General features: G+C 38.9%; 1 protein-coding gene and 1 pseudogene across 1 annotated transcript; one reads left to right on the top strand and one right to left on the bottom strand.

The window, feature by feature from the left end:
* Positions 1-5,109: 5,109 nt before the first annotated feature.
* Positions 5,110-11,290, top strand: LOC117021202 (39S ribosomal protein L42, mitochondrial-like; annotated as a pseudogene).
* Positions 11,291-27,144: 15,854 nt separating this feature from the next.
* Positions 27,145-36,151, bottom strand: SPCS3 (signal peptidase complex subunit 3). Its single transcript, XM_033104443.1, has 5 exons — positions 35,859-36,151; positions 34,259-34,332; positions 32,320-32,396; positions 29,048-29,163; positions 27,145-28,121 (listed from the first exon to the last, which is right to left on the bottom strand). Exons 1-5 carry the CDS (start codon positions 35,999-36,001, stop codon positions 27,989-27,991), a joined length of 543 nt encoding a protein of 180 aa, XP_032960334.1. The 5' UTR covers positions 36,002-36,151; the 3' UTR covers positions 27,145-27,988.
* Between the last annotated feature and the right edge of the window lie 30,571 nt (positions 36,152-66,722).

Here is a 66,722-nt window from a genome sequence, read left to right on the forward strand (position 1 = left end):
ATGAAACCTCAGACTTTGGATGGTAAATGCAAAGCCCATGCCTCTGTGCCCCACTGTCTTTAATGTTAACATTTCCATTAAGCATCCATTTTTTTAATGATAAAACTTTAAAATGAATAACATTATTAATGATGCTGAATAGAAACACTTTTTGTTAAGGCAGAGAATGTATAAACATAAACTAGCATTACAACTCATTCATTTTTCACTACTGGGTTCCCAGTACAGAGGCAGCATCCTGGAGAAGAAAAAATGCATGGACTTTGGAGCAAGAAAGATCTCACTACTGTCAATTCACCAGTCATTTACACATGACAAAATTATGTAAACTTTCTGAGATTCCATCTTATCCTACCTATAATCACGTCAAAAATCACGTGACTTGCAGATCTTTTTAAAACTTAAATTCATGGATATACCAAGCACTCTGCCTGCCACCTAAGAGACAGTCATATATAAGACCTAAGGAGGGGGATATAATACCTGACATTTAAATAGGGATATAATATAACATTTAAAAATAAATGAACAATTAGAGAAAAATTCAAAACTGTGTGTTACACAAGGGTTTATATTTTAGTAGGGTGGTAGAAAAAAACGCTGCAAATAAGCATTGAAGAATTTATGGAGCAACAGCAACAACAGGAAGAATCCATGAGGTGAGAACGAAGCAAGAGCCTCGTGGAGAAGATGTCTTTGCCTGGGTTTGAAAAGACATAGAGTAAGTCGGTTGGTGGAGTTGACAGGCAAAGATGTTCTAAGCCTGAACGAAAGACTAGAGCTGAGAAGGAACAGTCATGTACAAAAGATATACAAGCATCTTAGGTCTCGGAAAAACAGAGGAGACATTCTGGAGAGCAGTAACATCTGGAATTGCATAAAGACATGGAAGCCAAGTCAAGGCCCAGAGTGCTAACCTCAATGGTTCCTCCTCGAGACGTACAACGATGTGTACTATATTCCCAAGCTGTGGACTAGTGAGGTAAAACTAGCGATTTAGGAACAAACCATCTGGCAATCATGGTGTAAGGGATTATATTATGAAAAATATCTTGAAGGGAGTAGAGACCACGGATAAAGACAATTGCAATATCCCCAGATGAGGTGAGGTGGGCCTGAAATAGGATGGTGGTGAGGTATCCAGCTTCCAGCTCAAATCCTAAGTGTGCTCTCAGGCCCGAACAAGGCAATGACAAAGGCTTTACCTGGTGGCATCACAAGGAAAAATCAACCTCCCCACCCCAGAATCAGGGCACAGCAGGGCCCTGAAGCCTTGGAAGGGACTCAGCCCATGGCCGGCCTTGCTCTCTGCACATCTGCATTGCTAGCCCAGGCGCCTGCACTGAGACACCTCTTTGTCCAGGGCCTTCCACTGAAGCCCTCCTCTGGCACCTCGGTACGAGAAAACCTGGAGACATTTTTTTCCCACCCTGACTCAGTATTCAGTACTTTCCCACCCCTAGACCTTCCTTCTCCAGGTGCCCCTCCCACTCCGAGTCCATAAACAGGCAGGAGCCTTTTGTTCCCGTCTGAGGACACATCTGATCTGACCAGTGCTCTCCTGTGCGGAAAGGGGGACACTGAGGAACCTGGAGCTTTCTCCCCTACTACGTCAGACAGTGGTTCTAGGCTTGCCTGTCACTTTCATTTGGCTTCTTGTCTTAAACAACTACTCCAACACCTGGAAGCTCAGCTCTTGAGAGTGACAGAGGGAATGAAACAAATGTGGAACCTGAAAGAGGCCCTACTTTTGATAGCCATTCTTGTTTTGAGCAAATTTCCTACATTTGCAGTCACCAAAAATATAAACTATATTTGCAAAATATTGGGAGGAAGCGTATTAATATAAAAATTAATTTTTTTTAATTTTATGTTTTTAAATAATAATCACTGCTGTATTTCAAATGACATACAAATTTCAAATTTATATACAATATACTAAAAACCCATATTTCATGGTGTGGACTAATTTGAACAAGTTTCATGTCACTAGCATTTGTAATGTACATGAATAAGTCAAGACATCTCTAAATTATTGCATTTCAAAAATGTGGCTGAAAAATACTAAACTATGGGGCCCAAAGTCTCAGACGACTAGGACAATGAGTGATACCTGATTGATACCTGACAGCTCTTTCAAAGGAGGAGTGTGGGAAAATGGAAATGAGAAGTTTACGTACCTCCATTTTACCCATCTCTGGCATTGAATATTCAAGTTCACACAAAAAGCAGTGCATTGATTCTATGATAACTGTTGTGACTTTTTAATGGGAATATTGCTGTATAGCAATTGTCAAAGGAGCTCATCAATCAGTATTTCTCAAATGCTGGCAGCTCATTAGTACAATCTCTTCCCAGGAACAGATATCTCCCTTTGTTGTCATCTGCTCACCTTCACACGTGGCCTAAGGGTTAGAAAGTACCTGGTCATTTAGAGAACTGAGTGCTCAGTCACTTCTAAAGTGGACAAAATAAGGGTAAGAGTATTGTCTTGTCTTTGGTTTGTTCTTTCACCTTGTAAGTTCCTATGTGTGCATTAATAATACAACACTTAGGGCAGGGGTATCCAAACTGTGGCCCGCGATCCATTGTTAATTGGCCCACAGCAAATTCCAAAAATATATTTTGTTTACTTAAATAAACCAGGTGAGGCAATACGTACTTCACCTCGAGTGAGTGGCCCGGCTCTTTGTGTATTTTACTGCATATGGCCCTTGGTGAAAACCGTTGAAAAAAGTTTGAACACCCCTGACTTCAGGTATTCACAGAGTCCTTGAGGAAAAGGTGTAGCATAAGAAAGTTGTTTAAAATCTACTCTAGATACTACTGTTAGGTCACAAAACTCTTTGTATACACGATTTCCAAATTTTAATAATAGTATATGTTCCTACCCAAACTATTAAACTCTACTATTTTTCATAAAGCTATTACATAGTTGTTTGGTGTCAAACTTTGTTTTTCTTTCCCTAATTTTATTAGCTGGGTATCTTTTTCATCACTGATCATTTCCTGATGAATAACTACTGTTTAATATAGCCACTTTAAAACTGGGTTTTTGTATTTAAAACCTTCATAAATTATAACAGAAGCCAAAAGATCTTCAATATGCAACATGAAGAGAAATTAGCCTATTTTCGTTTTACTGGTTGCCAATGGCCTATAGATGACAAGGACCTAAGAAGGGGCAGAAGCAGGCTGAGCTACCCTGGGAGGTCCCCAGCTTGTGCTCTCCATCAGGAATAGCCATCAGGTAGAAGCAGAAACACCTGTATTGAAATACAGCACTCAGTCCAATTGTTTCAACAAATTAATTTGAAGCACAAGAGTCAGAAATAGGCTTGCAGAGAGATTATCGTTGTGGGGACAGAGCAGGAGTGCAGTTTCCAGGCCCTCAGCCTCACGTGGAAAGGTGCTGGCACAGGTAGTAAATGGGCATCAACTGAGATCAAATGGCCATCAGCTGTGGCTAGTTGGCCATCAGCTGTAACCAGTGAGCCATTGGCTACTAATATAACTGCCGTGGCTATGCTAGCAGAAAACGGGGGCTAGTAAGAAGATGGTGGCTGGCAAGTGCGGATTGCAGTTAGGACGGCGGGTTGAGGACAGTGTGGCTCCTGTTTCCTGTGTCTCCAACCCAGCTGCCAGCGAGAATATAGTGGTGTGACTCCCCTACCTATGGCTTCATGGGTGTTCCTTTTTGGCCTCACCATGTCCTGCGTTCTTAGGTGGGAAGCAGGACCAGAGACCCCACATGAAACCCTGCACGACAATCAGTTTTCCCGTAATAAATTCAGGATTTGCTGAGAAAGAAACACGGGCAATATTGCTCCCTTTAATGAACACGCTCTTTAGGATAAACTACTAATCCCCATTAAAAGGAGAAAGATTTAACACACAAAGAGAGTTTTAGAAACATCTAAGGATACATGGACTTTTGCATGCAGTATATTTTCTTTTAAAGAGGCACTTCCTCACTTTTAGAAACAAAAGAAAATTTGCCTTGTATAAATTAAGCTGGTCTTATGAAATCTGCCCTTTGCTAACAAGCCCTATGCCGGCACCAATGGTTGGATAGAAAGACTGTTTGCTATTGTAGTAGGAATCATTAAAAAGCATATTGCTTCACATACATCTGCACAAATATACACCACAAGCTGCATGACATATTTCTACTCTAAACTTATAGAGTGAGTCCTAACCTTACATTGAGATCAAGGAGGGATGTGTTCTCTGTCATGAAAGTACAAATTATTTTACCACAAATGCAAATTGAAATTCCCTGCATGTCTTCCCTGTTTCCTCATTTATTTCCCAGTTATACATTTTGGAAACTGAGATGGAGATTTTTTTAAAAAATTAAATGAAAATTTAAAATTTCATCATTGCTTGAATACAAAATGCCTCAAGACCCTGGTAGGCTAATGGGGAGGATTATTATTGTTACAGTTCAACAAACATGTCACTTTGACATAATAACTAAAGGTGATTTCTCCTCAGCTGGTCCTTGGCAGGTGAGAATAAACACAGACTAAAGAGAATGACTGACATCTGCTGGATTATAAGAGAAATGAAAAGTAAAAACCAAGTGCGTAAATGCTGACAGCCATTCTAGAACCCGTCAATGTCTATAATCGGTAACATAACAATGTTGGTATAAATCCTCAGGAATAAAAGGTAATCGGGTGTAATGGGAGGGGGTACATGTCTAAATGTGAGCTGTTGGTTAAAGTCCATCCAATCAAGGTGGGTTCAGCCACAGAGCAGTTACATAATCTCTATAAATACTGTGCTGCTGTGGTCTGTGATTTTCTGCATCTTATTGTTGATTTCAGTAATCTGTGCGTCTCCATCAGCTTAACTCTGGCTAGGTCTGTGCCATCAGTCAAACGAGCTTTGCAAATGTCAGACCAAGAAATTCATCAGAATCGATCAATCGATCAAAACACACCTTAGCCCCCAAATGGACAGATCCATGACATCAGACATGGCTTATTCATTCCTTAAATTGGGCTTTTTTAACTTTATTTTTTAAACCATTTCTTAATGAGGTAAGGGGATAACTATTTATTGAGAGCCTACCATGTTATTTCATTTAGGTTTCATGACGTCATGTCCACGAGGTAGGTATTTTCAACTCTGTTTTACAGATAAGCTGAATGTCAGAGAGATGCAGTGGCTTGTCCAGGTACCCAGGTTGTAAGTGAAGGAGCTGAACTTCACAGTTCACTCTACCTAGTCTGTGCTTTTTCACTATACAAGCTGATACTAGGGACATGTGTCTTCCGGTGCGGATACCATTTCTTGCCGCTTTTTAACTGTACTATTTTGATTAAAGATAATAGGAATTGCCCTGTGGTCCAGTCCTCAGTTTCTTTGTTTGTAAAATGATGGAGACAGATTAGGTCATTTTAGGATCTCTTCCAGCTGTGAATTCACAGCAAAGAGAAATGGACTGAGTCGTTGGGTGTGTTGTTACTTGGCAATAACACAGTCACAGAATCAGTACATATTGTACTGTGGGGACAGAGCAAGGAGTGCAGTTTCTAGGCTCTTGGCCTCACCTGGAAAGATGCTGGCTCGGGTAGCAAATGTCCATCAACTGTGATTGGATCGCTGTCAGCTGTAACCAGTTAGCCATTGGCCACTGATATAACTGCTGTGGCTAAGCTAGCAAGCGCAGATTGCAGAGAGGCGTGGATTGCAGTTAGCATGGCAGATTGCAGTTGGCAAGTGAGGTTGGTTGGCAGAAAAGCGGACAGCGGGTTGAGGATCATGTGGCTCCTGCTTCCTGTGTCTCCAACCCAGCCACCAGCGAGAATATAGTGGTATGACGCCCCTACCTATGGCTCCGTGGGAGTGGGAGCTGAGACCTCGCATGACACCGTATGACAGTACTCTTCATTCAGTAATTGAAATTGTTCTGTTTTTAGAAATTTTGTTTTTATTAATAATGTCTCATAGAAATTGAAGTGAAACTATGTACTGAAAGGTGGTCTATTTTTACACACAAACATAGCCACTTAAAATGTTTTCTCGCCTGATAAAAAATTTGAAAATTTGTAGCCCCTATTCTTTCAATGGTCTGAAAATGAAATCTTTATTTTACCTGAAAAGGAAAATAGCTATGATCAAAACTTACAACCATGTTAAAATGACAAAAACAAACAAACAAAAAACCTGTTTTATGAAGAAAAAAATAATTTCTATGAATTACGAAAAAAAAAATCAGGTAATACCAGCTCCTGAAGAAGTTAACAGTGTTTTCAAATTTGCAGAGGTTACAAATTTTGATCATTTTACTTCCAAAATGAATGAAAGTGGTCTGAATATTGTTTTGAATATTAAATTAGAAGGGGGAAAGTAACACAATATATATGTTTTCTACAGTTAGTCAATTCCTGCATTAAAATATACAGTACGTTGACTCTTGAACTCAATAGCGCCATCTAGTGGAAAACCGGAAATGCTAGTTTTCTTTCGCGGTTTCTCCCAGTGCCTCCAATAACCAACCCCGTGGTCAAAAGACTGGTGAGAACCTCCTTCAATAAGTGCTTCTTTGCAACAAAAATGCTATTTGTTTGAGAATAACTTAAACTCACTTGTGGAACTTACTGAACAACTCGATTGAATATTATTTAAAAAATTATAAATGGGCTTATTCTTAATAACCAATCTCTCATCGTAGAAGATGTTGATAAGTGTTATTGTAAGGGGTTAAATTTTATGTGTGTATATATATCAAAATATATATATATATACATAAATATAAATCACTCACTTATTACCAACCATTTTTAATTTATAATTTATTTTCTGTTTCTGCTGCTGTGTTTATCCACAGCAGTCTTGCATAAACTCCTATACTCGGCTTAATCTTCTGGGACTGGAACTAAACTGAACCCCAATGACACACACCCCCTTTCTCCTTCTTGCTATTGATATTACTGTCGCTTCCTGAAATACCCAGGCTACCTGGCTCATGCTGCACTCACTTCCACATGCTTCCATTCTTGCTGCTGTATTAAAAAGATGTCCCTTCTTATGCAAAGCAGTTCTGAAATTCTCTTCTAAACTAATCCTGAGTAGTGGTTAAAACCAACTTAGTGAAGGTAAATAACTGGCTTGTTGATAAACGCCACCAGAAAGAACAAACAGGAACAGACAGGAAAGGAATAAACAGTCTCCTCCAGGAGCAAACAGACTTGTTCTTTATCCCCAACAGCAACCACAGTCCAGAGAAAAGAGAATCCATGTCCATGGGGGTTTCGGAACCAAAAGATAGCTGATGAATTTGTATCGTTCTCTGCATATACATGACAAATAATTTTCCCACTCCAAGATGGTCTGAAAGACCAGCATAACACGACTCAACCATGTTCTTTCTTTCTTTTCTTTTTTTTTTTTTTATTTATTTTCCAGCTCAGGGATCATAGAAGCATGTGCTGGCATTGCCTAGGCAGCATGTGCTGGCAGCAGCCTTGGTCAGGGACTCTGATTTCAAAACCCATCCTCTTAGACCCTCTTGGATCATGAGTACAAAAATAAATGTATTATTAAGCCACTGATATTTTGGGATTCTTTGTATTTGCAGCATAACCCAGGCAATTGTTATGGATACAAAGGGTTAGTTAAATGTAGAATAAATAAATACACAGTACTGAGTAAATACAAATACATCTTAATATGCTGAAAGCAAGTATGGAAGGTATTACCCAGTCTCTCTCATTGTGGAATTACCACTTTTTTTGAAGATACTGTACATATTGTGTGTGACATGTGACTTGTGAATTGAACAAAGGTTCCAGAGTCAATGGACACTTAACCTCTTTGACCTTGGATTCCTCGCTTGTTTCATCGAGTTATCTGTAACCATACGAACCTCCTCTAGTTTGTGCGTCCAATGACCGGATCTCAAAGGGCCCAGGCTGCTGTTTCAACTTTCAGTTCAACACAACCATTTTTTGTTTCTCTTGGGGGATAGCACTCCTCCCCTGGAAAGTAAAACCTTTAGAGTAGCTTAGCCTGAATCATAAGAACACAAATGAGAGGGACAAAAATTGGCAGTGGATCATTAGGTGTAAATGCAGAAGATGGCAATGAGAAAACAGCATTGCTTGCTGGGTCTAAGTATACACTGCAACCTACTGGAAAGTGCCACCAACTTGCAAGGTGTTACATTTCAGGTGGCGCTATAAATTAGCCATTCCACCATTCTAAAAGGCCAGCTTATTCTGGATAATGGGGTAAGAGCAATGATTCCATAAAAATAGGCCATACTTCTTTTGCCCCAAAACAATTTCCTTGTTCAGAAACAGTGTTGTAAAGGATACTAATACCATGAATTAAACATTCAGAAAGCTCACAGATAGCACCAAAACACAAATTTATATTGACAATAAAGATCCATTCCAGTGATGGAAATCCCTGCTTTCTTATATTAGAAGTGATCCAACATAACCACTGGACCCCTAGGTGACAGGATGGCCTTCTGTCCCATTCTAAATAAGATGCCATATTGCAAACCATCAGTGCTGCTGGCAGACTGAGTCCCCAGCAGTGGTAGTAGCCACCTCTAATTTCACAAGCAAGGGTGTCTTTGTGGTTGAACCTGTGAAAAACTGTCATCCCTGCTAACATGGCCACTTTGTCCTGAGCCCATTGAACAAGAACTGGAGAAGGTAAAAACATAATTGAACACCTGCTGGGCAAGTCATCTTTCCACTTGGTTATTAAGAGCTTCGTCTTCAGTGACAGCTTCCTCTTCAGTGACAGCCCTCTAGTGAGTATTTACTTGACTCACTAATGTCCTCACATTCTGGTCCCATCCTTGGATATCCTTTCATATACTGTTTCCCAAGCTTACTAGTCACCAATTCTCCAATTTTACTTCCTCCAAGTGCTGACCAACTACCCAAACTAGAAGCAAGTCCTTAAGAATTAGTGGCTGCTTAGCTCAGTTGGTTAGAGCATGGTGCTAATAACACCAAGGTTGCCGGTTCAATCCCCAATGGGCCACTGTGAGCTGTGACCTCCTTAAAAAAGAAAGAATTAGTGTAGATCCACACCTCTTACAATCTCTCTTTCCAGGTAAAGTAGATCATGCTACATACAACTTAAATATCAGGTCACTGACTCTTCCTTCTCGACTATCTAAAAGGCCATCTCTGAGTACTATAATACTAGAGCACGTGACTCCTTCTAATGGAGAATGGCATGCAGAGCCATCTGTAAATCAGACTTGAATTGTTTTCTTCCTCAGGTAACTCCATAGAAGGCCACAGATGTGGGCTGAAAAGGGAATGGATGGCAATGAGCTTACTAGCTCATTCAGGACTTGTCTGATCCCATATAATCCCTTCAATTTAATCATGGAGAACTGTAATGATTTGAGCAGACAAAACTTATTTTATGATATGCCTCTCAAGTTTCATGGTTACCTGGCATTTCAAGAGCCGATGGTGAGCCAAGAATCATTCTCAACATACGAGTATATTTTCTGAAGAGAGCGTGGCTTGGCTCTAAACCCTGAGGGTATTCCCTCGGATTCACCTGTCAGAACCCAACACAGGCTCCACCCAGCAGCCCAACAAGCACAGCCTCTTGAAGCACCGTGGATCTCCCAGGACACGAGTAGAATGGCTTGCGTAGCAAACTGGACAAACCGAAGGATCGTCTTTTATTCTGGGCCACATTCAAAGCTATCCACCTTTGAATTATTGTGTTATTCAGTATTCAGATTGGAGCAGGGCACCAAAATATGTTATATATTGCCGTCTAAACCCAAGAGGACTGACGGGAAAGGTCGCTTTCACAGTGCTAGCGGGCACAAGGGGATGCCACATGCCTTTCACTTTAAAAGCGATACCATCATGACCCAGAGTTCTGAACCCCTAGACATATCACAGGAGTGGCAGGTCCCTGAAATTTTATGAGAAAGAGCTCCCACCTTCTGGTACATGTGTACATTAATAGGCTACCCAGCTCACAGAATTCTATCAACATGATGTCACCAAAGTCCTAAATCAGAACTAGATCTTATGGGGTGGTGATAGAATTAGGCTCCCTGCTGCCTAAATTATAGCAGAAAACACAACATTGATGCCCTGAGGCACCAGAGTCAAAATACTTCAGTGTAAAAGCAAACTTCTGGCATTCTCTGCTTATTGGGGAAAAAAAGAGAGAGAAATGCATTTACCAGATTGATAGCTCCATATAAGTCATTCAAGGCTGTGTTTTTGCTCCAGCAAAGAAACACATACTCGTCTATGTTTGGCATTATGTTGGACTAGATACTTTAAGAAGCCCTCCTGATGCAATACAACTAGATCCTAGAAAAAAGATAAACAAATATTAAGTTTAATGCATTTCTAGCTCTTAAGAAAATATAAGAAAGTTTTAAGGGAAGGGAGGATGCAAGACCAGTGAATTAAAACCTAAACGTGAGCAATAAGCAAAACCAAAATACAGGATTTTCCAGAAGGCTGAGGTCCATAGAAGGCTATAATCAAGATACTGAGTCTTGGGCTCACAGAAAGGGGTAGGGGAATAGGAGAGAACCTGAAACTCCCATGTTATGCCACAGCCCTTGAAAATACCTAATAAGGTCACTGGTCAGAACAATAAACTTGGCCCATGCAGAAGCAAATGCAAGTCCCCGTTAGAGGAAAGTTTCACTGATTTAGGGACTCAGTATTTCTAAAGAGTAAGTCCTACCAGATGTGGGCTCATAATGCAAGAGAAAAAAAAAGAAGAAAAAAAAAAACCTACCAAGACACAAGAAATAAACTACCATGAGTGAGAGTCAGCAGCAAAAAAAAAAAAAAAATAGTCTTAAGATATTAGAATTTTCAGAGTCAAAATTTTATTTTAAATGGTCTTGTAGACCCGGACTGAAGCAAGATGGCAGGCTCTCGGTGAGCAACTATCAAGGGATGAAAATAGATGACTATAACTGCAAAGTAGAGCTTGCTTTGACATCTGATGTCAGGACGATAGTATGCTACCGTCCTTCTGTGCACATACCATATGAACACATAAAACTCCAGGTAAAAACATCTTTCTTTCTGCTTCTGCCAGCCTATCCCTCGGCTGGATCCTGCGCATACTCGTAATCATGAAGAAACACAGAATCAAGTGCTAAAAACCAGATTGGAAGAAAAAGATGAACAGTTTCGGCAAGGACCAATGATAGAACAACTTAGCAAAATGTTCTTGACTACCAAGCGCCAATGGGTATCTTTGTGGACAGTATCATAGACGGCGTAAGAAACTGAATCCTCCAAAAGATTGATGATATTGAGGTTTTCAGTAATCAAAGGGAAATGTTATTCTGTGTCTCATTTACCATTTGAGAAAAATGTAGTCATGTATATTCATTAATATGTTATATAGTAAAATAATAATAAAATGTCTTTTCGCCTAACAATTTGTTTTAAATGACAACATATGAAATATTTAAAACTAAAAGAATTAAATAAATGAACAAGGACCATGAGGTTTAAAAAGCAGTCATAGAACTCATACAAGAACAAAATAGAACTTTAAGAAATAAAAAACTAATAACTCCATAGGTAGACAGAGCTTAAAAGAAAATTGGTGGCCTGGAATACAGATCTGAAGAAAATATTCAGAATAAATCAAAAGAGAACAGAGAACAAATATGACAGAAAAATTAAAAGAGCCATGAAAGACAGATTGAGGTGTAACATATCTAATCAGAACTCTACAAAGAGAAAGAAGAAAGGCAACATTTCAAGCGATAATTAGAGTTTTCCAGAATCCATAAAAAAAATAAATTCACAGACACAGAAAATATAACTTACTTCAAATAGGAAAGAATATAATTTATAAGCAGCCACAGAGAAAATGCAGAATAAGATAAAATGATTCAACTGTTAGATATAGTCTCAGAAGCTAAAAGATCAGGCAGAAGATAGAGGAATAATATGTCTTAGTTCACTCAGGCTGTGACAATAGAATACCACAGACTGGGTAACTTAGAACAAAAATTTATTTCTCATAGTTCTAGAGTCCAGAAGTCTGAGATGAGTGTGCCAGCTAGTCGGGTGAGGCTCTCTTCCAGGTAGCAGACTTCTCCTGTGTCCTCACATAGCAGAAGGGGCAAGGGAGCTCTCACTTAGGCCTCTTATAAGGACACTAATATCAGGACTTAGCCCTGATGAGCTATTTGCCTCCCAACGGCCCCACCTCCTAATGCCATCCCACTGGGCTTTAGGATTTCAATATATGAATTTGCGGTCAGGAGCAGAAACATTCAGCCTATAGCAAATATCTTCAAAGTGTTGAGAGGAAATAACAGTCAATCTAGAATCAATCACCCAGCAAAACTTTTCAACATGAGCTAAACTATATGTTTTTAGATGAACAAAAACTAAGAGCTCACTAACGTCATCAACGGAACATCTAACAGATGGACGTCAGAAAGATGGGACAAGCAAGAAGTAATGGTGAGCTAAGAAAATGGTAAATATATAAGTAAATCTAAACAAAGATATTTGTAGTGATGATGGTGACCCACCTGTCAAATTTGTGTTATTAATTTTTTTAAAAACTCAAATAATGGACAACAGTAACCTGTAGGTCACCAATCAGGTGAATATGGTGAACGTATTCTAAGGTCCATGTATTGCCTGGAAGTCTTCTAGATACTGGGAACGCGGCAGGAGACAAAGACAAAAATCCCAGCTCTCGTAGAGCTTACATTCTTAACACTTTACAGTCTTAAGAATTAATTTGAGAATGATTAACTTTAAAAGTTTGTTATATATGCATGTTAATATTTCAAGGTTTCCATAATTTTTAAATCAATGAATTAAAAATAACAAAAATAAAAAGAATCAATCGATTCAAAATAAAGCAAGAAAAATAAGCACAGAAATAGAAGATTGTACGTAAAAAGAGAGAATAGTTTAAATAAATTCATATTCACGATCACCACCAATTAAAATAGAGATCAGATTGGAGTTTTAAAATCTAGCTTTATGCTATTTAAAAGAGATTCAAAAAACATAAGGACATAGATAGGATAAAATCATGGAAAACTATGTACTATAGAGCCACACCATCTACTGTTGTCAGTTTGTTGTTCAGACTGCCCAGAAAATATCATTTTTCCATAGTGTTGATGGGTTTGTTTTTAATGTGATTTTTCAGTGACTTTTTAAATTTTAGTTATCTTGTTTCAGTGAGAGGGGGGGTTTATTGGCGATGTGCACACAGATATGATAAGACTGACTTTTTTGTTAGTCTCATTCTTAAAAGATTTATGATCATTTTTCCATGATACTGATTTCGAGTCTACTCTCAGTTTAAAATTAGGTATCATTTTCTCTTAACACTCTCAAAGTTTGTATAAATTTTTACATGAGGCAAAAGTGAACCAACAAGAGCACATTCTTGTGGGTAATTTTTCTTCATGCTTTTCAGCGTTGTAAATTAGACATTAGACAGCAATACCCTATAGCGTGAAATACAATTACTTGTTTTTCCCCAAATGTATCACCAGAGGGCACCAAAGTACTAGTAATCAGCAAAAGATAAAGAATTTGAGAAAAAGACCACCATAATGATCTTGTTTCTTCCACGGATTTTTACCAGAACACATCTGGCCAGAGTGAAGGCTCTGGTGAATTTGTTTGGCACTATAACTTTTTATTGTAATGAAATAAATGTTATAATCAAGAAACTAGAAATTCTGTACTGGTGAAATTTCTTCCCTCTCTAGTGATTTTACAGGTTACAGTGAATTAAAAATACTCCACTTATATAGAAAGTTATTTTCCTGTGACATCTCACTAAATAATTAATTGATACAGCAATGCTCTGGATATATTTGCCTCTTTATCCTATCAATTTTTGTAAAGTTTGTTAGACCTGAGTCTTTCTTCTCCTGACAAGTTCCTTTATTATATGATTTCTAGGCAGGGATACTTGACTCCTCTAGTTCACCAGAAAATATGTTAGGCAGCTATCACATATTTAAAATTGAGTAAGAGGATAGATGATACATAGCAGGTGAGCTATTACTATTCCAAGGACTAGTAGCATATGTCCTTGTAATGGAGAGTACACTGACTTTGGAGTCACTAGTTTGACCTTGAACTCAACTTCCTGATCCTGTTTGCCCACATCTGTATCACACTTCAGTCCTGTTCTTGGGATGCTCCAAGAATTCCCTTGTCTAAGGGTCTGGCTCTTACTACTTCCTGTGCCAGGATTTCTCTTCCCCTTGATATCCATTCAACTCACTCTCTTACCTCCTTGGAGTATCACCGTGCACCCAAAAACTCCTTATGCCCCCTTTCCTTAGTACTTATAACATTATGACATAAAATATATCTTTCCTTCTCATTTGCTTGTTAGAGATTCTCCCCAGTGGTCGGTAAGCTCCATGAAAGCAGAAATTTTTTTTTTTTTTTTTTTTTTTTTTTTGCTTTGGTCACTCTTCTGTCTCTAGCAACTAGAACAGTGCTGGCAAACAGGAGCACAGTAAATGTTTGTGGAACAATAAATGAATCCCAAGAATGTTATGACTGATCGTAGTGTTTATAAATCAATCACCTAGCACATAGTAGTAAATGGTAGCTGTTACAATGAATTTTTATTAAGACTCTTAATTCTTATTATGGTTTGAACTGACATTTTTCCATGCCAGAGCTTTAATTGGGGGGAGGGGAAATACAGGAGGGACCGTGGAGGGGGTACTGGGCACCCATGAAGCATCCAGCCTTGCAAGTGGAGAACCTCCAGCTTTGAAGCAGTACCAGGACTGAGGGCGTGTGGAGAAGGGTGCTGGTACTGGGGTGCAAGGGGCCTGGGAGCCAGTGGTCAGGGGTCTTGTGCAAAAGATGCCATTAGGTGTCATGAGAGACTCAGGAAGGGAATGCAGTGGGGTGAGGGTCATGCTGACAGCCTACCAGTGACAGCCTACCAAGTTTGGCTTGGCAGCTGTAGAATTGGGGGAACCACACATGGAGCCAAGGGAGAACCAGGTTCTTGGGCCCATAGTGGGCGCTAGGCTGGAAGCAGGTGGTTGGGGGAAAGGCTTGGGCAAAGGAAAAGGCTGCTGGCATATCAGGGAGGCTCTCTGAGTGGTGGGCTAGAGGCTCTGGGGAGCTGAGTTTCAGGGGCTTTGACCAGGGAGAGGGCCTAGCGAGGGAGTGAGAGTACCTGGCCAATCCAGGACTGGGGAACAGGACTTGAGGAGCTGTCAAGGGGCTTAGGGCAGGGTCAGGGCACAGGTCAAGCAGGAAGGCAGAGAGGATGAAGGGGAGGCAGTATCCAGCAAGTGCTCCAAGGACAGGTGTGGGGACAGAATCCCAGAGAGCAGTTTCCAGGCTCTCGGCCTCATGAGGAAAAGTGCTGGCTCGGGTAGTAGATGGCCATCAGCTGTAACCAGTTAGCCATTAGCCACTGATATAACCGCCGTGACTGAGCTAGCAAGCGTGGATTGCAGTTAGCTCGGCAGATTGCAATTAGCAAGTGGGGTTGGTTGGCCGAGAAGCGGATGGCAGGCTGTGGATCGTGTGGCTTCTGCTTCCGTATCTCCAACCCAGCTGCCGGTGAGAATATAGTGGTAAGACTCCCCTACCTATGGCTCCATGGGTGTTCCTTTTTGGCCTCACCATGTCCTGCGTTCTTATGCGGGGAACGGGACCAGAGACCCCTCATGACACCCTGTGTGACAACAGAGCAGGATGCAGCCCTAGGAGACCCCAGGTCAGGCTGTGGCTGGTCAGTCTCAAAAGGTCAGCCCTGTGAGGCTGGGGGGTCAGGCAGGACAAGCTGATGGCCAGGAAGGAGGGACTTGGGTGGCAATGGCAGGAAGGGTGCTGCATGCACAGGGGTGCCAGTGATGCCCAGACCCCTGTAGTGCCCATGGGATGGGAAGGGCCGGCTGGCCTCTCAGGCTTGCAACATGAACTGACTCTAAACAAGAGGCCTTGAAATTGATTTACTAGGTAATGGCCACCATCTTTTTTTTTTTTAACGACATGGTAAATGGGCATATCCTTCTAGTTTTGTGAAACTTTGTGAATTATTTTGTGAAACTTTAATTGCAGTTTTATGTGTACAGTATGAGCACGTTATAAAAGTACAATAGATAGTGGTACAGATCCAGTAGCTTTCACAGGTTAGCCTGGAGACCTTTCACCTCTCACCAAACGGATCTTCCTTGTGGGAAGGGCACTGACCCACTCAGGGGGACTGAGATTTGGAAGGATCATTTCCTGTGGCCTCCTTTAGTAATCACAATGTAGAGAGCTCACCTGTTTTATAAGCCCTTCACTGAAATCACCCAGCTTACCACTTAATGCAGCTCAAAGCGTACGTTGCAGAACGACAGGTAAGATCCTTTGTTGGGTGAGATCACCCGCTTTCCCAGCAATGCTGTGGACAGCTCTGTCTTCCCTTGGACTCCGAGCAACTTGCCCATTCCCAGGTCACACAAAGGTCAATAGCATTCCACTACAACCAGCTGGGCTAAGCCCAACACAGCATACAAGTGATTCAGGCAAACAAGTTCCTGAGCGTTTCCACTCAGGGCAGGATTCTCAACCACCTATGAGCTTCACTTCATAGCCCGCTGCATCGCTGGCAGGAGTAGTGTGATATGTGATGTTATCCCCTGCCTCCAACCCACTTTAATATGCTTATTCTTTAATAAAAATAATCATGCAATTACAATATTTTATTTCTTGACTCTAACAGGATAAATCTTAAAGGTTGGCTGAGCACCCTCCAAACACACACACTTTACTACAAAAACAAAGCAAAAAAATAAACTTCCCAAAACCACTTAAAGTGTTTTGACTGATGTCTGTATGACCACCCCACCCCATCATACCCCACCCGTCGTGCGGGGAACCCTGTTCGCTGCGCCATTTGTCGTGCAAAGTGGCATGCAGGGTCTCTGCTCCCTCTCCCTGCATAAGAACACAGGATATGGTGAGGCCGAAAAGGAACACCACAGAACCATAGATAGGGGAGTCATACCACTATAGTCTCACTGGAGGCTGAATCCACATGACCTGCAACCTGCTGTCCACTTCTCTGCCTGCCAACCAACCGACTGACCAACCAACGCAGACGTGGCAGTTATATCAGTGGCTAATTGGCTAACTGGTTACAGCTGACGGTCAGTTAGCCACAGCAGATGGCCATCTACTACCGGAGTCAGCACCTTTCCACGTGAGGCCGAGAGCCTGGAAACTGCTCTCTGGGACTCTGTCCCCACACCACCTCATCAGGGTATAAGAACCGTGTCTGGTCCATTCAAGATGGCTGAATAACACACACAAATGAGAAAACTAAAGCTGGTGAAATCTGAATAAAGTTTATGGATTGTACCAATGTCAATTTCCAGATTTTGATAATAAACTATGGATCTATGAGATGATACCATGGGGGGAAACTGGGGAAGTTTACAGAGGACATCTGTGCGATTTTTGCAACTTCCAGTGAACTGTAATGATTTTTTTAAAGAATCCATAAAGGCCTTTAAACAATATATTTAGTCTCCTTCCCACTGACCATGCTTTTCAAAACTGAAATTACTGTTAACTCACTTACTAGAAATGTATTTCTAATTAGTAGGAATGGGCAAAGGAAAACTTGTAGAACCTGTTAAGTTTTACAGAAATATTTCACTATCAGAAAGGTTTTCAAGGAGTCTTAAGTAGACAAATGACCAATGGAGATAAATAATGATTTTAAATATATATATATATATATATATATATATATATATATATATATATATATATAAAACGTGGCAGAAAAGATATTGAGTAAATACTTGTTTAACTGAATTTCTTGATTGCGGTGGTATAATCAAGTGTAAAGAGACGGTGATCCATGAACTATCAATCTCTAAAAAGTGTAAGTCCTGTGAGATAGAACTGCTTCCAGTTCCTCTTCTCTGTGGAGGGCTTCGCCTCCCCACTCGGTCTCTGACATGTTACCTTGAGCACTGCAACTTCCTGGATACTGACCCACCGGTGGCGTTGCACTAGAGGATTCTGCATTTCTCTTAGCTCTCCTAATACCGACAATATTTTTCTGAGCCCTGTGGTCCCAGAGAGAAGCGATGGGTAAGAAATCTCTTACCTCTGATGCTCTGAGGGAGCTAACTTTAAGGGACCACCTCCCCACACATTCCCAGAACTCAGGGCTTGCCCCCTTCCTCATGAGTCCCTGCTCATCTGCCTCTAAATAACCCCATTCTTTTGCAGAAATGAACGTTCTCCCTATTGCAATAGACAGAATAAAGCCATCTCCTTAATTGTCTGGTGCATTTTGTCTTCACACCAACTTCCAGCCAAAATTTTGTTTTCCTGGCCCTTCTTATTCCAGCTAGTTAAAACGAGGGTAAATTATTCCATACTTTTCAGGTTCGTTAATAATTTAATCTACATGATTGAGGTCAGACTGATTTCTTCTCATTTGTACTAGAAAAAACACTGGAGCGACACTAACGGTTTTTGCATGAACTAACTACATAACTTATTCTACAATTATTTGCAAAAGAAAAAAAAAAAACTATGTCTCTGCTAAGAGACTTTCAAGTCTGTGAACTGTTCAGCTATTCCCTCACCTCCCCTAGATGCCTTACATTTCACAGAAATAAATAAAAACTTGCTATGTGCTAGAAATGCTAGAAGGCCCTTTTCTCACACACATTTACTTCTCACAGCAATCCTCAAAGAAAGTTACGGTCATTCCCATGTTTCCGAGGAACCGCACAGCCTGTGTGGAGCAGAGCTCTGGTGCAGAATACTGGGCTGGCGTCACCACTAAGTACCCTCGTGACCTTGGGCAAGTTGCTCACCTATTTTTATGTTTTCTCCTCCTTCAAATGGGAATGATAACACAGTATGTCCCTCATAGGGTGGTTGTGAGTTCATTTACCCAGTCACCTATATGCAAAGCACACAATGCCAGGCACACACAACTCAATCAGTATCAGACATTATATTTGTGCAAGTTACTGTTAGGAAACTCAAGTTCATACAGCTAAGAAGTAACAGAACCAGAATTCCAACCCAGATATTTCTGACTTCAAAGCTGATCCTTTCTCTTACATAGCACCTCATAAAAAGAGTCCTAACAAAAGAAAAATGAATAAATTTGATTATATTTAGAACTTTGATTCATGAAAGGGCTCCTAAGCCAGGGTGTAATGTATGCAGTTAACAAAAGACATGAATTGAGAATACCTAAAGAACTCTACAAGTCAATTAAGACAGGCCATAGAAAAGAAGCAAGATTTAAACACACAATTTACAAAAGAAATCCAAGAGTGATAAACATCTGAAAAGTCGAACATTTTAGTAATCCAGGAAAATGTTAAAGTGAAGCAAGATAAGACACCATTGGACATCCACCAACCTGGCAGAAACTAAAATCTGCAAAACTAAATGTTGGCAAAATATAAACACTTTGGGGAAGTTTGGCAGTATGTAGTGAAGATGATGGCATGAATTCCCCAAGACATGTGATAGTCTCGGGTGTGTATGTTAGAGCAGGGGTCTTCATTTAGAAGGAACGTGAAGCTCTGTAAATGGAGACCGACTGCTCCATGGAAATCAGCTCTGCGCTCTTCTAACTCCATCAGGCAACAACATGTCCCAGCTTAAGGGCCTCCTTCTCATCTTCCCAACAGGAGGAAAGGCCCACCTTGTCTGTCTTACTGGTGTGTGCAAGGTGTAAGACCTTGGACACAGGTAATTTGACAATCCCTTTAATAAAAGCACCAGCAAGTATCCTTCCATGTCTGATCCCATCTCATGAAGTTACAATTATTTAGCATTTACCAAAATTTCTAAAACATATTTCCATCAATTTTGAACAATTGATAATTATACAATTAACTTACTCCAGAATGACTTTTAAACACTTAGAGTATTGGGGTCACAGAAAATTTTTAAAGATCAATTCTAAGTTATGTACATATTTTTATTGCAAAGAAGTGTGGGTAGAGTTATCAAAAAAAAGACTTTTGAAAATAGAACTATCTGTACTCTTACCCATTAGAAAAACTGAAGGGGGGAGAAGAAATGTAAATATGATTTTAACGAGAAAAAGAAATGATAAAATTTTTAACATTAAGGAATTTATTCATTAGAAAAAGAATGGTTGCGACTATCAAATCATTATATTTAGATTCATCTGATACATTTAGATACATTTTTAAATTAATTCAACTGTTTGTACTTTCAAATGTCAATATTTATGTCAAAAATTACATCCTTTGTATGAAAAATTTTAGATGTTTAATGTTAGAGATTCCTTTTTTCCATAAATCTTACATGTGCTATGCAAGCAAAAATGTTTGAAGATCTCTTAATCCTAGAGAAAGACAAACTGTATCCACCAGGCGACCTATGCCAGAATATTCACAGTAATGTCCATCAACAGAATAGGCAAACAAATTATGCAGACTACGGATTGCTATGGATTACTATAAAACAATGGATTGCTACACAAAAATGAAAATGAATAAACTGTATCTTCACACGAAAACCTAAATGAATCTGTGAAACTTAATGCTGAGGTGAAGCAGCAAGATACAAAAACTTCCTATGCTAAGATTCACTTATCCCCATAACCAAGCAAAACTAAATGATATTGCTTTAGGATATGTGACAAATCGTATTACTCCCAAGAATTCCCTCCCTCTCCCCTGTAAGAGGATTACGCAGTGCCCCGAGCCTCCCACTATTTCCCTATTGAATCTGTATCCCCACATTTTGACTTGTCTCTGCCATGTGACATGCTTGAGCCAATTAAGCAGCAGACATGATTCCTGTCATGTTCAATCAGAAGTTCCAAGAGGCTCAAGAGTTTGTGCCTGCTGTACAGCTCTCCCAGGTCCCAAAAGGAACTGTTCTTTCAACTTGGATTCCTGAATGCAGAGATGTGGGAAGCATATCCTGAGCCAACCATAAACCCTCCTGGATGCAAGAAATACGTTTGTTTTTGTAAGCCACTGAGATGTTGCTATTGTTTACAATGGCAGAAAAATGAATAGAATGCAGCATAGGTGGTAAAATTTCCAAGTAAAGCAAGAAAATAGCTAACACGAAAATGAAGACAGTGCAGAGGGAAGAGGCTGTGACCCATGAGAGAAAGAGGAGGGAGGCTTGGGCTGCTGGGCCTGTCCTGTTGATCGTAGTGGTTACAGAGGGGGCTGCTATATACTTACTCAATAAGCTACAAACAAATATTTTGTGCACTTTTCGGCTTCCTTTTCCCCATTAAAAATGTATAAAAGGCAGGACATAAACTTATAAGGATTTATGATTGTCCTTTGCCTAATTCATTTCAAATATGATTCCATATTCCCATCCTTTTTCCATTATTTAAAATTAAGCATTATCAAGATGAGACCAATTTTTACAATAAAAGTTTATCCTTGAAAAAATTTTGTCAATGGAATGTATTGAAATGCTTAGACAAAATACCTGTGTAAACTAATATAACTAAAATTTTAGTCACTTTTCATTAATTCCTTCAACACACACACACACACACACACACACACACACACACACACACACACAGTGTCCTGTATGTAAAGGTATGGATAAAACAAAATACAGCTCACCCATCATGAACTGACAATTTACATATGAGATATAAATGTCTCATCTGGTAACAGGAGCTATAATGCTGCAAAATCAAAGGATAAAGAATGACAGGAGTATGATTTTCAAGTCATTGGGGAAGCCCTCTGATGAGCTTATGTATGAGAAAGAATGAGGGAGTATCTGAGGAAATAATGTTCCAGGAAGACGAAAACAGAGGCGCATTGACCTGCAATGTGAAGTTGCTTGGCAAGTTTAAGGACGAGGGACCTAGTCAGTGTCTTACATGAGCGCTTTTAGTGAAACGAATATTGCTTATGCTCCTTATGTGGAAGCTATGGGGTCCCAGCAATGTTGATGGGCCCTCAAGTGTTTAAAATTACCTGCCCTTAATAATGACCGACACCCAGGTATCCCTTCCCAGCCCAAACGGCACAGACAACTCTAGATCAAAGCTGGGCAACAGCTTTGAACAGCATTCACCAAGAACTTTTGCATATTTGAGCTGCATTAAGAGCAGCAACCAGGGGGAAAAAAGAAAATCAAGAGGTAAACTGGGTGTCCCTTCAGTGAAACTTAGAAAAAATTACTCTAAGTACTGGAGGGACTACTAGGCTAGAAAGAAATTTGTCAGGTAACTCTGCCTGAGTAACGTCTGAGAAGCGCTTAAAAACCGAACTCTTAAAACCTAATATGCTCACCTTCATAAAATCCTCAATGCCTACACACAACACAGTAAATATATATATATATATATATATATATATATATATATATATATATATATACACACACAAAATGTTCACAAGAATTGAGTGTCGTCCACTACTGGGATACAGCATGGGGCTCGTCAGGCAAAGCTAATCAGCATTAAGCAGTGACAAAGGTGACGAGCTACACAAGAAATGCTTCTCACCTGTCACAGTTGTTTAAGGAGTGACTACCCAACTGAAGAGTCTATTTCCCAGATGTCCCTACATATATGCAGGGCAGTGCAATTTGTTCTCACCCTGGAATCTGACTTGGTGATATGTGACACCTCTGGGCCAAGCTAATTCAGCAGGTTAAGACTTCACGCTCCACCCCTCGCCTGGTCAGCCAGCGTGAAGGACTGTGAGCCCTGGGATGGTAGTCCTAAAATGGGAGGCACCTGGGTCCTTCGGTCACATGTAAAAAGCTGCCTGAACACCACACTGGTTCCTTGCAAGTGAACTCTTACTTTTGTTGAGCTCCTGAAATTTTGATGTTATCTATTACAGCAGTTATTGTTACTTTAATACACAGAGTATTTAATTGGGCTAACAAGTGCTGAGCTGCCAGCCAATGGTCAGGTAGCAAACAAACTGCCTGGGGAAGTTCAGCAGCACGTGTAGTGAACATGATGGTATGAATTCCCCGACATGTGCAGTCTCAGGGGTGCATGTTAAAGCAGGGCTCTAATGGCATTTGCAAACTTTTAGTAAAAGTGAATGAGACTCTCAATTAGAGTGGTAATAGTCCCTGCTTGTCTCTGCATGCACAGAGCATTACTCATAGTGGTCTTAGAAGCAGCAGCAGAGGCTACAGCAACAGGACATGCCCGACTTCCCAAAATAAATCTGGGAGATGCTCACACATTGAAGTCTTTAACAGGATCCAATTTCAAGTTCGGGATGTCTCTGTGTCAGATCCCTCAGAGCATCTCATAACCCCCCTGCTCCCCACTCACAGCCATTTGATTCCTTCCCTCCCTCTGTACTCACTCATGTATCAGGCAGGTTCCAGCCCTTCCAAGCCCCTGACCAGCAGAGGAGTGGGGCCAGGGGCACCTAAGAGGCAACATCAGAAGAGAGGCTTTTTTGCCCCATTATCTATTACTAATCAGCACCTTTACTTTTCAATTCCTGGATGCCTATTGCCAACTATACTCAACAGATATACCAGTGAGATATGTATAAATTACATGTATTCCAAAAAGGAAATGCCCCTTTGTTATTCTCAAGTGCAAAGGCCCAGTTGAGAAGCTACTTCAAGCTTTGAAGTCTAAACCCATAAAGCACTGATTGAAGTGATAGATTTTCATTCTGCAGGGTAACTCATTAACCAGTAGACCTAGTGAACCTAGAATTCTTGTTGTAACATATCATCTGGAGAGAATAATGGGACACGGGGTACAAACGTCCAAGAACTAAAGTTCTGACAGGGTTACCCAGATTTGGAGTAAACAAAAACAAAGCGGAATCTAGCTGACCTTTTGTATTGTCCCAGACACAATACAGTTGGGATTAAAAAAATAACTTACCCTCTAAAGTCAACTGATTATCTGTTCTTTTGAAGGACTATTTCTGTTGTTTTGTCTGAGTTCACTGAAACTCCCGTCTCTTCTAAGTAAAAATCAAAAGTAGAATTTCCATAACTCTAAGTTCAGTGCAGGCCAGCAAGCCAGGTATGTGACAGCAGTGAAGCCAAACCAGCTGATGTGCCCAGCAAACCAACCAGACGTTCACATGGAGTCAAGCTGTATAATCTGACCCATTTCTTCATAAACTGAACAGGCATCTTGAGATTGTTTAAGTCAGGTCTATGTAATGGTTTTCTAGTGTTATGTTCAAGTAAAGCAATTTATACATCAATCTTCCTTCCCAACTAGTCACTATATCCCTTGGCTCTCTTGCCAAAAGCCTGGGACTGGGAGACCACCGGACACAGTGAGCAGTGCGGGCACAGCACTTGCCTGGATGGGCAGAACAATCAGGCTTGAAAGTCAGATCTAATGTCACCAGGAGCTCAAGAATGAAAATGGCAGCACTTACAAAGGAAGAGAATGGTAACTGACCCCATGGTTTGGTCACATTAGAAAGACAATGACTTCATTCATCATCAATATTTATTGGGCGCCGACCAGGTGTGCAAGGCACTATGCTAGGCGCTGGGGAAGATACAAAGAGAAATCCCACAAGACTGCCCTCAGAGAGCTTACAGTCTACTATAGGAGCATACCGTCTCTGGAGAGAGAATTTAGACGTAATTAAGCTCCCTCCACCAACCCCACAAAAAAAAAAAAAAGAGAGAAAGAAAAGTAAAAGGAACAAAAAAAAAAACCCAAAAACTGAAGTTTACTAGACTTGGTTTCATCCCTTTTAGTTCAGCAGCTTTACACAAAAAGCATAAATCTGGAAATCTTCAAAAATGCATACTTTTACTCAGGAACAAAATTCATTTTCTTTAGAAAAATGCTATTTATTGCAATTAAGAAAATCCTCAAACATATCTTCAGTGTTTTCATGAATTTTTCTCATGAATCTGTATTTGCAAGTAAACAATTTTCCAAATTGCATCAAAACATGCAACCACTTTTTGAAACAGATCTCCTTAAACCACTGGCAGTCACATAAATGTACACAGGCTCTGCTAAAAGCAAGGAAAGGTTCTGAAATGAACAGATGTTTGGTTGCTACCAAAGTTCATAGCTTATGGTTCCCCCCCATAATTAACCCCTTTCATGTCAAATTCAAAGTATTATAAAATAATACCTCGATTAACCTATACCCCAAAGATCCAAAGCTTTAGAGCGCTAAGCTTTAGATAGAACACTGAAAAAAAAAGAGTTCATTATAATCTTAGAGCCCATCTCTTAGTGCTATTACTAGGCTGGCCAGACCCACCAAAGAACTATAAAATAATTCCAAGAAAGGAAATTCAAAGTAACCCATTTTTGTCTTACAGCCCAAAGAATTTCTGAAGTTTTCTATTAGTTTCCTTTAAGCACAATGAAACCAAATGTAATCAACTGGGGGAATAAAAAACACTGGTATAGCTACTTGTTTAGATGAAACTGCTAGAGTAAAGGGGGTTATGTAAGCATTACATGATTACATGTCAAAATTAACTCCTCTCTAACCATAATGACTTCAGATAAGTGTCCTGCAATTGTTCTCTTTTCCCAGTATCACCTCTGGGCTCACACGTTTCTAATCATACTCAGGGTTTTACAAGTCTGAAGCCCTGGGTCTTGGCAGAGACTTTATAAAACTTCTTTAAAATAGTGACACTAAGGTAGATGATATGGTTAGCAAACTGAACACAAGTCCTTTTTTTTTTTTTTTTACTGAAGGATCATGGAAAACTAACAAAGCTGTGCACACCCAAAAATGAGTTCCCGTGATGCAGGTTTCTTATTCCCATACTGGAGCATTCTTGTCCTGAGCAGTCTGCCTTGGTTAATGAGAAACAAAAAACTATTCATTGTGCTAGTTGGGCCTAGTAGAATCCTTGTCCTCACCAAACCCCCAAAAGTGGGTAGGCTTGTCAAATAAACTGTAACTCAAGTAAATGTCAATATTCATCTCCACCAAACCACCAGCTTCCCTCATCACAGAGGTATAGTGAACTATTAAACCAGTACCAGGTCCAGTTCAGACTGCAGGACTACTGTGCATGCCTTCCTTCCTTAATGAGAGCACACCCAGTTTTTAAACTTTCACACCTACAAATTTTAAGTTTGCAGGTCTATTTGTACAAACCACATAAAGTAATTTTTGGGTATAAAACCTAATAGAAGTAAAGTCAGATCAATATGAATTACATGTTAGCCTTTCAATCATCTTCCTGTCTTCACATTACTGAGGGGCTTTTCTCTTCAATCTCTCTGCTGAACAAATACAACAAATTGTATAGACTTGTGTGGTGTTAAAGAACCACTACTTAACTAGTCCCACTCTGTCCTTTTACAGATAAAGAAACTGAGACCCTGGAAAGTTTAATGAAAAAGCTGGGAGCCAAACCTGTCCAGTATTCATGATACCTCTAACCTTTCCTATGAACATGTTCCTACATACAATAGCTGTTAAAACTAATGAAATTAAATGATGATGTATTTCCTGAGATAAATGTAACAAATAACTATTAGCTATTAATTTAAACTGTTCTTAGAAAACATTAGCCCTTTTGGTTACTGCTCATAGTGTAACTACAGTGTTTGGCATTGCTTCTGAGGGTAATTGATTCATAGGTGCTTCCTTTGAGGATATTTGCCCACTCTAGGAAAAGATCATGTTAAATATTACCATATGGTCAACTATATATCATCTACTTAATCTCTAAATTATTTTTCCATCAGATTCTTGTACTTTTAACATAAGTAAAATTTATGCAGAGAACAAAGTGAGGTATTACCTCTATAAAGGTATCAGTAGCTTGGGAATTAGTCACTTCCGTGCAGGATGGAATCCTCTTCTAGGAGTGGTAGAAAGGGTGTCCAGGGTAACAAAAAATATGATGAAAATTATATGTGAATTTTGATTAGTCTGTAATGTGGGGTATAGAAGAAAAGATAAGCTTAGGGAATCAGATCTGAGTTCAGACTCCCTTCCTTGCCAGCTATGTAACCTTCAAGCAATTCAGTAAACTTCTGGGTTTCAGTTTCTTCATCAGCAAAGAGCTAACATCCTTCATCTGCAAAGAGCTAACATTTGCACTAATTACCTCATTAGATTATTGAAGATAACGTACAGTAAAACACGAGTGCTTGTAAATGGAAAAGCACACCAACAAATAGATTATTACCCCAATTACTAAAATGTGGACCTACTGAAAATTTTAAATAATTACCACTCAGTGGCACTACGCATGCTCACTAGAACAAACAACTCAGAGGGGAACCATGCAACGTTTCAGCTACCAATGGCAATGCTAAAAAAGTCACACAAACATGTAACACAAAGGAACGCTTTTAGAGAAAGCACTGAAAGACACACATTTGGTTGACTTAAGAACTTTAAAATGAGTTTGAATGATTTACAGCATATAAAGAGGTATTTAGTCTTTACGTGGAGAAAGCTGCTAGTCACCTGTAAGAAAAACAAGCATTACGGGCATTCCTAAGACAAATGGAATAAAATTCCATCACTTTTGGCTGTTGTGTAATCCAGTTTTCTCACAAATAACTATATTAATGTTTCCAATAATCAGACACACCCTAAAAGAGATAAAAGAGAATGTCTACCGGTAAGTCACATCCACTGGGAACCTGCATGAATGCAAGGCATACAACAAAGTTCTTCTAATTCCACTGGCACCTAAACATGTTAGATGCCCTTCATGCTCACTTCATATTCCATTAAGAATAATGGAAATACAGGGAATACTTTAAATATTTTACAAATCGTTATCATCTAGTTTTCTTATTGTTATAATACTCCACTCTGGTGGCCTTTTTTGTTTGATTGCAAAATTAAGCATAAGTAGCACATTAACCTTTCCCTTCAAATATGCCTTTGGATGTTAGTTCTTATACAAAAAAAAAAAAAAAAATTAAGTTAACCAAAAAACAAATGAAGACGCAAGGGAAGAGATGAGATATGATTACGTATAAAAATATGCTGTTTCAAATTCAGAATAATTTAATAACTCTTCGTTATTTCATATGTATCTGGAAATGGAACAGATACATGTCCTGATCCTGTCACAAGAGGTAGAATTCCAGCATTTGGTACAACATTCCAAGATAGGGTTAAAGTGACATTCCTGTTTCCCCTATAAAAAGATATAAAAACAGATGTCAGCAGAAACATTTGTGGTTCAATAAAAACATTTTAATTAAAGCACTGGAGTGTCAAACACTTTATTTATAATCAGCTAATCTAATTTAGAAACAAAAAGTTTTCTCACGTCTTTTAAAACCCAAAAATAATGCTGGAAAACACCAGCATTGTATCTGCAGGCATCCCATAAGGACATACCTAAGCTCACTCACAATTATTAGAGCTATCATCCAAAAGCTTAAATGAGTAAAACACAGAGAATATAAAAAGAGATTTGAGCTGGAAATCAGAAGACAATTATTTGAACCCTAATTCTATCATTATCTAGATAAACAAACCTGGACAAATCAAAACTTCTCATGGTTTGAAATTTTTCATCTGTAAAACCAGAGATTTGGTTAAAATAACTCTCCCCCAAAATCCTTCCCAATGTTTACTCACAGAGCAGAAGAGCTAAAAATGACCCAAAATATCAAGTACTCTAATTCCTTCATGTTATATAAAACGGAAACTGAGGTTCACAGAGGTTAAGAGAACTGAATCTAGAAACCTCAGTGTCAACTAGGTCAATGCACTATTTCCTCATGAAGGTTTCCCTGGCAAGTTGCTCTTCCGTCTCAAAGGGAGCCCTTAGGAATCACAGTCCTGCTTCCATCTGGGCAAGCCCAGGCTCCCTGTGTACTTAAGAGCGGAGGCTTTAAGAGTTTGGCTATTACATTTCACATAGTACAAGAACTTAGCACTTATCTTGGATCCCAGTTTGTATGGCAGTATTTCTACCCCATTTCCCAGTTCAGATCGCTATATATACACTTTGCTTCTCTCTCAACTTGCCTTTTTACCCTCTAATATTTTTCTTTAAAAATATTTTTTTCCTCTTCACATTTCATTAAATGTAAAAAATAAAGAATTGCTCACTTGAGACCATTTCCATCGTCAAAGAAAAAATATTTTGTTTTCATATCTTTCAACAGCAGCTTCGGATTATCACCTCTCAGAACAATCTTGTCCCAAAGGACAACTTGGTTCAGAGCCTACATAAAATAAAAATTAATCAGATTAACTAATCAGAAATAGCAACTTTGTCACTTCAAATTAGAAGTACTGGTAAGCAAATAGTTTAATTTATATCAATGAAGCCAACTTTGAAGGGACTGCTAAAATCTTCAAGCATACAAAACGTAACAAGTGGATAAATATAAGAAGGGGTCAAACTTTTCTTGGACAAAAGGCATTTCCCTAAAGGAAATCATTCATTTTGCTAGGGCAACTGTTTTATTCAGAGTTCTCAAAGCTTAATAGGAGGTTTTAGATCTATGCCCTCTCCAGAATGAGGTCCTTGGAGAAACAGAAGGGAGTAGAATCCCTGGAAAGGAAGCATTCTTTTAAATCACTTTTCCCTGTAAAGTTGAGACCCTCTAACTCAGTAAGGACCCTGTATGGAGCCAGGGACACAGTTCCAGCACACTGTTAACAAAGGTCACTGCTGCCAAATTATGTCACAATTTACGTATCACCAACGTTTTTAAATTACCAAGGAATCACTAAAGAAATGAAGCCTTTTAATATTTTTTTCTTTACATTAAAATATAACATAGGCACATCATTGTTTTATTATGGCAAAATTCTACAAGCCAGACAAAATTCTTTTAAGCCATTATTTTGACATATCATAATTCTATTTGGAAATTTTGGGACATGAAATGGAGACAAAACACATTTGTGATTACTAATAAATCCCAAGAACTGTGTTCTTATTAAGCTATCATCCATTAGATTGTGAAGTCAATTGCTCAGCATGTGGTGACTGCAGTGACTAAAAAGAAATATGGAAGTTATTTCTGAGTGTTCAAATCATCACCTTAAAGAATCTTTCTAACATTAAACAGAAACATAAGAGCAACACAGAATCAAAGATATGCCAAAGTGAAATGACTTTTTATGTATATTTATTCATTCACCAAAGCAATAAATAGACTGTCATTCCAAACCATATTAACTTACTAGTGATGCTGGGGTAAACCAGAATTATGACTATAATTTAGATATATGTCAACAAGATGACAAATATTTATTTGGATGATTTGTTGAGACTCGTAGAATAATGTATGTGTTTACAGTTGCTACACTTATCTTCAGAACAGCTTTTTCTGTTACTTTAATACTTGATTCTTGAGGCCAGGGAGCAAAACTTATTCAAACCAATATTACCAGGGCCTAACAAAGTATCTGGCATAAAAGACATGCTCAAAATAAAGGTACTATATAATGAACTGAAGTTCTAAAAATTCCAGTGAAATAAAGCCAATCAACAGATAAAGTTGATTAATCTGTCATCGCTTGAAAATAAATACTGTTCAAATAAAATACAGTTGATTAATCTCTAACTATAAATTACCTCCAGTGTATGCTGATAGCAAACATAAGGGTAACTCAGGTAAAACAACACAGAAGCACATTTTAACTCCAGTTTTCACCTTTGTATTTTAATTCACATCTCAGAATCATTCACTTTACACTTTTAGGACTTAAGGTTTCTGTTTCAGCAATAATCTAATATAAATATCTCAACTCTTACTCTATCTGCAACAAAAGCTCTAAATCAGACTGGACTAATAAATTTCTATCACAAACTAATGGTGTTTTAACATTTTAATCTAATATAAAACTTCTATTATAAAACTTCTGATAAACTCTAATTTATAATTAAAAAGGCTACTCAAATTGGTGAATCCCATACAACACCAAAACAAAGCAAAATATTTCTCAATAAGATATTAATTAATTTATATGGCTTAATAAGACTATCAAAACAGCTCATAACACATTAAAATATAAATATTTAGATGGATTTTAAAATGATCTCAGAGATGATTCAAAAATGAGTTACTTTAACAGCTTTTGATTATATATCTGAGTAACAAGAATTATAAGCACAGGTCACAAGTTTTGTTGATTCAAATGTCTTGCTGTCTATCTTTGTAATTACAGCTGCAGAGAGAGAATATTTTAGCTTAAAGCATACCAGTTGGGCAGCAATACTACCTCCCATCTCCTGGTACACTTGAAGTTCAGCAACATCCTTTCTGATTTTATCACTGGAAGTAGTCTCCAAAGGTTTTCAATAACAAATTATTTTGAATACAAACCTCAAAATATGTACCTTTATTCACAAATTATGTACATAATACACAATACTATTATCATTCGGTAATATAATCGATAGTGAACGTAAACGGGCATTTCAAGCAGTCTTCTTGACTAATGTCGAATTTTCTCAGCCAACTTATTAGACCTGTCTAGGTTCTCTGTTTTTTTAATTCTTTAATGTGGCTCAGCAGCTCAAAGGAGGACCAGACATATCAGCTCTGCCCCTTTCCTGTTGTTTACATGTACTTGGACCATTAGCATTATCTTCAATCTGTTTCTTTGCAGGAATCTCTTAAGAAGTCATTTTTCCACCTTGTGAGGATTAATTTATTAAAACTAGACAATATAACCCACTTAATTGGCATACACTGAAAAGCTTTGTAAAATGCTGAATGTGAATAAACAAATAAATGTGTGTGTGTAGTAGTAGTAGCAGCAGCAGCACGGCCAACCTTTTGTCCTACAGAATTCCTCTTCTTCCTCCAGAGTATCTGCATGTTTTAGAAGCACGTGACCATTGACTTACAGACTAAATATTCATGTCAGGCCATATAGCAAGTATTAGTAAAGTTAACTTCTTTCCCTTTTTATTTTAAATTGAGAAATATACAAATAGACTCGTGGTTTCCAGTATGGCACATAGGAGCTTGGAAGTTGCCACTCCATCCTAACATCAAGTAAAAAGTTGAACAAACTCAAAAAGTGCAACTCTTCTTGGATCCATAACAGAATAAATAGTAGCTCTTAATTGTTTTCCTTATACACTTATGGATTACCTTGCATGGGGTAATCCTGGAATACTCCTTGCGTGTTACCTCGAATATCCCATTCAAGAGACCACAATGTTACAGAAACAGAGGGAAAAAAAAAAAAAAGACAGACGCTAGGAAAGGAGATGTTTTCTTAGTAGAGTCACCACTCTATAGGCTTGTGATTTTTACTATTCAGGTCAGATATTTTGAATATATAAAGTTTATTTTTCCATAAAGAATGTTGTTTTACATATCTACTCAAATATTCCTATATATGTATATACTTACATTATTTTTTGTTGAATATTCTGCTGATAAATAAAGAAACAACTGCTTAACATTCCAATCAAATATATTCTCTAGATGTAAACAAATTAAGGAATATATAAATGACAAAGCAGTACACAACTTTAAAACAGATCTTAGTCATTCTTAATTATACACAGCAATACTAAAACAAAACAAAAAGGTGGCCCAGAAACATTTTGAGACACTAATTTAATAAAAACATGTTAAGATAAATTTATTTTTAAATCTAGCTCATTCCAAAGTCAAAAAACACCAGTCAGAATAGCAACATCCTCGCCTGATCATCTAAGTACTTGCAGCTGAGATACTTTAATAACAAAGAAATACAAAAATTTCGTTTTCTGTAACATCAACTCACTAAATCTACAAGACAGGATTTAAAATTTCAAGCACATGATTCCACTGGAGTTTTAAAATATAACCAATCATCACAATTTAATGTAATGATATGCAAACGTGAACTAGGCTCAAGTATCAAACCAAGTATAATAAATTGTACATGTTGCTTTTGACCACATGCCAGTAGATAAAAATATCTCAATCCATGACATACTTTGGTCGAATATGCAGCTGAACACCAATTTGATTTCATCAGTTTACCAGAGTGAAAAAAAAATCAGGATTGATTACAAGACTGGTGTCACTGAGAAATGAACTGAGTTAATATTTGGATTTTATTAAACATTATATGTAAATGGTTAAGTCATCTTATTGTATGTGTTTACATACCGATAGAAACACATTCAAGACATTCCGCTTTTAGACGTGTATCTACTAAGAATCACCACTTTAGAATTGCGAGTTCTAAGATAGCTCTTTGTAAGAACCGGTACAATTTCAAGTTTTAGCAGCAACATTAAGAAAACCTGACTAAACTACAAATGATGAGACTGATTATACATAAATACAGTAGTTAAGGTATCAGAAATTTTCACTGTTATTCTCCAGACAAAGTTATTACTTTCACACTAGATCCAAATTGCCTCTTACCGTATTAGAGTAGACTTTTTTAATGACATGAAAACTTAAATGCAGACACAAAATTTAGCATAGGACTTTTCTGATGGTGTACTCTGTTTCCTAAAAAGGTGCCTATAGATCTAATCTACTTCTAAACCCAGTAACTTATTTCTAAAAAATCAAGTTAGAAGTAATTCCATGGTAATAAAGAGACATTCAGGTAAATGCCCAAGGTATATGATTTTCTTCAAATGTTCTGCAAGTTGCTTTACACAAGTTCAGAAAGTTCAATCTTCATAACCAATTTTAATCCTGGGGTTTTAAAAAGACAGTGAGATGTGGCTAGAAATGGCAAGGAACAATGCTGCGAACATATTAATCTAAGACTCTAAAAGATTAAACTGGCCAAAATGATAAAGTTGTCAAAGTTGGAAATTCAAGATAGAGAAAATATTTAAATAATTCCCATTTTAAAGTAACTCTTAACTGTTACAATTTCTCTTATTAGAAAAGTACTTATAAAAAGAACTATAATGATAAAATGCTAATATGGCTTACCAATAATCATTTTGATAATGACCTTCCAAACCATAACAGATGCAAATTCACTTTTTTAACATATGTTTCTGTCTGCTATCATAAAACATGAACATATTCTTTGGGATTGTACATGAAATATTCTATCAAGGTAGGCTGAACACTGGTAATGTTCTTCCTTCTTTAATCCAAAAATTTTAATTCTTACTGAAACATAGATTCAAACTATCTTGAAGTTTTTGATCTATATAATGTTTCTGTGAAGAACTTTGGAGGGTTATTAATTTTACTGATGAAAACACAGGTCTAGAAATTTCCAAGGTTTGGTTGATAGTCATATTCATTATCCACCAAATCAATAATCAACATGTATATCATTATGAAACTATAGAAAAAGCAATAATATTTTCTTAAAGGATATCTGCAGTTATATCAAATGTAATGAATCCCAGATCACTTCTTTCTCTAGGTCCAGTGAAGTCTTCTACATTTTTTCTAGAAGTAAAATAAACGTTTTACCATCCTGCAAACACAACAGCATACAAAATTCACATAACTCCCTAGATGCAGTGAAAGACAGGATCTAGTTGTATGCACAGAGGAAACAGCAATGCCACAAACAAGTGAAAATCAGAGAAACCTGTGTGTAAATAGAATAAGCACTTTAATATAAAAATAGGTCTTCAGCTATCCTCATATACGTCAAAAGAATCGCTAACAAAACCTACCAGGAGATTAAAAACTGTAATAACTAAATATTTGATGTGAAGCAATTTGGTAGAATGGGTAGAAGCAAGTTACAGATGACTACAAAGTGGTGTGGGACACTAAGATAAAACAGTAACAACTGCCAGCTATTTATTGAGTGCTTACTGTGTGTCTCTGTCAGGTCCACTCCATTTATTTTTCACAATTTTCTCACACAATGCTCACAAGCAGCCCACGAGTTGGGTAGTACTTCCATTTTAAACAAAAGGAAATTAAGGCTCAGAATGGTAAGAAGCTTGCTCAAAACTAACAAAAGCTAACAGCTGGTTGGTGTTTACTCTGCGCCAACCCTGCTAAACCCCTCGACTTGATAGAGGCAGTGCTCCTTTCCGCTCCGGGTCTATTTTTTCCTTTTTTTTTAATCTGAAACACCCTAACCTAACGTCAACCTAGCCAAAAAAAAAGGGGGTGGGGGTAGGCATGAGCTATTATGACCGGCTTGTTGAGATTCTGACCAAGAATAAAACTAAGGTTGAAGAAAGAGAAATTTGTTGGAGGACAGAATAAAGATATGAGAACAAGCAAGAAAAATGCTATGTAGCAAAGAAAAAAGTGCCAGGGAATACAAATTATCAAGGGAAAAAACAGGCAACAGCGAATTGCCCATTTTCACTTCGGGAATGCTATTTTTGGCATTTTCGCAGCTTTATTCAAGCGGTTGGCTCTTAAAAAAATAAAACACGCCGAATCTCTGTGTGCATCCTAACCGCTCCGCCAACTTCAAAGCAGCTCCAAGTATTTTACTGCCTATCGAAGGAGGAAGGACAGAAAGGGAATGTCAAACAGGGCAAACTCTGGTTCTCAATGGCCCACCAGAGCGGCTGAGAAAACCGGCGGCACCTTAGCCAGGCAGACGGCGGCCCCGGGAACTCCGCGCGGCCGGGGGCTCGGACACGGGGGGCCCGGCCAGGCGCGGCGGCGGCGCGGGCGTGCTGTTGTGTTGCTCCCTCATTGGCCGGGCGTGGGCGGAGGGAAGTGAGGAACAGGAAGGAAGCAGAGGCACTGACCTGAGGAACACTCAAAATTAAAATTTAAGAGCAAGCCCGGGAATTTGCGGCGGAGGGGTGGCAGTTGGAGGGGAAGCCGGGAAAACCCACGAGGTTCACCCGGACGTCTGCCCGAGAGGACAGAAGCTGCCCAGGACCGAAGACCCGCGCGCGGCTGCCTGGAGTGGCGGCCCGCGCTCCGCCCCCACCCCGGCCCGGCCCGGTCCATGTGCCCTGCCCCACCGGCTCGGCCTGGGCCACACTCACAGCATGATCCGCGAGACGTGCAGCCGCACCGGGACGCTCCTGTCTTTGAAGGCAGTAGTGATGAAGCAGCCGAAGGTGAGCGCCGCCATCACGCTCAACGAGAAGGCGAACAGCGAGTTCGCCCGAGACAACACCGTGTTCATCGCGGCCGTGACCCTCGAGCCCTATTCCACACGCAAACCGAGAGCCCCTTTCCGGCCACGGACCCGCTCCTTGCGATCCGCGCCGCCTGCGCTGCGCGCGTTCCGGGGGGCGCGCGCCGCCGCGGCCCCGCCTCCTTTCCGGTCCTCCGACGCGGGCGAGCGCGCGCGCACCCGCCTCCCGGACACACCCACCAGGCGGCGGGAACGCGCCGAAAGGCGAAGCCTCAGTCGCTGGCGGGCCCGCCTCTCCTTCCACCACCAATCAGCGACGAGCAGAGGAGCAGCGGAGTTTCGCCACGGAAGACCGGTCTCTTCTGTCCTTGCTTCCCCTCCTTAGGCTGCTGGGCTCACTTACCCTCCTTTCTCGGTCTATGCGTTAGGTGGTCCTTCTTGGACTGCAGCTTCGTAATTGCTTGTTTCATTAATTTGAAGTCAACACCAGCAGCAAAGCAAGGTAGTTTGTTGTGTATTCTGACGTATCGCGTTGGAAGTAGCACTTTACAAAACGCCGGGTCTTCCCCTTTATCAGATTGGTCAAAGTTAGAACTTAAGCTTTTTGGCAGGATGTGGGGAGAGGGAAGAAGAGAGGCCTCCGGCGTCCCTAAAAAGCAGTCCGCTTTACTTTCCACGTCCAACCTGAGTCCACTCCCTATTAATGCTTTGCCTTCCCACAGCAAGGGAGGCAAACAGCTAAAGGCAAAAAGCTAAAACAGCGGCCTAAAGCTGTTTTAGACGATAAGGGTTGATGCTATCAGTTCTAATATTTTAACATGGTATTTCCTATCAGCAACTGGATGACCTTTTGGATTCTTAAGATCAAAGGCGACAAATGGCTATGGAATTGCTATACAACACAATGTATAAGAATTTAAAATTAACAAGCCTTCAATACGTAACGGCCCTGAGGGGCTTTGGAGTTCAGATTGTGCCAGTCCCTGACTTTAAATATACCGTCTGCCAACACTTTTGTTCCTTTCACAGCTAGACATTTCGTAATTATAAAAATGGAATTCAAAGGGTGCATAACCTGCTCAAATTATTTATTTTTACATTTTGCATACATAAACCAAAAGAGGTTTACACCTGCCCTAGAATATGATAGGTGCAAACCAGAAAATGATGGTCTGACTCTGATGCTGGCTTTTATTGTCCATTGTTGAGGTCTTTCTGCTTTGCTTTATTCATTAACATTCAATTAATTTCGTACAGTCACACAGTAGGATTATTACTGAGTGCCTACTGTGTGCCAGTTTCAGCTTTGAGAGTACAGCACTAATAAGGAAACATCCCTGCTAAATCAGAATAGAGCCAATTAATGAAAATGGAGAGATCCTCAGTTGAGTTTAAAACCTAAACTTTTATCTTCCAGCCATCCACAATTTATTCAATAAAGCATTTATTGAATGCCTACTGTGTTGCAAATGATACAGAGATGTATACTAATCACTTTATAACCTCATGAATCTTATAATCTAGTAGAGTCAATAAAATAAAAACAAATCTGAAGCATAAAACATAAATACCAAGGAAGTTAGAGAGGGTTGTGGGCTTAAAAGGAGCAAGAATTCACATCTGTGGTGATGTGGGGCAAAGCAGTGTCTGTAAAATAGTATTTAACACAATGCCTAAACAATGTGTGTTAGGTATTCTTATTATAGGATGACTTAGAGAAGGGACGATTATTGTCACAGAAATAACAATACTCCAGGAAGAGTATTCCAAAAGATATAGTATGGATTCCCAGTAGTCTCGTTGAGCTAAACAATGTATGTATAAAAATCAGGCAGAAATAAGTTTGAAAAGGTAAATTAAGGGCCTACTGTAGAAAACCACGCCAAGGAGTTGGGACTTTATATCACAAGAAATTACATAATAAAAAAGCATCGATAAACTGGCAGCCTTTTATAAATTATATGTAGAGAGTAAGCCACAGAATGAGAAGAGTGGGACAGAAAAATGGAAGACTGATAGTAACATTTCGGGATACAAAATGTATGTGATTTAGCAACTGCCTAGATACGGCTGGGATCCGCAAAATATGGAGGAAAGTAAATTGTGAAAGCACAAATGAAGTTAATATGACACAATGGTTTTGAACTAGAGTGACTGGGAGTGCCAAAAACACATATAAGGCCATAAAAGGAGCAGGGTAGGGAATTTTCTTATTCTGTTGTATTTCTCCAATTGTTGATTTGGATTTTCTAGATATGTAATCATATAATGTACATTGCAGAACATTTTGCCATTTTCTTTCTAGTTCTCACATTTCTAATTATTTTCTTTTGTCCATTGCTGTGGTCAACATTTTTAACATAATGCTCAATAATGGAGATAACGGGCATCCTTTACTTGTTCCTGAATTTAACAGGAAATTTCCTTTCATTTCTCCACCATATATCATGCTGGCTTTGAGACGTACGTGTGTGTGTGTGTGTTTACATGTATCTATATCTCTGTATTTCATATTGATATCAAGGAAGTATCCATTAATTCCTATTTTATTGAGAGTATTTTTTAACATGAATGTCAAATTATTTTGAAGTGCATGTTCTGTATCTTTGTAGGTGATTATATGACTTTTCTCCATAGCTTTAATGCTGTAGACTGAATTAATGTGTTAAAATCCTAACTCCCAATATGGTGGTATTAAGAGATGGAGCCTTTGGGAGGTGATCAGGTCATGGAGGGGAAGCCCTCATGAATGGGATGAGTGCCCTTATTAAAAACCTGGGAGAACTCCCTTACTTCATGTGAGGACATAGTGAGAAACAGCCTGTCTACGAAACAGGAAGCCAGCTCACGCCAGACACTGAATCTATGAGATCGGACAATTAAGTTCGCGAACTTGTTGCAATGATGTTGCTAACGTTTTCTGATATCAGAGGGATTATTCATTATGAATTTGTACCAACTGGACAAACAGTTAACCAAGTTTACTATTTGGAAATGCTGAAAAGGCTGCGTGAAAAACTTAGACGACCTGAACTTTTTGCCAACAACTCATGGCTCTTGCATCATGACAACACACCAGCTTACATGGCACTGTCTGTGAGGGAGTCTTTAGCCAGGAACCAAATAACTATTGGAACACCCTCCCTACTCACCTGATCTGGCCCCCAATGACTTCTTTCTTTATCCGAAGATAAAGGAAACATTGAAAGGAAGACATTTTGATGACATTCAGGACATCACGGGTAATACAACGACAGTTCTGATGGCCATTCCAGAAAAAGAGTTCCAAAATTGCTTTGAAGTGTGGATGAGGTGCTGGCACCGTGCATAGCTTCCCAAGGGGAGTGCTGGGAAAGGTGACTGCAGTGATATTCAGCAATGAGGTATGTAGCAATTTTTCTAGGATGAGTTCGCAAACTTAATTGTCTGACCACATCTTAGCAACTTGATCTTAGACTTCTGAGCCTCCAAAACAGTGTGAAAAAAATTTCTGTTGTTTGTAATTCACCCAATCTACAGTAATTTATTATAGCAGCCCAAAGGGACTAAGAGACTCTATTAATGTGATGGATTATATGAATGGATTTCCTAATATTGAACCATGTGCCTTCCTGGAATAAACTCCACTTGGTCATGATAAATTAATTTTTAACATGCTGTTGGGCTTTCCTTTGCTAATTGTTCTTTTAGGTTTTTGTCATAAATATTCATAAGTGAAATTGATTTTTCATTTTTGGTTGTAATATACTCAAATTAGAAAATGAATTTGTAAGTTCTCTCCTTTTTTCTATGCACTGGTTATTTTAAGTAGCATTTGGATTATCTGATCTTTAAAATCTGGTAGAAATTCCCATGAGATGCCATTCTTCTATTTTAATGCTAATTAATTTTCAATTCTAATTACATATGTTTGTGCTTTCTCCCTTTTTTCTCTGTTATTTTAATTAGTATTTTTCCTTCGTTGATTTTTTTCAAAGAACTGTCTTTTATATTTCCTACGTAATTCCACAGCTGTTTGTTTTCTTATTCATTAATTATTTAAATATTATCAAATTTATTTTCATTCTACTTTCTTTTAGGATTTATATATTTAGTTTTAGGAATTATATATTTAATTGATATATTTTCGTTTTTATTGTTATGATAACTGCTTTATCTGTATCCTAAAATTTCTGATATGTTGTGTTTAAATTTCATATTTCTCCTTTGAGAAGTGTGCGTGCGTGTGTGTTAAATTTCCAGGAGGAAGGACCTATTTCCTTTTGATTATTTTAAATTAATGTCTGATTTTATTTCATGTAGGCAGAGAATGCTGTTTGTATTATTTCTATTCTTTGGATTACTGAGACCTTCTCTGTGGCCTAAAATGTTACTTTTGTGAATATTCAATATGCACTTGAAAAGGTGATGTATTTTCTATTAATGGTGTACAGAATTTGACATAATTCCATGAGATCTACCTTATGATGTTACATCTTATATACCCTTATTAATTATTAATTATCTTGATTTTGTTGGATGGAGGGAGATGTATTAAAGTCTCCAAATTATGTGTTTTTGTATGTTTCTCCTCTCATCTTTATAGTTTCTGCTTTATAAAATTTGTTGTGTAACTGTTATATCTTTATTATGAATGGTAGTCTTTAGCATTATACAATATTCTTCTTTCACTCTTAATGGTTCTTAATGCAAATTCTAGATTGTCAAATACCAACATCGCACAGAAGGAAACTGAGGCTGTTATTTATCTAAAGTATTACTATACACCTCAAATTAAAATTTAGCACTTTTTTGCTAACTATCTTCTACTCTTTGATAATTTCTACTCAGAACCTAATGGCAGTAGTGAGAGGAGCACTTGGAGTGCTTTGTCAGCACTTGAATAAATAGGTAGTAGTCAACCGGGGAAGACATGCTTAGTTATTTTTTCGAAAAGTAGGAAGAACCATAGATAAATGTTAAGTTTGTGTCTTATCTGCAAACAATTATTCTTCAGGAACATTCAGCTAAGAAAAAAAGAAGAGGAGTAAATTATTTTATGAGGAAATATCTTAAGTAGATCTGTGTGCACATAGACAGTTAAGCGGTAGAAAAAGGAGATAAACCTAAAGTGACAAGCCCTGCAATCAAATATGTTCTTTTTCGGGGTATCTAAAGTGTCCAGGAAGCACCAAGCTACCTAAGGAAGTTGCTGCAATGGAGTATGTTATAGGCCTGACACACTGAGAACTCCAATTGAAAATGTTTTTCAGAAAGAGACTATAAATTATATTGTCCATCACTGAGGGTCATACATTTTTCTCTTTCAATGTCTAGGACAGAACCTTGCACATAGTAGATGCTAAAAAAAATTCTAATTGAGTTGCGATAACCTGAATCCATAGGCTATGAGATTTTTGATGAAATTTCCATGGAAAAAAATACATGTCATACACAAGTAACAAGCATTTAAAGTGTAAATTGATAAAATGGTGCAAAGTGTGAAGCTAAATTGGATATATAGGCCAAGGACAAATTATAGAAGACTTGATGCCACGCTAATAACTTTGAACATCATCCAGGAGACAATGGCAACCTTTGAGGAGTTTACAGCAGTTGACTATAGAGACCTTATGGGCTCCAGGTAAATAAGTAATGTCTTAGAGAAGGATGAGACTGCCAACTGGTAGACCAGGTGAGAGATTATTGCAGTAGTTCAGATGTGAGATCATGAGTGTGTGAATCAAGGTCATGGGGGTGCAAACGAAGTGAAGGAGCACATACATCTATGGATCCCCCATGGTTTCATTTATAGCCGCCAGTCCGCTGACTTTGGCCCGTCTGTATGCAGAGGTTCACTGCACCTAAACCATTTGTAGAAACAATGTGGTTTATTCCAAATACCTGCTTTTCTTCTGGGACTCTGGAATTTTGGTATATGCTAGGCAGAGGGTGTCTACGTGACCATCCCCAAGTGAAATCCCTGGGCACTGAGTCTCTAATGCTTCCCTGGCTGATAACACCTCATGTGTGTTGACACAATCCATTGCTGGAGGAATTAAGCCTGTCTTGGGTGACTCCACGAGGAGAGGAGTCTTGGAAGCTTGTGGCTGGTTTCCTTCAGACTTCTTCCCACGTGTGTTTTCCCTTTGTAGATTGTGTTTTGTAATCCTTTCACTGTAATAAACCCTGACTGTGAGTATGACTCTATACTGAGTCCTATGAGCCCAGGCAAATCAACAAACCTGAGGTGGTCCTTGGGAACCCCTGACACAAGGATTATCTCCTATTTCATAAATTTTCATATTTAGAATGTTCTTAAGGATTTATACCAAATCCCAGGGAAACTTAGCTCCATTCTGTTCTGTAAGGGAGGGAGGAGTATGTTTTTATCCTAAGTCCTATTAATGCACTCAATTTTTTGCTCAGGTGCTAACTACTCACACATTTTGCCCTATTGCACCTTGCATTTATTCCACTTGGCCTTCAGATTCCTTCTCTTTGCCTCTCTGTTTTCAGTGCCTGCCTCAGGCCCTACTTGTCATGTTAACTCATGTGGATACATTTCTCTAGGTTCTTGACCTTGAGTTACCTGTCAGTATTGATTTTCACAGTCTTCTGCTTCCACACACAACCACAGCATTGGATGGGAGGTGCTTTCATTGCTTGTTCATTATCATTGAGCCACTCTGTGGCTTTATCAGATCCTCTGACCTCCCTGTAAGGGGAACGAATCAGGCAAAGTCCATTATTTCAATCAAGTATATTCTGTGTGTGAACCTATTGCCACTTTCATGTTTCCTATTTACATATGTTAAGCTGACAATAACTTAAAATCAATATATGACAGAGAAGGTTAGAAACATCTAAGTGATACCTAAAATTACTATTTTCCTCTGAATTTTTTTTTTTTTTAACTACTGGGAATATCTAAAAAGTTAAAAACCATGTGTCAGATCGCAGGAGTCAGTCATAAGTGTATGATATTCTAGGAGCAGGTGGAAAAGCAAAAAACTTCTGACTTAGCATAAGATCTATAACAGATGCCAAGAAAATGATCTTGCCATGTGCACTGATTTTACCGTAAAGGCTGGAAAGACACAGCACCCAAGAGTATTCTGAGGAAAGTTGTGAGTCAGGCAACAGTCAGCATATGAGATCTGAGTTATACATGAACCCCCCCAGGTGTCTTTCTACATTTACATTGCCCATTTGTATGAAGCATGTTTCACTATAAATACCATGTTAGCAGTTGGTAATTTTTGTGACAACTTTCCTGGGAAAGACCCCAAGTGATTCCAATACCAAGTGATTCTTGACACACAGCTCCCTAGAAGAAAGCAGTGAATAGATTGTCTTTCTTCTTTTTTCAAACACAGATAAAGACAAAGCAAAACTTCAGTCAGTCTACAAACTACATTTCTTCACTTTCTGTCTTCGCTGAGCCTTTGACTATAGATGTGGATACAGAGAGGACCGTACATGATATTTGCGCTTCCCTTTGTTTCAACAGCTTAAAGTGAACTTATAATTCTTCTACCTAGTCTAGAATCAGAGTTTTTAAGGTATCAATTATTTCTCATGTGTCTAACATCCATTAAAAGTTATTTAAATGTTTGGGGAGATAATTGCTAGAATAAAACCTGTAGATGATGGATATCTGCAATATATCTGGACCACGGACATTAATGCTTACAGAATAATTCTTGACACATCTTTTCTCTAAATTTGTTTTTGTTTGTTTGTTTGTTACTGTTGTTTTTTAGCCACATAACCTTGACATATTACATGTGCACAATGGGCTTGATTTTCTGATTATAAGAGAAGAACCTGTGTTGGGGAACTTATAATAGTGGCAGTATGCAGGCATTAGGCAGATAAATGGTAATTAAGCAAGGTGTGTCCATGCAGGCTATTAAATATCAGTGGGTATTCAGGGCAAGACTCCCAGGAACTGTGTTGGACAATCAGGCTGAACTTGGAGGTAGAGACCATGGCAGACTCGCAATCCTCTCTAAAGTGGGGACAAGAATGGGGAGGGAATATGTATTACAATTTGGAGTCACACGTGGTTATTCAGAAGTCACTAAGGATGCTCAAAGAGCAAAGCTGGCATCACTGGGCTCTCAGATCCCACTTAGGGATCTTTGTTTTGATGAGCTATGCTGAACTCCAGAGCACAGGGTTATTGATGCTGCTGGTCTTTCTTTCCGCAGTCAGGACTGACTGACTACACAGCTATAGAATTGAACCTCCAGATTATAGGGAGGAGGAGGGTCATGTGTCAGGAGCTGGGAAACAGAAGATCAGAGGGAGAATATATGGGGAGTGGGAGGGCTGACATTAAATGCCTATTTTTATTTCTGTTTTAAAACAAAATTTCCATGATTATGTGAAGTGAATGGACCAAATCTCAAAACTTTTTTAAATAGAAAGATAATTACAAATCTAAACAATGCTCTTATACAAATTAAAAAACAATTGAGCGTTTAACTCTCCCACTTCTGTGGACTTTATCAAATTTTTAAAATTTACTTTCAATCTATAGAGGGTGCCGAAAAAATGTATACACACTTTAAGAAAGGAAAAAAACTATTAAAATTGTAATACTCAACATACCCGATAATAAAAGATGAATACAAATCATGTGCATACATTTTTTTTGGCACCCCCAGTATTTGTGTGTATAATATTTAAGTTACTCTATAATCATATGATAAGTACTATCTACCTGCAAATGATAATTTTTTTAAATTTAAATTCAAATAATTTCCTGTTTGTTGTTGAGCCATTTCAACTACTCGTCCTTTAGAACGTAGAGCAGCTTGTAGAATAGATATTTTCCATTGATTAAATGCATTTTGCTGCTTGCATTATATAAATTACCTATGATAACATTTGGAATAGTATGGGCAGTCAGTAAATGAAAGCTATTGGTATCATTGCTAAAATTCAAACAGTTTTATCTAAACAAATTTTTTGAAAGTACAGTCTCATAAATGCTATCAATGTCATGGTAATACTTTTCCTCTAAGCTCTTACGTAATAATCACATTTAGAAAGAAAGGAGCATTGAGATAAATATTAATTAAAACTTAATGCCATTGGTAATATGAAGAAACAGTGAAAGTATGAGACAGAAAGTCCTTAGAAGTACATTTCAGAATGGGACATAAAAGACTAGCGATTATCTGTAGATATAAACCTATTAAGTCAATTATTTAAATTATTTTCTATTCCCTGAAGTGAAACAATGACAAAAACATGGGGAGGCGGGGTGTGGGCAGGTAGTGAGGGGAAGAGTAGATAAAAAGAAACTTACTAAGAAGTTTCTTTTCTCCCTTGGGAGAAAAGCTGAGTGAGTAAAAGCTGGGTGTGAATAGGATTGCCATCTTCAGATAAGAAGTCAAGGTTTCTGATGTTTGGGAAGACAGTGCTTCAGCATCGCAAGGTGACAAAAGAGGCCGTAGAACTGCTGCAGTTCTGTTTATGCACCCAGCATCCTGTGACAGCTGAAGGGGAGCTGCCCCTGTGCCTGTCATCTGTGCCCTCCGCTCTGCCATCACCCCTTTTCAGACCACACTATAGGTATAAGTGGCCCCGTTTTCAAATCCGAGGTCATGCCAAAGCTATAAAACAGATGCTGGATGTACCTGAAATAATAAACAGTATGTGACAAAAACTCTAAAGAATAAAGGAGAACTTAATTCCCCAGGTCTACCTATAGACGTGATCTCTCTGAATGAGCGGGGCTTATTGGTCAACATAATTTTCATGATAGTTAGCATTTATTTACAAACATTGTGTGAGCCATTTCATTTGCTAGGTATACAATATACCATAATGAACAACACAGATCTAGTCGTAAAGCTCATGGCTCACAGCCTGGTGGAGGAGATGGACTTGAAACAAGTAACAAATGATCCAAAATTGTAGTAAGTGCTGTGAAGGAAAAGAAGAGGTTGCTAAGAGCGGCTATAACAGGGACTGAGTGGTTAGGGAGGCCTACAGGGACAAGCAAAGGAGACCATGAACCAAAACAGCTGGAAATTCTTCTTTCACAGTAGGTCATGAGGAAGTAAAGCAGGCTTCTTGGTGGGTGGATTCAGTGCCTCAACTGCGTCTTCAGGAGCCTGCATCCTTTCTGCTCTGCTGTCCACAGTATCAGTTTGCTGTTAAGCCTGGGTCTTCCTGTGGTTGTAAGATGTCTCAAACGAAATACAAATTTATTGCCCTCTCATTTAATGATGTTCGTACCTAGGATTACTTGCATTCTTATTCACATTCAGTCTGAGAGGAAAAGAGAAATGAACTTAGAAACTAAGTCCCAACCTTCAGTCTAATTGAGCCATTGTTGGCAGGAAGGCTGCCAGTTGTCTACCAACATCCTTTCCCCTCAACTTCTAGCAGAGCACATCGACACCTGGAGTAAAGATTACATTTCTTAGCTTTCCTTCTAACTGGGTGTGGCTGCGTTGACTGGGTTTTGGCAACGGTATGTAAAGGGAAGTGATTTGTGTAATTTCTGAACATGGCCTTACAGGAAGGGGGTATGCCTTTCCGCATCTCTTCTTCCTTCCTGCTGTTTGAATGCAAATGTGATGGCTGAACATCTGCAGCCATATATCGATGATGCCACAGCAGTATGGATCCTGAGTGTTTGACATGTGTGGCACCTCCCCAGCCCTCGACCATCTCCCCCTTCACTTCTTTCAAATTAGGAAAAACACATTTTTATTTTATTCAAACCACTAGCTGGCACATTTCAGTCATATTCTGCCCTGGACGGCGGATATGGTTTGAGTCCCTGAGTTACAGAAGCTGTGTGTGACGGACCAAAAGTGAGCACTGCGGAAGATTATTAGTGAACCAGGCAAAGAGAGAAGCGCTGATTAAGACAGAATGAAAGTGTGTGTTGGAACGCTAAGCAAGAAGGAGCTTGGATGTGGTTGTGTTCAAAGAGCTGAGAGAAAGTCGGTAATGAAAATGAAGGGGGAAATGCCATGGACTGGTCAGATTATGTAGGACCCTATTGCAAAGCTACACCTGTGTTTTCCAGAATTGCCCTGGTTTAACCATGTTGTACTAAAACAAATTGTAATAGTCTTTGCTTCTACTTTCAAACTGTCCTTGTTTGGGTAATTAATTCTAAGATTATGCTACAAATAAAGTCCATGTTAAGGAATTTGGACTCCATTCTAAATACAATAGGGAGCTGTCTTTTTCTTCAAGCTTTTCTCTTAGTGAAGTCATCAGGCTTTTATAGTTGTCTCAAACTTTATCTTCTAGCTACTTTCTTGTTTGTTTCCCTAGGCCAAGGTAGAACATTCCCTAATTTGGCTGCCAAGGTCATGTAGATGCAAAGAACAGATTAAAAACTCATTCCTGCCTCTTCTGAGCCACTCAACGTTCCCCACAAGATTGCTTCTCTCTGCCTGGATTTCTAATCCAGCAATACAATTATTTATAAGCAATTTTGCTATGTTGTAATAAACTGTATCTCTCTGTTTTACATATTCTTGCTTATGGCATTTTTCAAGTCTTCTCTAACTTATTTTGACTGATCTTGTAGCCACCTTGTCTGCTGAAAATTATACTACTGTCTGCTTTTTGAACTTGGGCAAGTTCTATCCCTTACCTGGGCCTCTTTCCTTATTTGTAAAATAAGTTATTAATGCTATTACCTTATAGAGGCTGTCTTAGTCCACTAGGGCCACCATGACAAAATACCACAGACTGGGGGGCTTCAACAACAGAAATTTATTTTCTGACAGCTCTGGAGGCTTTAAGTCCAAGATGAGAGAAAGAGAGAAAGAGGAGAGAGAGAGAGAGAATGAGACAGACAGGGAGAGAGATTTCTGTCTCTTCCTTTTCTTATAAGGACACTGGTCCTTCCAGATTAAGGCCCCACCCTTATGGCCTCACTTAGTCTTTACCTCCTCATGGGTGTATTTCCAAATACAGTCACATTTGGGGTTAGGGCCTCAATATAAATGAATAATAAATGAGCTACTGCATGAAATGCACTTGGAATAGAGTTTTATATTCAATATTTTGATATTAGGATACATCAAAATATTACATAATAGATATTTCTATATATTCCAAATTTACATTATAGTGTTCAATAAATGTTGTCTGCTATTGTTACGCTTATTATTTTTTTCCCCTTAAGGCTTAACTTTTTCATTTCATCCCTGACTTCCTCTTCAACTCAGTCTATGAGGTCTGAAAATTAAGTTTGCAAACTCATCCTAGAGAAAGTACTACATACCTCATTGCTGGATATCACTAGGGTCACCTTTCAAGTACTCCCCTTGGGAAGCTATGCACTGATGCCGGCATCTAGTTCATACTTCAAAGCAATTTTGGAACTCTTTTTCTGGAATGGCCATCGGAGCTATTGTCATATTACCCTTGATGTCCTGAATGTCATCAAAATGTCTTCTTTTCAATATTTCCTTTATCTTCGGATAAAGAAAGAAGCCATTGGGGGCCAGATCAGGTGAGTAGGGAGGGTGTTCCAATACAGTTATTTGTTTACTGGCTAAAAACTACCTCACAGACAGTGCTGTGTGAGCTGGTGCATTGTCGTGATGCAAGAGCCATGAATTGTTGGTGAAAAGTTCAGGTCGTATAACTTTTTCACGCAGCCTTTTCAGCACTTCCAAATAGTAAACTTGGTTAACTGTTTGTCCAGTTGGTACAAATTCATAGTGAATAATCCCTCTGATAACAAAAAAGATTAGTAACATCGTTGCAAAAAGGTTCGTGAACTTAATTGTCAGACCTCGTCCATATCCAGGCTCTCAGCCATTAGGACAATCATGTACCAAACAGACTTAACGAGCCATTTTTCATTCAAATCAATGACTCTTATATGTAAAATTACAGTTTTGACATTTCAGTTTATATTGTCTACAAGAAAACAAAAACTTGGAATATGAGTGAGTTCCTTTATTATACTAGGGTGGAATGGGACAGTATTATATACAAAATTAATTGGGAAGGAAACAATATCTTTGACACATACTAAGTATTATTTGAAAGTCTAATCCAATACAAACTGTGATAAAACTTGTGATTGTTGTCATGATCTGTCAAATCAGAAAGAAAAAGTGCTTTACTTTTAGTGACTTTAATACAACTGACAATTGTGATATATGCGATCTTGCTATTTTATTATAAACCATACTCGTATTCATCTTATTCATCATCTCTGGGTTTTATATATGTAGTTAAATGATTTTTTTTTTTAATTCTCTATCAAATATATTACAGATCCACTCCAAATGCCAAACCAGATATTTTTATGCCCTCCCATGTAAAGTATCAGAGCCCAGATATTCTATAACATTGGTTCCCAAATATTTGCTTCACAAATTGACTACAAAGGAATCATCTGAGATATTTGTTTAAATACAGCTTTCTAGGCCCCACTGAATCAGATATCTGAGGATGATGTCCTATAGACTTCTGCCCCCAGTCATACTTGCTTCAGGGGGCCCTGGATTTAAGAGCTAAAGCTCATGAACACCATCATGTGTAGTTAGGTGACAGCCCAATAGATTTAGTCATAACTCCCATGTTCTTGAACTAAGAATTTCATGGAAAATAACTTGATTCCTGCCCATGGTTTTGGTTCATAGATAGTAAGAAGGAGGGTACAGAAGGTGTTAAAAGTCATAGTGTAGCAAGGGAGAACAAGGAAGCTAATGGGGAGAAAAATACAGCTTACGTGATGGAGTGGTGAGCACAAGATGCTACCACCGCTCCCATTCCAGTTCTTGCGGTAGGAGAAAGCCTTCCATACATGTGGATGGAAAGCCTTTAAAAAAAATCATAGAAACAAAACAAACCACCAGCACCCCAAAATGTCTCTTACTAGGGAGTCAGCAGTTCTGCTATGAGAACACGACACAGGCCCCTGAGGGGATAAAACTTCCTGTTTTTTTCAGAGCTCCTATAAAAGCCCTAATCTCCCAAGACACAGAAATGTGTATGACATACAGACAGGGAATGTTTACTTTAACTTCCCCTAGAAATATTTTACTCTTCACATACCAGGACTATTAGATCTCTATCTGTTTGTCTAGTTAATTGTTTTTTTTGTTTGTTTGTTTTGTTTTGAAGATTTTATTGGGGAAGGGGAACAGGACTTTATTGGGGAACAGTGTGTACTTCCAGGACTTTTTTCCAACTCAAGTTGTTGTCTTTTCAATCTTAGTTGTGGAGGGTGCAGCTCAGCTCCAGGTCCAGGTCCAGTTGCTGTTGTTAGTTGCAGGAGGCGCAGCCCACCATCCCTTGTGGGAGTCGAACCGGCAACCTTGTGATTGAAAGGATGCGCTCCAACCAACTGAGCCATCCGGGAGCTCAGCGGCAGCTCAGCTCAAGGTGCCGTGTTCAATCTTAGTTGCAGGGGGCGGAGCCCACCATCCCTTGCGGGACTCGAGGAATTGAACTAGCAATGGTTCAATTGAGTGGTTGAGAGTCTACTGGCCCATGTGGGAATCGAACCGGCAGCCTTTGCAGTTAGGAGCATGGAGCTCTAACCGCCTGAGCCACCGGGCCAGCCCATAGTTAATTGTTTTGATGTGAAAGGATAATAAAACATTTCCTGACTTCTTGAGAGGGCCAAACAGGTGCCATGATAACTGGAGCAGTCTCTTAGGTATTTACATTTCAAAAGGGATGAAGCCCAGACCAAGGAGGCATCTCTAGGTTATAAAAACTGGGACCTGGGTTTATCTATAATAGAAAGACATGTTTATGTTCCATGAGGTTAGGGTGAGACCCCAACATTCCCTTCCCATCCCATCCCATCCCATCCCAAAGAAACAAAGATTTGCTTTTGATTTTGGTTTTTGTTTCTCTCTCCATTTTGGAAGGAGAGGGCCCATTGTCTCAAGTATATAAAAATAGAGGCTCTGTTGTTCTCTAACCCTCCCTTATGAAGTGTCTGGCCACTCTTGAAGGAGATATTTTTATCTAGCTTTCATCTCTTTTCTCTATGGGTAAGGTACAGGGAACGGAGTCCAATGGAGTCTTATTATTTACTGCAAAGTAAAAGAACACTGTCTGATTCAGAACAATTCATGTACACGTTCAGAATAAACTAATGAAAACGAATGGTAAAAACCCAAACCTCCCTACCCTGCCTTGCTAAAAATGGTACATAAAGAAGAAAAAGTGTTTTCCTACCTAACAGCAATAGTTGTGAATACAGATGACTCATATCTAGAGGCAGATGGTGCCAGGGCTTCAGGTGACAGGTGCAAGCATAGACAGAAGATGCCAAAAGTGTACTCAGGAAGAACCTTTGGCCTTCCCCCTAACTGCCTAAAAGAATTCAGATACAGGACCTGTTCCAAGAAGCGAGCTATCGTTATAGATAACTATAGTATACGAGTATGAACTAGGTGTGATAGACAGGGAAGAACCTAGCAAAGTCTGTTAAAATTCCTCTACTGTGTCTCATTCTTTCTATATGACCCAGCAAACATTTGTTTACCAAGCATTTGCTCTTTTCATCTTCCTGGTAATTGCTGTCCTTCCCTTTGAGGTCCCAGATGCTACTACCCCCTTCTCCTTGGCTCAGGATGGCACATAAGCCTCTTTTTTGCCTGAGTGTCTATGGAATCTCTCATGTTTATGTGGATTCCCCAGACATACGTAATTACATTTGATTTTCTCTTGTTAATCTGCCTCATATCAATTTAATTTTTAGACCAGCCAGTAGAACTTAGAAGGGTAAAGGAAAAAGAAATTTCCCTCCCCAAGAGTAGACTATTGTTAGTGTTTTAAGATAATTTTTTTGGTTATTTCATATGTTTACCTTTTTGTGAGTTATTTTGCTGCTCACCTTCATAATGCATGTTCAGGTGTGGACTTAAAACACTAATTTGCAGCACAGCTATTTAGTGTAGATCTCAAAATGAGAAATACCTGTTAGTGCCTGTCATAGTTGCCTAAGTAAAATCAAAATATTTAATAATGTCAAATGTTTGAAGGCAATTTGTTAGATAATAGAGTATAAAAATAACTAAATTGACATTTTTATTTGTAGTCTACATTCAGCCCACACAATACTTTTGTTCAGTCAAAGCATTATGAGAATTAAATAAGAATGTATTTTAAATGTTTTTAGAAATGATAGCATTAGATGTGTGTATATATTTATATCTAAAACCAATATATAGGTGTGTGTGTGTGTGTGTGTGTGTGTATATATATATATATATATATATATATAGAGAGAGAGAGAGAGAGAGAGAGAGAGAGAGAAGGTAATAGAATTATTATTCGTAAATATAAACATATATTATTAGATTGGTCAAAAAAACTCATAATTTTTTATTAAGCCAACCACGTTAAAGATTAGTAGTCTGTTGAATAGGTCATGAGCCACTAGTTTAATGTTTCCACAGTGTTGTTTTTTTTTTTTTCTCTAATATCTGATCCTCATTATGCTACAGAGATTTTGTCTCCATAGAACACTTACTTTAATGAAGACTTGTTAATTCATTATCTGTTTTATTGTTACCTGAAACAACAATGTTTGGTAACAAAGAAGAGAACCTGTTAAAAAGAACAATAGAATGCAAATTCTCTATCACTGTTGAAAGGATTCAAATAGAGCCTCCTACCAGAAAACTGTAGTACATAGTTTCCAAAAGGCTGGTTTGGAAGATAGGAGAATGACTGATGCAGTCAGCTTACTTCAGAAAATTCATATGCAAAGAGATGAATTCTAGAAGCAAAAAAGCTATAAAACCCTTAACGCCAGCATACTGAGCCCAGCTACCGAGGTTGGTGCCCAAACATGTCCCATGAAAAGATTCCTCACTGTGTCTGATTCATCTAGGAATAAATTATTTGAAGACCTTGTGGAATTAGAAAAGAAGCATTTCATTGGACTATCAGTTCTGTGTAGACCTGATACACTATAAACAAATCTCTTAAGCAGCAACCCTCTCCAGTGAGTTCAAATAATCAATTATAGTTTTATTGAAAGTCTTTTTAATATCCGATGTTGCCAAAAAACAGGTTAACAGTTGACCCATTCCTGAAGATATTAGTGCAGATTCTTAAGCAATCATTATTCATTCATAAGGAACATTCTACATCAAACATCTGTAATTCTTTTGTTTCTAAATTTGTTTATTACTTCAACTGTCAGTATATATCATTCAGTGAAAAACTGAGTATACTGATGATGGACTCAATAGAGCTTAATCCTGAGTGAAGATATAAGAATGTTAATTACAGTGGACGTCTGTCATTAGTGTCTACCTAAATTGTTTTCAATGCTTTCTCTATATGGTTGTAGTTCTCCGCACTATGCATTCTGCCTCCCCATCACAGCATTAAAAAACTACATTTCCCAGAACTCCTTACTGACAAGGTACAGACATGTGACTCCGATTTCACCAATCAGATACAGCTTAATGAATCTTTTATTTGATTGGCTACATGAGAAAGCAGGAGCTGACATCCATATTTGCAAGCATGGATGTTTCTGAGTTTGAGGGTGAGTGAAGCAGCTTCTGGAATTACAGCAGAGGTAGTGGAGTTTTAGTGATTACTGGTGGCAGCGGTACTTTGTAGATCATGGTGTAAGCAAAACTGGTCTGCAGTCAGATAAGGCAACCGTTCCCTTAACAATTCTGTTTGTGCTATTTAATTAATTCCAGCCATTCATATATGCTGACCTTGTGTAACCTATTTAAAAATAACACTTTGTATCATTAGACTTATCAGTACATGTTTATTTTCTGGAATACCGAACTATTATTGATTTCTGAGACTGCAGGTACATTAAAATGAGCATGAACCATGTTTTCTTACTTTTTGGTAATTCAGTTTACAATATTTAAGCTCAGCTTAGTTACAAAGTGCCAGATGGCAACTAATTGCCAAGAACGCATTAGGCAAACACTATGCAATATACAGAACGAAAATATGGAATTCGTAATCATCTGTGGCTGTGTATTTAAGTTTATACCGGTTACATATTTTGGGGGGAATAATCTAAAATGAAACCCAAATATATTTCATAAGATATTTAGCACTGGAATCTTTTCTCAGTTCTCTCTTATATACAGTTGCATCCAAGCTTCACAAAGCAGTGTTGAATTCTGGAGCCCTGAATTTTCTGCTACTGCACATCCATAATTTCATTATGTCATTGCTTTGGTGTTATTCTTCAATGCCTTTCTTCCTTTTGCTATCCAATTAACCTCCAAATTCTATTAATTTTACTCCTAAATGTATTTTGCATTGATCTACTTTTCTCAATATTTACTTCCATTATCCTAGTTCCGGCCATCATCATCTTACCTAGACTGTTATAAAACAGTTTTCACTGGCCCTCTGATGATATTCCTGCCCTCTCTAGTTCTATACACACCAGCTAAAATGATCCTCCCTGCTTTTATTAAAGCTTTCAATCACTTTCCATTTAACTTAGAATAAAAACTTGTAGTTACTGTGATGTTACAGTTTGGGTGTCTCAAGAAGTCTCTGGGACAGAGCCTAGTGTGCCGGAGGTTTAGTAGGAAGCAAGGCAATTCCCAAGAGGGAGCTGAGGGCAGTCAGCAGGCAGCACCACCAGAAGGTAGAAGGAATGCTTCAGTTCTGAAGGGGAATCTGGATGGTACATCACAGCATCTACTATCCATGTTCCTGCAACAATGGTCCCTGCTGTCTCCTGCAGTACTATCTCATGTCATACTTCCTTTACTCATGCTTCTGACACGGTGGCCTTCTGTCAGGTCCTAGGAAACCAAAATCCTTTACTGCCACAGGACCCCGTGGCTTTTCTCCTGTGCCCAGAATACGCTCCCCAACTCTTAATGAGGCTGACTGTCTTGTTCTGCAGGTCTCTGCTTAAATTTTACTTTTCCCAAAAGGTATCCCCTCACTCCCCTAATTGTGGGTAATTGCTGCTATCGTTTGTCACAACACCACATTTATTTCCTACATTGCCCTCATTACAGTCTTTATTTATCTTTTAAATTGTTATTATTTGGCTTTTCCACAAAAATACAAGGTCTGACAATTAAGTTCGCTAACTTGTTGCAATGATGTTGCTAAACTTTTTTGATATCAGAGGGATTATTCATTGTGAATTTGTACCAACTGGACAAACAGGTAACCAAATTTACTATTTGGAACTGCTGAAAAGGGTGTGTGAAAAGTTAGATGACCTGAACGTTTCACCAACATTTCATGGCTCTTGCATCACGACAATGCACCAGCTCACACGGCACTGCCTGTGAGGGAGTTTTTAGCTGGTAAACAAATAACACCCTCCCTACTCACCTTATCTGGCCCCCAATGACTAATTTCTTTACCCAAAAATAAAGGAAATATTGAAAGGAAGACATTTTGATGACCATAATATGTTAAAAAATAAATGCTAAAATTCTCTTATAACACAAAAAACAAGTACCTAAATGTAACCAAATAACAATTCGAATGAAAAAAGAAAGATTTTTTTCGCTGAAAGTTTGGGCCCAAAACGTGAGTGCACATTATATAAGGGAGTGCATTATACACAGCAAAATATGGTACTTTTACTACATAAGTGTGTATTACATGCCACTGAGTTGGCTCTGCTCCTGGCAACCCTATGAGTGAGTGGTGTCCACAATATCCTGTCCTCAACAGCCCAGCTCAGCTCCTGGAGACTCATGCCTATGGCTTCTTTTATGGAATTAATCCACCATATTTGTTGTTCCTCTTTTTCTGTTGCCTTCTATTTTTCCCAGCATTGTTGTCTCTTCCAAAGACCCCTGCCTTCTCATGATGTGCCCAAAGTAGGACAGTTTCAGTTTTGCCTCCAGCCATGTTTAGGCTTAATTTGTGCTAGATTCCACTTGTTGGCCTTTCTTGAGTCCCAGGGCATTCGTAGAGCTCTCCTCCAACACCACATTTCAAATGAATCAAATTTTTCCCTATCAGCCTCCTTTACTATCCAACATTCCCATCCACACATAGTAATTGGGAGCATGAGGGTGTGGATGGTCTTAGCCTTGGTCTCTAATAACACATCTTTGATCTTGGTGATCTTTCCTAATTCTTCCATTGCTGCCCTTCCGAGTCTCAGCCTTCTCTCAACGTTTTGGCTATAGTCTCCATTTGAATTGATAACTGAACCAAGGTAATAAAATATTTAACAATTGTGATGTCTTCATGGTCCATGTTCAAGTTGTGTGTTTCTTCTGTAATCATGATTTTTATCTTCTTAACGTTCAAATGCAGCCCTGCTTTGGCACTTTCTTCTTTCACTTTCGTCAGAAGTCTTTTCAAATCATTGCTACCTTCTGCCAGTAAGATGGTGTCATCTGTATATCTTAAGTCATGGCTGTTTCTTCCACCAGTTGTCACTCTTCCTTTCCCTGAGTCTGGCCCAGTTTTTCACATGATATGTTCTGCTTACAAATTAAACAAGCAGGGAGATAAAACGCACCCTGGTCTGACACATTTGTCGATAGGAAGTGATTCTGCCTCTCCATATTCTGTCCTGACAGTGGCTTCCGGCCCACACTACGGATGACGCATCAGGACAATGAAGTGCTGAGGCAGCTCATTTCTTTCAGAGCAGCCCGTAGCTTTTCATGATCCACACAGCTAAGGCTTTACTATGTCTATAAACGGGGACTGATCTTCTGAAATCCTCTGGAGCACTCCAGTATCCAATGAATGTTTGCAATTAGATGGCAAATACCTCTTCCTTTTCTGAATCCAGCTTGAACATCCTGCTCTTCTCACCTCGCATAAGGTAGAAGCCTTTGTTGCAGCACCTTGAGTATCACTTTACTTGAACTTCATATAAATAAAATTATACCGAATGTTTTTGGCGGCATATAAGGAATTATTTCCTCAACACTGTGTTTGTGAGAGTCATACATGGGTGCAGCGGCAGTTTGTCTTCCTAATGAACTAAATGCCTGGGTCTAGTTTCCTGACTGTTTGGCCAAGCCGAAACCAGATGGTGTCCATTGGGCTTTTGTGGCGTTCGGCCTCAGTGCCCGCAATGCAGACCTGAAACGGGTACGGTCTCTCCACTCAGTGGATGGAATTCAGTTCCATTCTCGTAACTCTGGCCAATACTCCCCTCATTAGATTTTTATGGATTCTAGGGCTGTTGCCTAGTTGTTTGGTCTGCCACTTGGAAAACTGTAAACTGGCACATTTAAGACACTCCTCTTTGAGACCACAAACTATGGAAACAAATGGTGTTACTAAATGCACCACCTGGGTCATTCACGTGGACGCCCGTGGTACATTCTGATGAGACCAACTCAAGCTACTGACTGAGTCTGTGCACCTGGTTTGCAAAGGTTGCTGCCTGGATCCATCATCACACTGCACACGGTGGCATATCCATCATAATAGATGGGAAAAAGCAAAAGATTCTGCTCTTGATGCAGAGGCTAACACTGCACCAGACATGTTCCTCCTGTCATTTGTCTCCCAGTGAAGGAGGCTGCAGGGCCTGGGGCATGCCCCGCCCGCTGCAGGCAGACTACCTGCATCAGAACTTTGATGCTCTCCTAGACCTGTCAGTGGTGCCTCACTACTGTTAACATTTTATTTTCCGTTTATGATATTTTCTGTTTTTCCAGTCCAATCAGTTAACCACTGTGGCTCTTGAAAGTTATCTGTGCCATGTGTTCAGCTTTCTGGACCATTTTCAGTCCCTCAGTGGTGTGCTTCTTAACACAAAAACTAGTCGACAGTAGTAAAGTGACTAGTCAAGGTATTTGATGAACCTTCCATGCTTCTTACCATCCACAGTCATCTGATACTGTTGAGCATTTGAACAACTTCCTCAATAATAAACTCAGAAAGAAACTTTGAGCTTACCTCCCTCACCTCCCCCTGATCTGCACACTTAGTAAGGCCGATTGGTCAATGAATGTGGCTTTCTCCAGAAAAGGAGCATCCCCTCTCGTCTGCTTCCTGGGTGATGATCAGAAGGAAAGGAAAGGGAGTTATACAGATACATTTTGAAAGTCCAGGATTCTGCCCTGACCCTTCCTAGGCATAATGCATCTTTCTTTCCCCTTAATAGCAATCCAATCTGGTCAGTACACCTTCCAGGTGGCAGCCCAGCCAAAAGGGGCCTTTGGGGATTCAAACTAAATTCTAGTTGAGCCACCTGGATACATTTTTTTGGAGTTGCAGGGTCCTAGATCATGAGGATAATGATGATTGTTGTAGATTGTAGATTATGAGGATAATGAATGAAGCAGGTTGTAGACACTGCTTGCCATGTCCCACTACGATGGCCCACATAGGCTAAACTTGGAGATGTAATAGAGCTCTGTATTAAAATTCCCTTGTCCCTATTGTGTCTGACCCTTGTGGACAAGAGGTCTGCACGTGAATCAAGGATGACTGGAAAAAGGTGAAGTTATAGCTAATGAAATGGAGTAAGACCATTGTGTGCCAGTGGAGGGGGAATTCCAATCTGAGCACATAAAGAGGGGACACCTTAGACCAGGGAGGTACAGGAAGGGAAGGACATTAATGATCTTTGCCATTCAGATCTGCCCCCACAGCCTTCCTCACAAAGAAAAATGGCCTGTTGCAGTTTTCCAGAACTGTTGAAGGCAACTTCAGTTTAATTTGGTTGGATCTGGCATCTCCAACCAAATGGTTCTAACCAGTTTGATCACCCTTCCCATTGATTGTAATGAGAAGTCTATTGGAAACTAGGAGGGGACAGCCGTGGCTCCTGCAGCTCCTCTCGGTACCTTTGATGTCTTCTGCACTTGTACTGCCGTAGCCATCACTCAGTTTTTCCATGGGGTGGGAAAACTAGCAGTTGAAGTATGGACGAACCAAACAGGTTTCACTAACTGCCCTCAGGCGTCTCTTCAAAAGTCATGACTGAACTCAATTATCAAAGTAAACTGAGAATGTTAAGATTTACCAGGCATCAGAAGGCCATGTTTGAGGCGCCGTCAACCTGAGTCACCCTTCCCCCAAATGATGTAGGTATTACTTACGGCCACCCAACAACTGTAAACCATACTTTCTTTACAGGGGCACCACGGGCATCCTTGGGGTGGTACATCTTGTGTGGAAGCCAGACATTAATTTACCTCCAGCCTGAAACCAAAGTGTTTTGCAGCTAAGGAGTGATTTAGAAAACACCACCAGTAGACCATGTAGCCCTCAGATGACTCAGTGATCTCTCCAAAATGAGGCTACCAGTCATGCAGGGTCTCTGGTCCCACTCCTGCTCTCGGCGGGTGGGCACAGAGTACGGTGAGGCCAAAAAGGAGCACCAACGGAGCAATGGATAGGGGGTTCTAACCATTATATTGTCACTGGCAGCTGGGTTGGAGATACAGGAAGCAGGCTCCACACAATGCGCAATGTGCCGTCCGCTTCTCTGCCAACCAACCCACCTGCCAACATAGCCACGGCAGTTATATTAGTGGCTAATGGCTAACTGGTTACAGCTGATGGTCATCTACTAACTGAGCCAGCACCTTTCCACGTGAGGCCGAGAGCCTGGAAACTGCTTTCCTGGCTCTGTCCCCACACTACCCTTGACTTGGGAGTTGCTCCCCAGAGAGATAAGAGACTCACTATGCATACTCTCAGGGTAATTATTCCTACAGTGAGAGTCTTGCATTGAGAAAAGTTAGCTCAAAATTTGTCCCTAACTTTAGCTAAAGTGATGAATGAAACTACCTTAGTGCTGGAAGGCAGGCACTGATGGTTTACAGGAATCGTTCAGCCTGTTGTGTCCAGGACTCTGGGGGCAATGGTTGATATCACTACTGCAAAATTTTCCTCATTCTGCTTCTTGGAGTCTTATTAATAGTAGCCTTAATTACATGCAGTAATGAGACAAATTGGATAGATTTGCTCCCAGTCTCTGTTGATCAGATTAGTCACAGTGGCTGACAGAGTAACATACTCATGAGAAAATTAGCCAGAAGCCACGAAGGTATAGAAATGAAGGGTGAAGATGTAGCCACATAATTCTCCATGGGTCTTTTGAGTCTATGCTCTTGTAAGCAGATGTACTTGCTGCCTTTTTTTCTAGATGATCTTTTCAAGGATGTTTGTATAGCAAATAGCCTTGGGAGCTAGAAATCAATGTCTTCCTCTGGAGCAGAGAGCGGGTTTATGTGTTACACATTATAGTAAAGATAATGGTCTTCCTCCAGGCCAAAGTTTAGTCAGGCTTATTGCCCATTACAAAATATCTGGGTTCCTAAACTTGGAATTTCTCAGCTGTGACATAAACCCGCTGCATGTGCAGCATGTATCTGAGCCCCTCCAAGTTGCCCCTGAAGGACTTGGAGACAAGAGGAATTTATGCAAAGGCTATGCTCTTGCTCATTTCTGTTTCACGAATGATAAAGTCTTTGACTTGAAATAAAGTATTGACCTAGGAGTCTCATGTGTCCTATGAGAAGCCAAGAAACTATGGCAGGTTAATTGATCATGTTGCAAGTAGAGGAAAACCCCAGCTCTTTCACAGTTCTTGACAGGGAGGATTTTAATTTTTTAATTAGCCTGCTTGGGAGTCACTGGGCTTTTTGAATTTGTGGATTAATATCTTTCATTAGTTTGGGGAAATTCTCAGCCATTGTCTTTCCAAATTTTGCTTCTGACCATTCTCTTTCCTCTTTTTTTAAGACCTTGATTAAATATGTGTTAGATTTTCTAACTGTATTTTATATTCCTCTTGTTCTTTCAATTTCTTTCATCTTGGATGGTTTCTTCTGACTTATCTTCAGATGTACTAACTTTCTTTTAGTTATGTCTACTCTGCTGATGCACTCATCTATTGAGTTATTAATTTCAGATATTGTGTTTTCCAGTTCTAAGATATCTTTTATTTTTTTTAGCTTTTAAATTGGTGATGTCCTTTTTAAAGATTCCAGTTTTCTGCTGTAATGTTAAAGTATGGCTTCCGTCTCTATAAGCTTAGTAAAATACTTGATACATGTTAGATTTCTGGAAACTTCCAGAAACCTACCCAGAATACCTATGGGGCTATTTCTGTTGTTTCTTGTTTGCGCTGGTTCTCATTTATGTCACCTCTTTTTGTGTGCTCCCTTATTTTTGAATGAGTGCTAGATATGTTTGTAAAAATATGTATAGAAATCATTTAAAGCCTACATTATTATCTTTCTCCCCAAAGCTTTTTATTGTTTGTTTGTTTGTTTCTGACAGGTTCCTGTGAGTACTAGCAATCTCAAATCACTTCAATCCAATTTCTGGAATTGAAATTTTCTAGACCATGTAGCTTGTAGTCATTGAAAAGAGCTGGTTTGCTTCTGGTTCATTCTTATTCAATATTTCACCTCTTTTGGATATCAATTCTAAGTGTGAGTACTTTACCATGGCCCTCAATCTTGGAAGGTCTTGAACTTCAACTTTCATATCCCCTTTCTCCAAGAGACTGTTAGAACGATAGCTTAACCTCTCTGCCATCTCTTCCTGACAGGCTAAGCTCTTCCTGTTCCTAGGGCAAAAGGTGCCCTAAATCCCACGTTCCCCTCTCCAGATTTCCCTCAGGTCATAAATTCTTGATCCAGTGATTTCTCACTTTTTAAAAATAGTTTATTGATACTACTAGAAACATGGTTTTAATATTTCACCCAGAAAATTTTGTTGTCTCAAATGGGAAGTTTGTTCTGAATCAACTAGCCTGCTATTACTAGAAGCCAGGATTTATTTATCTTGTCAGTGTAGTTTTATTTTATTGCAGTGTAGTTTACATAGAGTAAGACGCACAGATCTTCAATGTACAGTTGATGAGGTGTTCTTTTTTTTCCCCAAGTATATGTTCCATGTTACCATAACCCAAATAATGAGAGATAATGTTCCCATCTTTATGGACACTGACCTCATTTCTCTTCGCAGTCAACCCTTCTGCCCCTCCCAACCCGCTATAAAAGAACCTCATATAAAAGAAATAATATAATATATACTCTTTTGCTCAACCTATGTTTTTGAGATTCATCTATGTTTTGCACGTATCAGTAGCTTAATCCTTTTATTATTCAACTGTATTTTGTTTTATAAATATATACAATATCCATTTCCTATTGATGGACATTTGGATCATTTCCATTTTGGGTTCATATGAATATATCCATTATGGAAATTTTCAGGATTCAGTCTGTGAGTCTGAATTTCTTGTGGGAATTAAGAGGGGCATTCATATTCAAATTTAAGGCATCTCTGTTATTGGAGATTCTCAAATCACACTGAGGTACACACCAAGCCACATCTTCCAACTTAGCCTTCATCAGTTTGTTTTAGCTGCTACATTTTTTGTTATTTTTAAATTCATTTATTTTACAAATTCTTACAAAGCACTTAGTAAGTGCTGAACACTATTCTAAATACGTTTAAATTGCAACTTATTTAATAATCCTGACAATCCATTGAAGTAGTTGTTATTAGTATAAAGTTTCTACAAATGAAGAAATGGAGACACGGAATGTTTCACCAACTTGCGGGAAGTCACAGAACTAGCAAATAAGAGGGTCAGGATTCAAATCCGGATAGTCGGGCTCCAGAAGCAATGCTGCCTCCTGGAAAATATGTGAGTAGGGCATGCCCACAACATACCTTCAGATGACCTGAGAATAAATAACCAGGCCCATTAAATATGCTGCAGGTGTTCTTTAAAGTAAGCCATTGTATAAATGGCTTTATATTAAAAGCATATTAAATGTGCTTGTTTGAATAGCAAGGTCATTAAACAGCAGAGACTCACCACAAGTTACAGATGGAGAAAAGAGACGATTCAAATACCTGTTGACCCTAATTCATCCCTCACTAATGTTCACTCACTTATTCAGAGTGACCTTTTATTTTTTCCATGTATGAATTGCTAAATCCATGTGACAAATAACGTGAGGCAATGAAGGGCACTGTTATTTTGCCGGTACCCTCAGTGTTGGGTCCCGGCAAAATAACTAGCTGCCTTTCCTTGCCATGTTCCAAAAACCATGTCTTGGATTCATGGACCTCAATGTCATGCATATTCGTCTTTTTAGTCTTTGCAAATACTTAACAAAGCACACTGTTGTCTTTGCTGATGTTACAGACCAAGGCCAGGTGGGGGAGCTCTCCAAAGGGCACTACATAGAAATCTTGACCAGACCAAGCTGGTAGACAACAACCAAAACACAATGAAGCCAAAACATAACTGTAAGGAAAAACTAAGGCTTGATAATGGTGTATGCACCAAGTGAGAAAAACAAGGAAAAAATATAAAATGCTGAACTAACACTGAGGTTAGTGGTCAAATGAAGGCTTCTCTTTTTGTTGATTTTACATCCTCCCCATTAGACAAAAAAAAGTGCAAAACAAGTTGCATAATTTCAAGAAAATCTATTGTTAAAGACTGGATGTATTATTTGTTCCAAGTGCAGACCGAGTGAGCTGATGTTGTTTAACACCTGAGAGCAAGGACCTTACCCTCCTCATTCACTTGGATCCCAGGGCGCAACAGAGCCTGGAGCCCACCACAGAAATGTACGGTAAACAGAAGGGCCGTATCTTGACTTGCAGAGGAGTAAGTTGTACTTAGTAATGGTGAATTAGAGTTAGAGCTATTACTGTAGGGCAAGCTCGTTTATTATTTTCAAAAGGGTGGTAAAATCGGGCTCACAAGTTGAGGGGTTGCCTTTAAAAGGAAATTAAATAAAATGCAGGGCAAATTCTCATACACCCTCACAAGTTTGTATTAGGACTATTATCCTGTTTTGTAAATAAGAAAACAGGCTCAGAGGGTTCTAGAACTTGCCCAAGTTCACACAGCTCGTAATGACAATTGCTAGATGCTCCTCGACGTCAATGCCCAGGCTTTAAGATGGTCATACAGCTTCCATTGTCTCCATTCCCGTACTGGTACAATTTTAATTCATGGGCTGCTTTAGAGTCATAGTCACATATAACAAAATATGTTTTGCTATTACCATTTGTATTATCAGAACCTTAAGGTAAGGTTCTGTAGTTCCAGATCCTTTGTTTTTTAAACCAGGAACCATGGATTCCAATGTGAGATCAGCTTTATTTCTAAGATCCAAAGTGTCTCCTCTCTTCCCTGTGTGTCCAAAACTGTTGAGTACCTTTGTCATCGGCCTAGGAAAATAAATATTTCAAAATTTTTGTGATGAACAAATTTCATCACACAAAAAAAAAAAGTTATAGCTACCTTTCATATATTAAAGCCAAAATATGTCATTCATTTTATATAGGACATTGGTTATGAATTCTGATTATAGATATGGGCACATTTTCCAACACCAGAGGGAGTCTGATAGACTTCTTTTATATAAGTACATGTGTATGGTTGGCAAAGTATGGTACCCCTGGAAATTGGACATTTAGTTGGACAAGCACAGAGCAAAATCTTAGTGCCTATCAGGCAACAGATTCTAATTTAAGTAATTTAATTAACAAAATAATAGACATCATTATATATAGCTAATATCTGCTGAGCTCTTATCATGATGCATACAGTCCCATGTGTTATTGCATTTAAACAAAAATGTGAGATAGATCTTTTTATCATGAGGCTCATAATTGGAGATAAAAAATGGATTTGAAAGGAGAGCACACAGGCAGTACCTATGCTCTCAAAGATAGAAAGACCCTAATCTTAGAATCCTAAAAAGGGTCATTCACAGACCCCAATTTTATTAGCCACATCCCAGGGTCATTGATATGTTTTCCTTCTTTGAAGAAATGATAATTATTCATTCCTAGAAGTGTATGTATACAAATGCTAATAAAAGTGTCATGGTAGAAGTACCTGAAGGATCACTGAGATATCATCTCACTTCCAATGTGGCCCACTCTTTGAATCTTCAAAACAATGAAATAGTGAGAGGCTTCACCAAAGACTTGAGTGGGGCCCATTAGCTTCAGCCCAGTGAAAGACACAAGTATTTAGCCAAAGACTATTTATAACCCAAACATGGCACAAATGTATGCCGTAAAACCACTGGGTGTGATAGAGTGGGATGAGCATGAGTAAACTAGACAATCTGAATGTTTCGACTCTACCCTATGAACAATAACGTGAGAAGAATTGCAGGGAGAAAAACTCAGGCTGGAATCCCAGCACTTCCACTTTAAGGGGTATAATCTTGGATAAATTACTTAATTTCTTTAAGTCCCTGTTTTCTCATCTGTTGTGCAGAAGGGACAATGGTACCTACTTCATAATTTCTTTATAAGGACTCCAGAAAATATAAATATATCAGGACTGTTTCTGTAAAAGTGAGAGAAACCCCAATTCAAATTGGTTTAATTAACAACTAAAAGGAATTTGTTTCACATCATTGTCAAATCCATGTTACTGTCAGATCCAGCTGTTTCAGGTACAACTAGATGCAGGTATTCAAATGAAGATGTCATGATGCTACCTTTCCAAATCTCCACTCTGCTTTCCTTCTTAACGGCTTACTTCCTAGGCAGGCTATTTCCTTACTAACTCATTAGGCTTAGAACTTGCCATCTTAACTTCTTCTGTAGTATAAGAGTGTCTTTCTCAAAACTTCAGGAGAACTCCCAGAAATAGCTTTCACTGGCTTAGTTTGGTCAGATGTCCTTTTCTGGGGCCAGGGGGTCAGGTACATGGACTGAGGTTGGGGGACGTATGATCCTGTTAAAAAATTCTGGGTTTGCAAAAAAAAACAACAAAAAAAAACCCCAAATTCATTGTAACGGATAAACTATCTGGAAAAGTGTTTGGTATCTAGTATCAGTAAGTGTGTATTAATTTTAAAATGGAATCTATTTTTTTAAACCCTCAAATATAGAGAGCGACCAACTTTCAGCCAAATTTTCCAGAACTGTACATACATGACTAGAATCTGTTTAACGTAAGGCAACCTCTAGTTAGGGCTGACCACATGTGTGCTGTTTAAAGTGACTCAATTTTTAGGATAGAAGCTGTTCTGAGTTTTGGAGAAAGCCTGCAACTTTCCCTCAAAGAGCCTGCATGAAATCTAAGTAAATGACAACTTTGTGTATAATATTTTACTTTACTTATGGATTATCATTAATGCTAACAGAAATTACTTTTTTGTTCCATTATACAGAAAGTATGGCTAGAGGCCAAAAGCAAAATTAAAAAGAAAAAAAGACAAATTCTAAAAAAAAGAATTTACTACCAGGTAGCACGCTCAAACAATAGAATAGCACTCATCCCAACTAATTATATAAATCATATGGATAATTATGACGATTATTAAAATTTCTATGAAAGTTTATCCTTCATCAATAATTATAGATATCTAATAGGAACCAGAGGCATCAGTACCTGTAGTTCTGCTGTGAATACATTAATTTTCTAAGACAGGAGCATTACATCACAATCTTAAAGTCTGTATTAGGAGTTATGACAACATGCTGTGGTTTACCTTTGTGAAGTGTCTATTTCCATGAATTCAGCTTTTGGGATAAACTAAACAGAATCTACAGAATCTACTAAGTGGAGATTAGGCTACATTCAGTTGTTAATTCCCTTTAACGATTTCAGCTTAAAGTGTAAACTTTTGTTTTTATTTCAAACTCTTATGTATTCTAAACATGTATGGCTCTAGTATATTCTAAACAGCTAAGAACTTCATTTGCTTTTATTTCTTCTTACGAGACTTTACAAAATTAAAAAATGAGGGTTATATTTTCAGTGGTGTTTGAGCACAGCAGTGAGCCATCAAGCTACCATCGACCTTCAGATTTATGAGCAAATGATCTTCTCAGTTCGTATTGACTGTGTACA

Source organism: Rhinolophus ferrumequinum, chromosome 4 (assembly GCF_004115265.2).
Source record: "Rhinolophus ferrumequinum isolate MPI-CBG mRhiFer1 chromosome 4, mRhiFer1_v1.p, whole genome shotgun sequence".
Classification (NCBI taxonomy): Eukaryota; Metazoa; Chordata; class Mammalia; order Chiroptera; family Rhinolophidae; genus Rhinolophus; species Rhinolophus ferrumequinum.

Bases quoted from the DNA above. Each gene is read 5' to 3' on its own strand.
- SPCS3 (XM_033104443.1), bottom strand. From the start codon at position 36,001: ATGAACACGGTGTTGTCTCGGGCGAACTCGCTGTTCGCCTTCTCGTTG. The intron at 34,333-35,858 runs GTGAGTGTGGCC...TTTTACTTCTAG, and splicing joins CACGTCTCGCGGATCATGCT to AAAAAATGTAGAAGACTTCA. The intron at 32,397-34,258 runs ATATCCTTTAAG...TAATTTGTTTAC, and splicing joins TACATTTGATATAACTGCAG to ATCTAGAGAATATATTTGAT.